We start from the raw sequence: 70,822 nt of genomic DNA, 5'->3' as shown, positions 1-70,822 counted from the left end.
ATTCTCATATAACTAGGCAACCCAAAATTGCAACTTATGCTAGAAAGGTAATGAGTTTACCTAGCGCTAACACAAAGGACATTTGGGTTCCTAGATCTTTTTTGACTAACCATGATGGACCCATCAAGCAATGGGTACCAAAATATGCTTGACAAGCTTTGCAGGAGAAAGAGATGATATGAAGCCTTGGGGTGCTTAAAAGAATCAAGACAATTCTTGCTAACTTAAGCTATCAATCTTCAAAGATCGATATCCATGATTGACCCAAGGTTATGTTCTTTAAAATACCATATCTTAAACTCATATCATCTCGAGGGAAGATGTTGATGTTGTAGGAAATAAAGAATTATCCTATGCCGAAAAGTCAAGACCTACAACATGGAGGAAAGCCAAAGGATGGTAACATTTACGCTTTTAAGTGCAAGTATCTTAAATTGTCATTTCTTATGTGTCTTGTGTAGTCACATAGAAAAAGAAAGCACTTCAATTTTTTTGGATTTTGTCACCATTCTTTGAAGAAATTCCTCCCATATGGTAGATTGTACATTCATCATTTCTATACCATAGCAATCTACATACTTTAAATTGATATAAGTACCCCATGGCATGTTTTACACTAATTATCCTATTGTTGCCATGATTCTAGATATAGAGAGATATTCCAAGTTCCTAAAAGAATAAGGTGTCATGTAAAGAATTCAAATCCTTATGACACTTATAAAAGGGAAATTCTCTCTATGACTAGAATAGTGAGACTAATGCTCTTAACTAAGTAGCCCATGTAGTCTCACTAGTAGAGAATATGTTTCTCTTTGGAGATGCGTAATTTAACATAAAAAGAAAAGTCAATCCAATGATTTATGTTGTTTTGCTTCTTGCTTATATTGGATATAATTCTTCTACATTTATCGCTCTCCATGTTATGAATTAGATTTATTCCCATAATCTTTAAAGAACTAACTATGCTTATTTTATAAGTTAAAACTGAGCATACTTCAAGGAATAATCTAGTTCATATTATAAGGTTTCCATGCTTTAGTAATCCACTTTTCATTCCTTATCAAAATGATTACAAAAAGGGAAACTAGTGCTTGTGTTGCTATTAACATTTCTCTTGAGCTTACTTATGAAAATCTACAAGAGTGTAAGTGCAAGTTTAATGCCACAAGCCTCAAAGGGTTGATCTTCACCCAAAGGAAGAAAGGTAAAAGCAAAGGTATGGGAACTCATCTTCTTAATCAAATATAGTTCCCATCAATGATTGTTTACTCTAATTATACCTATGTGAAGAATAGATTCTTTATTGGACCAAAGTCGGCTAGATGTGCATTCAATTTCATTCTCATAAAATGCACTTGTTCATTAGAATCTATTTCATGCCTTTGCTATATATGTTCTCATATTGACTTGCTTCTAAGTAATGATTAATGAATTCAATATGAAGAAGTAAATTTCACATGTTTGATAACAAATGTTTAAAAATGCATATTCTTTTGTGTACTAATGTCAAGAAGTTTACTTCATGTCTATGTGACTTATGGATGATGAATTGTTTTTATTTTTCTATCTAAAGAAATCATCATTCATCATATACTCCCTTGTGCTCTTAACATCCTTCTCGAGTATTTTCAATAAGTTTGGAAGGAAAAAGAAACAACTACAAAGGGAGGACACTCACATGAAAGAGAAAGACATCAAGAGCAACAACACCTACTTGGATAATGAGATCTTCAAAACATCAATGGTGTGGTTGTGAGCATTCTAAATCTTTTTCATTGTGAGAATATCAGGCATAAATTGTTTATTGCAAATCTGATAAGCCTTGATCAAGATGTATAATGCTTCTCCCTACACGACTCTAAAATGAATGCATCTATTCATCTCATTAAAATTCTTTGATGCATATCTCTAGGGGGAGCTTATGTCTATATCTTGATTGTGCTGAGACTATTGCTTTATCCTAGTAATCTTATATAGTCTCTTGTACGAGAATAAGTTTCTCATGATATATGCTACTTCATATCAATCCAACTTGTTAAAATAATGTCGCTCTTATCAAGGATTGTTGCTTTCATTGCCAAAGTAGCATATTTATTGGATTCTCCTATTTTTGAGCTTATTTAATAATCTAATGCATATGTTGTTCTTTTGATCACGTCTGGTATTTGTTTGATCATTGAATAACTTCAATTAACACTTATGTCTCTTAGTGCCGCATATTCTATAAATTGATATCTTTCTTGATATGCGCTAAGTTAAAAGGAGAATTCATGATACATTTATGCAATTTGTGATCTACTTGATATATAATAACAATGACTTAGAAAAGGATCACTAGTTGTAGAACTCTCTATGTAAAGGTACAAAAAGGTCAAACTACTCCATCTCATTCACACATGTACCTAAATCTTCCTACATTCCTTGCATATTTTGTTTTAAAAGGAAGAGAAAGCATGTCCATGCATTATCCCTGCTTCATACCTAGTTTAACTTCTCAAACATTCATTGCATTTTTGTTAAAACTGGGTGAAGTAATTTTTATCGTCAAAGAACTTAAAGCTTGACCTTGTAACGAGGATAAGCTGCCTTTGTTCCAAAAGGTGGATGGTCCTTAAGTCTCTTTGAAATCCTTAAGGGAAAATGCTTGAGATATTTAACTTGATTTCATAAGTGCATAAATTGTCATGAGCATCACACTTATACTATGACACAATGCACTTCTCATTCTCTACGATATAGACATGATCTCATTAACCTAATTATGTGCATTTGGCATTTAAGACCAAAAATTGTATTCCTCTCAAAGCACATATTTAGGGGGAGCAATCTATATTATATAGAATCGTTTAAGCTTAATTGACATATCCTTTTAATCATGTCTCTTTCCTTTGGTACATTTGCATATTTCTTCTCTCTATTTATGCCAAGGCTAAGACTAATATGTTTCCATGAGCATCTCATGTATTAAGTCTTAGATTGAAAGGGAAATGGAGTATTCGGCAAAGACATCGCTTTCACTCAACTCCATTGGTATTATCCACTCTTTGCCGGTATTCCGCCATCTCTCCATTTTGGTATAATCTTCACTCATATATTGCTTGACAAAGGGAGAGAGAAAGTAAAAGTGCTTATATTTCACTCAAGTATCCGTTTTTGGTGATTCATGCCAAAGGGGGAGAAAGTATTAGCCTAGCCCAAAGCAAAAGGACCGCACCACCACCAATTTTGAAAATTTAAAAGGTCTTGAAATGATGAATTTTTCAATTGGTATCTTATTTTTTGATAGAATTTCAAATTGGTTCACCCTCTTCAAAAACTAACATCTAAAACCCTCTTGAACACTAAGAGGAGGATTTTATTGAGGGGGAGTTTTGTTAAAGTCAAAGGAAAAGCATTTGAAACAGGGAGATAAAATTTCAAATCTTGAAAATGCTTCTCAAAATCTTATTCATATACCTTTGACTGTTTTGCAAAAGACTTTGAAAAGAACTTCCAAAAGAGCTCGCAAAAACAAAACAAATGGTGCAAGCATGGTCCAAAACATTAAATATGAAGAAAGCATTCATGCAAATCTTATGAAATAATAGATTGGTTTAATTCCAAGCAATCTTTGCACATATATTATGCAAACTAGTTCAATTATGCACTTATATATTTGCTTTGGTTTGTGTTGGCATCAATCACCAAAAAGGGGGAGATTGAAAGGGAAATAGGGTCAAACCTTTCCCTAATTGATTTTGGTGGTTGAATTGCCCAACACAAATAATTGGACTAACTAGTTTGTTCAAGATTATACATTCTACAGGTGCCAAAGGTTCAACACAAACCAATCAAAAGAACAAGTTAGGTCTCAAAAGAAAGGAGCAAAAAGCAAACCGAAGGTTGCCCTGGTCTGGCACACCGGACAGTCCGGTGTGCCACCGGACAGTGTCCGGTGCACCAGGGTGAATCAGCTCGAACTCTTCACCTTCGGGTTTCCCAAGCGCAGCTCCGCTATAATTCACCGGACTGTCCGGTGCACCAGCGGAGCAACGACTATCTGTGCGCAACGGTCGACTCTGACGGATGAACAGTACCACGGCATAAGTCAAAGCAGCGGTCAGAGGGGCACCGGACTGTCCGGTGCGACACCAGACTGTCCGGTGCCACATGAAGACAGAGCCTCCAACGGTCGACCAGCTCCAAGACCTAACAGCAGGATGACGTGGCGGCGCACCGGACACTGTCCGGTGGCGCACCGAACACTGTCCGGTGCGCCCATCGCCAGCAGCCTTCTCCAACGACTACATTTGGTTGGTGGCTATAAATACCACCCCAACCGGCCACTTCAATAGTGGCAGCCCAAGCAACATTCCAAGTCATCTAGTTGACATACTCAAGCCCTCCCAACCACATATATTCATTGATCCATCCTATACACAAGATTTAGACCACTACAACCAACACAAGTGCCACAAAAGAGAAAGCAAGCAAGAGAGAGCTACTCATTTGAGTTTAGCACTAATGCCTTGTGAGATTCCTTGAGCGATAGTGTGTGCTACATCTTTGTGTTCATTTGCGCGTGGATTTTTGACTCCCATTGAACTTTCTCCGAAGTTTTGGAGGCTTGTAAAAGCTAAGTAAGAGACACCAAAGAGTGTGGTGATCCTTGTGGGGTCTTAAGTGATCCTTGAGAAGAAGAAGAGCTCGCCGATCTTGAGTGATCGGTGGAGAGAGGGAAAGGGTTGAAAAGGCACGTCCTCAGTGGACTCCTCAACGGGGACTAGGCCTTCGAGGGCCAAACCTCGGTAAAACAAATCACTCGTGTCTCGTGTGCTTATTGCTTGTGATTTGTTTGTTCTTTCCCTTTCTAAGTTTTTCTTGCACTACTCTTTACTAATTTTATTTGGTGTTGCTTTAAGTTGAATTCTCATTTAGTGAAGCAACACATTGCAAGAAAGAACTTGCGTTATTGCTCTTCTCATCTAAGTCATATTGCTTTATTCTCATAGACTTATTAGTAGTATTGATCTATCAATTCCGCATTATTTGAAAGCAATACTCTTTACAAGCAAGGACTTAGTTTTGTATACTCCTAATTCTATATCTTGTTCTAACCGCTAATCAAAGGATCTAGTTGGGGATAAAGTTTTAATTTTTCAGGTTTCGCCTATCCACCCCCCTATAGGCGACTTTCAGTGGACAGGTTGTCAAACTGACTGGACAAGGCCCCCATATTATCTTGAAAGCTCTGCTGCATGTTGTTCATTCTAGTCATAATGGGATCATGAATAGTGTCTTGGCTGTGAGTGCGAAGCTCAGTAAGCTCAGTGTGCAGCCCATCAAAGTTATCATCAAAGTGAGCCTACATCATATCCATGTGCTGGTCCATATGAGTCATCATGCCTTGAAAGCGGCCATCCATATGTGTCTAGAGCCCTTGCTGCATGTGCTAGAAGTAAGGATCAAAATATCGTGGACCAGGCTGCCAGAACTGCTCAGGCTGAGGATGAGGTGGAGGAGGAGGCATCTGCTAAGCTGCATCAGCTTCAGGAGCAACTTCTTCATCATCTCTAGCTTCTTCCTCATCATCTGGGAAAGGAGTAAGAGGCCTGGTGAGGAAGCCAATCTCATTCTTGAAAGGCCTAAATGGAGTGTGAGCTATCTCACAGTGCCCCTCAAATCTGGTCTTAGCCTTGATGAGAGCCATGATGTATGGAGCATATGCTAAGTTCTGGTTCTTGTCCATCTTGAGGTCATTCAATTGCCTCATCATAAATAGCACCACATTCATTACCTCACCATTCATGATATGGTGGATAATGTTCCAGAACTTAACTCTGATCTTGCTCTTATCTCTACTCTTTAGAAGAATTGTTACTCTGGCAATCTTGTTTATCATAGCAGGATGATGCTTCAGTCCTGCAGTCTCAGCAAATCTCCTAGGAATGCCCAGCCTCGCTGGCTCATAGAACTGCACAAATTCTTCAAAGTTGTCCTCAGTATACAAATCAATCCCAACTGAAATTGTATCATAGTACAAACTGTTTGTAGTAGCAAACTCAGCAAAGGTTGCAGAATACCTCTTAAAGCCAGTCATCCAAGTGATTGACTGCTCATAAATGTCAATCTCAGCAGTTGTCAGGAACTGTTTCACAGCCATCTCACTGATGTTTGTCTTCTGGCCCATAAAGTCATAGAGACCACATGCCTCGAACTTTGGAATCAATCCCTCCATGACTGACTGACCCACCATAAAGTTCCAATCAATAACTTGATGTTTGCGAAAATTAGTGTCCATTAGGGTTCCCCAGAAGACATCAAACTGAAGCTGAGTATGAAAAAACTGAATATTTGTGTTTGAGGGCAGATCATACTGATTAACTGTCCTCCTGGAGTAGTACTCATCCATAGAGAATATTCTCTTTGAATAAGTCCATCCTGTGATGTCAATTGGATAGTCTGGATGAGCATGTGGAACATCCTTTGTGTCCATATAGATGTTGCCCCCAGCTGAGGATTGGGCCTTAGAGTCTGTAGCTGGATTATAATCTGCATCATCTGCACGATGGCTCTTTGACTTGAAACGACCTGCAAGCTTCTTCTTAAGACCACCCAGACCATTGCAATATATATGAGGAATATCCACTGGTTAATAGTTGATGACGCCACAACATAGAGAAAGAAAGTGTAACTTTCTATCAGGGACCGGACTGTCCGCGCTAGGGGGGCGGACTGTTCGCGCCATCCTGGCGGACGGTCCGCGACCGTCCAGGGGCGATTTCTAGAACCCTAGCCGCCCCATCCATCCAATCATCAATTCAACAGAAAATAACCATCCAAATCCGTTCAATTTTTTGCACCATATTCACAATGAGTAATACTAGCAATTCCACCAATCAAAATTGTAATTCCACTGCCTAATTCCAGATCAGAGAGAAAACTCTAAGAATTCCCAAAGTTGAATAAATAAAAAAAGCCATGATATTTTGAAATACCGAGATGAAGACATGGTTGTTGAACTCCCAACAATCTCCCGGACAGTCCGTGCGCAAGTTCGGTTCACCGTCTACTCACAATCAATAAGAATCACTTTTGGTGTGTGGAGTGTGAGAGAGAGGGAGACAAGCGTTGAAAGTGACACTCTGACTGCCTCTGCCCGACTTATCTGCCTATCGCGGACGGTCCGCGAGGGGTCTGCGGACGGTCTGCGCCCCGTCAATTCAGATTGGCTGCTCTGCTGATTCGGACTGTCCAGATCCTGATACGCGCGGACGGTCCGTGGTCCTTTCCCGGACGGTCCACGGCCTGATACTCAAATATTCCAACTTTGTCCACTTTTTGATTTGAATTTTAAATTTAATTTGTCGCTCATATATGGACATTTTGACCAATCTAAGGGTTAGTATGCATGCATATACACATTATGTACTTGAGGAACATAAATTTTCATATAAACCTATTTAGATCAACCAAGAATAAAAAATTCATCAAAAATATCCAATAAATAGCCTAGAGAGCATATTTAGAATCGAAATGCAATACTACACATGTGTATTCAACCTCAAGCCACGTTTGAGAGATCTATCACATTCATTTCACTTCTTAATGTGCAAAACCTCATTTCATCTAGAGGCTTTGTAAATATATTGACCAATTGATCATCCGTGCCAATCGAATATATAGTGATATCTCCCTTTCCAACATGATCTCTCAAGAAGTGATGTCATATATCAATATGCTTCGTTCTTGAGTGTTGGACCGGATTTGTAGCCAATTTTACCGCACTCTCATTATCACACATGAGAGGCACATTCTTAAAAATGATCCCATAATCCAATAGAGTTTGTTTCATCCATAACAATTGAACACAACAATTATCGGCCGATATATATTCCGCTTCGGCGGTAGAGAGAGCAACGGAGTTTTGCTTCTTAGAAGACCATGAAATGAGAGACCTCCCAAGAAATTGACAACAATCGGAGGTGCTCTTCCTATCAACTTTGCAACCCGCATAATCCGAATCCGAATATCCAATCAATTCAAAATGAGCACCTTTAGGATACCATAGACCAATAGTTGAGGTATACTTCAAATATCTTAGAATTCTTTTTGTGGCTTTCAAGTGAATCTCTCTAGGTGAAGCTTGAAATCGAGCACACATGCAAACACCAAACATAACATCGGGCCTAGATACGGTAATGTAAAGCAAACTACCAATTATTGAGCGAAAAAGTTTTTGATCAACCATAGTACCTCCCTCATCTAAGTCTAGATGACCATTTGTTGCCATAAGAGTCTTGATAGGCTTTGCATTCATTAAGCCAAACTTCTTGAGCATATCCTTCAAATATTTTGATTGACTTATAAAGATTCCATCTTTCAATTGTTTGATTTGAAGACCGAGAAAGAAGCTCAATTCTCCTACCATAGACATTTCGAATTCTTTTAACATCATTTTTCCAAACTCCTCACAAAACAACTCATTAGTAGATCCAAAAAATAATATCATCAACATAAATTTGACAAACAAACAAATCTTTGCCAACTCTTTTAGTGAATATGGTAGTGTCAACCTTCCCAATTTTAAAGTCTTTGGAAAGCAAGAAATCCCTAAGCCTTTCATACCAAGCGCGTGGGGCTTGCTTAAGCCCATAGAGAGCTTTAGAAAGTTTGTACACGTGGATAGGTCTTTTGGGGTCCTCAAAACCGGGAGGTTGTTCAACATACACTAGTTCACTAATCTTACCGTTTAGAAAGACACTCTTTACATCCATTTGGTAGAGCTTGATATTATGAGCACAAGCATAAGCAAGAAGAATCCGGATTGCTTCCAATCTTGCCACAGGAGCAAATGTCTCACCGAAATCCAATCCCTCTATTTGAGTATATCCTTATGCCACTAATCTTGCCTTGTTTCTTACTACTAATCCATCTTCACTGTGCTTGTTGCGAAATATCCATTTGGTACCAATAACATTATGGTTCTTTGGTCTCTCAACAAGCTCCCAAACCTCATTTCGGGTGAAGTTATTTAATTCTTCATGCATTGCATTCACCCAATCAACATCAAGTAGAGCTTCATCTACACAGTTAGGTTCCATACAAGATACAAAAGAGAAATGTTCACAAAATAAAGCTATACGAGAGCGAGTTTGAACACCCTTACTAATGTCGCCCACAATTTGATCAACTGGGTGATCCTTCACAATAGAATGATGGATTCTTGATACCATTTGAGAATTACTAGTTGAAGCATGAGGAGGGATCGAATGACTTGAAGCATCTTGATCATGAGCATCCACATTTTCATCATTTTGTTGGCTTTGGTGATTTTCTTCATTTAGGGTTGAAGAGGATGGAATGACATCCACACTACTATCATCATCTTCTTCTTTTGGCTTTATTTCACCGATAACCATTGTTTTCATAGCATTTCTCAATTGAGCTCCACCAACATCATCAAGATTATCATTTTCATCTTGAGACCCATTTGTTTCATCAAACTCAACATCATATGCTTCTTCAATAATACCATGAGTCTTGTTGAAAACTCTATAAGCCTTGTTATTTGATGGAAATCCAAGTAGAAAACCCTCATCACATTTCTTCTCAAATTTAGAGAGACATCTTCCCTTTCTCAAAATGTAGCATTTGCAACCGAATACTCTAAAATATGAGATATTTGGCTTTCTACCAATGAGCAATTCATAGGGAGTTTTCTTCAAGAGCTTGTGACAATATAGCCTATTTGATGAGTGACATGCAGTGTTTATGGCTTCGGCCCAATAAGAATCGACACATTATATTCCGCTAGCATAGACCTAGCCATATCAATGAGAGTCCTATTCTTCCTTTCAACAATATCATTTTGTTCCGGAGTATATTTGGAAGAAAATTCATGTTTAATACCTTTGTCATCACGATATTCATCAATTCTAGCATTTTTGAATTCCGACCCATTACCACTTCTAACTTTCTTGATATCAAAATCAAATTGGTTTTGAGCCAATATAGCAAATGACTTGAATGTTTTAAACACATTAGATTTATCCCGAAGAGAATAAACTCAAGTGAACCTAGAATAATCATCCACAATCACAAGGCAATAGAAATTACTGCCAATACTCACAAAAGATGTTGGTCCAATTAAGTCAATGTGGAGTAATTCCAAAGGCCGATGAGTAGACATTTGACTCTTATTTGGATGAGTATTCGCCACTTGCTTCCCGGCTTGGCAAGAGCTACACAATTTGTTCTTCTCAAATTTCACATCTTTCAAGCCACGAACTAAGTCATGTTTGGTTAAACGATTGAGTTGCTTCATTCCGACATTATCAAGTCTTCTATGCCATAACCAACTTAGTGAAGCCTTTGAGAATAAGCAAGTTGTGGGCTTTGCCTCACTGGATGAGAAATCAACAAGATAAAGATTTTCATATCTAAAGCCTTTAAACTTAAGATTGCTACCATCAACACTAGAGATAATAACATCATCAATGGTGAAATTGCAACTAAATCCTAAATCACATAATTGAGCTACAAATAGTAAATTAAAATTCAAAGACTCAACCAAGAGCACATTTGATATGGAATGATAATTCAAAATAGCAATTTTACCCAAACCTTTAACCTTTCCTTTGCGATTATCTCCAAATGTGATACTATCATAACTTGAGCAATCTTCCGCACTCATTTGGTGAACATTTTCATATCTTCGGTCATGTGTTGAGTGCATCCACTATCCAACACCCAATGATTCCCTCCCGCCTTGTAGTTCACCTACAAAAGGAAATCAATCTCTTTTAGGTACCCAAACTTGCTTGGGTCCTTGGATGTTAGTGACCAAGGTCTTTGGCACTCAAATAGCTTTCTTCTTATTGCCAACAATTGAAGTACCAACAAATTTAGCATGAACACCTTTTGCATTATGAGAAAGAACATAACAATGCTCAAAACAAGTGGAGGATACATTCTTGAGCTTAGGACAATTCTTCTTGATATGTCCCTTCTTGTGACACTTGTGACACACTTTGTCACATTCTTTCACAAATAATGTCTTTTGCTTTACAAAAGCATTCTTTCCTTTCTTGGGAACATATCCAAGACCCTCATGATTAAGTGAGCACCGCTGACTTCCGAATATAAAATCCAATTTAGCCTTTCCACCATATGCATTTTCTAGATCATGGGTTAGAGCATTCACTCTATCTACTAATACTTCATTCTCAAAACGATTTGTGATTCATCATGAGCAATGTTATCATTTATAAGAGAAATTTTGCATTTATCACAAATAGAGTTAGTAGGTTGTGGTTCACTTGTAGGACTATCAAGTAAGTCACAAGTGACCCCAACATCCTCGGTGACCACCACAACTTTATGCACAATAGATGAGTTTTGAGCTTCCACAAGCTTCTCACAATTCTCTTTTAGATCGTTGTGAGAGGTCTTGAGCCCCTCAAAAGACACTTGGAGGTTTTTATACAATTCCTTCAAGGTCTTAAATTTTTCTTTTTCTTTGTGCATGTAGTCATCGGCCTCACCTGACATTCCAACAAGATCATCATATGAATAGCCATCATCTTCAACATCATCAACATCATCATCATCATCTATATCATTTAAATTGGTGATGATTTTTACCTTAACATCTCCCTTTGCCATGAGACAATGAGGGGATGAGAAAAGTGAAGGGGCTTCCTTGATGGCAATTCCGGCATTAAGCTTGGATGAGGTGTCATCATCATCATCATCCGAGCTATTGTCCGAATCCCATTCAACTAGGTTGGCTTTGCCATCTTTCTTATTGTTGTAGAATTTCTTCTTCTTCTTATCATCTCCATATTTGCGCTTCTTCTCGTTAGGGCAATTCATGGCGATGTGACTGGGTTCCCCACACTCAAAACACTTTCTATCATTGAAAGCATTTCTTCTTGATGTTTGGCCTCTTCTAGGTTGACCCCTCTTCATCTTCATGAATTTGTTGAATTTCTTTACAAATAGAGCCATATCTCCATCACTCTCACTTTCATTTTCTTCATCATCACTATCTTCTTTTTCAATTGCCTTAGAAGCTTTAGCTTTGAGAGCGATTGATTCATTCTTCACTTTCTTTGCCAAACTTATAGCATCGACTTGAGATTTCTTGAATATATCTTGAGTAAGAATTTCCCCCAATACTTCGGTTGGAGAAGTTGTAGATATATCACTTCTTACTAACATGGTCACAATAGTTTCATACTTCTCCAAAAGAGATCTAAGGAACTTATGAGTGAAATCCACATCCGGTACATCAAAACCAAGTCCCTTGAGCTCATTCACTATCACATTTAACCGGTTGAACATATCAGATACACTTTCATCTTCTTTCATAATGAATTGCTCAAATTTTCCTTTGCACACATAGAGCTTTGCACTCTTCACAATTGTAGTTCCTTCATGAATTTCCATTAGCTTAATCCAAATCTCATGAGCAGTTGTGAGATTCTTGATACAGTTGAACTCATTTATGTCAAGAGCAACATAGAATACATTCATGGCTTGATCATTTGTAAGAATGTTTTCATTGTCACTAACCGATGGTTCATCTTCTTTCAACACAACAAACTCATTCTTGACAATTGGCCAAATTTTTCCACCCATTGCTCTAAGATGCATTGACATTCTTATTTTCCAATAGTCATAGTTATTCCCATCAAAATGCGGTGGCTTCCCAATGTGCACATTGTTGTTACTAGCCATTTTGTCCAACTCCAGGATGATTAGATCCACAAACAATGGAGTCCTTAGCTCTAATACCACTTGTAGGATCTAGGACACCGGCTAGAGGGGGGGTGAATAGACAGTTTTGACTAAAATAAAAAAACACTGGAGAAATTTAATCAATATGACAAGAGGTATAAATTCTCTAGTGGCAACAAGTAAGCAATCTATGAGAAACAACTATGGTAATTGTATACGAGAAAGACAATATGCAAAATACTAATTACTTGTACAGTAATAAGTAATGCGAGAAGAGAAAGACACCAAATTTTATCCCGTGGTATCAGTGATTTGCCGATCACCCCTAATCCACGCTGAGGTGGACTTCAAGCTCTCACTTGCTCCTCTATCAAAACGCGGCTTGATCTTTGAGCCAAGTGGAAAGGAAATCACTCAATACCTCGTTTCCACTAGTGTCGCCTTTGCCGCTCCGACGAGGTAGGCGCGAACCCCTCACAATCGACACCGTGGCTTCTCCACAATCTTCTTGGAGAGCTCGACGGAGACAACACCCGAGCCGTCTAGGAGGCGGCAACCTCCAAGATTAACAAGTCGATGACGCTTGCTCGGTGTACCACCTAGTGCCTCAAGAATCACCAATGGATGCAAATGCGTTAGGAATTCTCAATCTCTCACTAGAATGCAATCTCAAGCAAGGAGTGTGAGAGAATGAGTGGGAGGATCACAAATGAGCTCAATGTGTGCAAGGAATGGCCAAGAGAACCCTCACACATGAGCTCCCCTTCTATTTATAGTCCACCTCAAAATTCTAACTGTTATGCACAACTAGCACAGTTTTTGCGCACACGCGGACGGTCCGCGCCCTTAGGACGGACGGGTCGCGGTACAAGTAACGGCTAGTTTTCCCGTTTGAAATCTGTCAGAGCTGTCAGAAAAGCGAGGTCCGGACAGTCCACCAACCTTGGTCGGACCGTCCGACACCTGGCAGCATGGAGCACCAGAGCCCTGACTATATTGAGATAACACACGCGGAATGTCCGCCATACAAGGCCGGACAGTCCGCGACCTGGGAGTCAGTACTATCCGGGCTCAGGCCCCGGACAGTCCGTAATACAAACACCCAAAAACACACAGTCCTTGCCCAAACCAATTTGGCACCTACGAACGGTCTACCGACCCTAGTCCGACAGTCCGCACAATTACACAAGGACTGTGCAGAAGGCGACCCTCTCTAGTCAGGACTGCGGACGGTCCGGCCCCAAGGACCGGACGGTCCGCAGTACAAACATGCAGGACCAGTCCGAAGTGAACATACTTCGGACCCCTCTGGATAGATCACGGACGGTCCAACCACTTGGCCTGGACTGTCCGCCAAACCCATGACTTAGCACCTTTTCCATCACGCTTTCGAAAAGATTTTTAACTCTCGAAACTGGAAGCGCTGTTAGACCTCATGCAAATGCAACCACTAGATGCTCTATGAGGCACTAAGTTTTACAAAGACCAAAGTCATTGACCCCTCTTAATAGTACGACCATCTAGCCTACTAATCTGGTCAAGTATCTTCTCTAAACTCCTGGAGACCGGCACAAACAAAAACCTATGTTATACCTTTGCCTTTACTTGATCCACAATCAATGCTTATAAGTCTCCAAGATTTTCTGTTCTATGTGGTCCAACCTGCATTCTTATTTCTCCAAAAACCGTTAGTCCACAAATAGTTGTCATTAATTACCAAAACATCACTAAGGAGCCTAGATGATTCACATCAGTGCATGGTATTAACGTCCTTGTTGCTCCCGGGCATGCCAAATCCAAAGGGCGTGTGAAGCAACCACCCTTGGAATCATGGACGAATACTTCCCTTGGCCTATGAACATACCCTTCCAAGGGGTAGGGCAGTTACGCCGCTTCCACTGCATGCAATCAATGCTACCGAGCATCCTGGGGAAGCCTCACGCTGTGTTTACGTGCAAAAGGTTGGCAACATCGTCCACGATAGGTGCATGTAGGCACTATTCCTCATGCACATCAACTATCGTCTTGCAGAACTTGTTTTAGGGCTTCAATGGTCGTCGACTCGGTGATATGCATGCACTCATCGACTGCATCCGTGTACATGCTCGTATACATAGTGTGACTGTGTGCTTCTTGAAATGATGACAGTCTCATCTTGTCTGTTGCATCAGGTCTACACCCGAAATCCTGAATCATGATTTTCTAAGTTCAACAACACGTACAATCCGAAGGAAAAGGTGCTTCCTCATCCGGTACCTACACAAAGTGGAACGAGTATGCCAATGGAGCAACACAACAAACTTATATAAAAATGAAAGCTTAGTACGATCGGAAACTAGTGGAACATACCTTTGGTGGAAGTGGTAACCTATGTAAACTGTATTGTTAGAGAAGTAGTAGAACATTATCATAGCATATCCATCTGCATGGTCGTGATTGGCTACAATATGTTCGGGAACCGATCCACCCCATATAGGAGTACTTTGTTGAGTGGACTCATATGTTGCACGTATTCCATGGTTTGCTCATCATCGTCCTCATCGGCCATGCGACGTTGAAGCCACCGTTGCATCCATAGGAGGATAGCCACCAAGGTAGTACGCATGGCTCATGGCATTTGGGAAGTAGATTTGACTATATTAAAGAATCGATTTTCGTTAATTAGTGGTGCTCGAAGAGTGAAGTAGTGCATTCCTTATTTATAACTTTGACACAAACATCTGTTGCTTGCACTGCAAGATGCAGGTGTTCCTTCTCTAAAAGATATCACAAGGCTTCGAAAGGAATATATCGTATGAGGCAAGCCAAGGCAACACCAATGCCGACAGTGTTAGTACACAATGTATGAGATCAAATTAATTTTAAAAATAAATTAATACAATGACTTTATGTGCAATGAATCAAACCAATCAAATTTAACCATGATAGTTGCAAGGTAGTAATAAGTACGTATACAGATTTATACACATGGATTCATACATACCTACATCAATAATTCATATATACGGTTGAATAAACATTTAAATATACGGGTTAGTTGATACGTAGAGATATGTATAGACGGAATGGTTGAAGACAAATTATATACATAGAGAGAATCCTTTAGGGATAGTATTAAAATAGAATAGAAAGTACATATAAGGGGGAATTTGTGGGGGGTGGATAGAGATGGCATAAGGTTCAACAACGATGACAATGTCGGGCCAAGGCGACAATGGATATGATAGTGGAGGACAACGAGCATGAAAAGGTCAGATGCGAGGATAAACTTGTGGCTGGTTAATGGAGGCCAACAGACAGAGTGGCAAGGTGATAGTGGTGGCCAGACGAGCGGTTGTGGCGTCGCTCGAGTGATGACACGTGGGCGGCATGAAGCAAAGACAATGGTGGTTGAATAATAATAATAATAAAATGCAGAGAACAACAGAATAACAGTAGGTGCCTCTAGACTCATTCGCATGTGGAGAAGTGGAGAACCTGACCCCTACTTTAAGGTTGGGTCTAACGCTAGACGTTACCGACCCAACGCTAACGCCGGTCGATGGGCATGTAGACCTGTTAGCTCGGTCAATACCAACCGTGTTGGAGTTAGACTAGTTGATACCGACCGACGTGTTGGACAATGTAATCGGTAATGACCCCAACCGGCTGTACGAGCTGTTTGTAGTGACGTGTCGCGTGACCCACACATATGCCACATCAGCTATATGTTTTTTAATAGTTTGAAGTCTATTTTTTGAAAGAAATAATTTTAAGTTATTTATGCACCGTGAATTTTTAGCTTAGAAATTATGTTTTTATGAATTATATATCTTTATTTGCTTATTTATGTAACGGAATGTAATTTCATTTTAATAAATTGATATGTTTTTTGTCAACTAAAAATAAAAAACTGTTAACGCTGAGATATCTATAAAATGATGATAAGAACTATACATTTAAAGTACTATGATAGATAAAAAATATACTAGAGCGCTATAATAAATAAAACTTGATAATGATCAATAAATAGCACTATAGTTCCAGCTGCTCTATAGGAGGACGAGTGGAGAAGAGAAAAGGCGCGGAAAGGATTTCGGGCCTACCCACATAAATGGGCCTCTTCTACGAATGCAGCTCCGCCGCTCCATCCGTCAACAAGACCGAATACTTCAGCTCCGCCTGACCCACACGTCAGCTCTGTAGAAGGCGGCCCGCACACCAGAGCGTTCGACCCCACCCGGTGCCGGGCGTCTCCACTCGCGCTCGCGCACCGCTTGGCCTCTCCTCCGCCGCCTCCCACTTCCGTGCTCCCCGCTCCGGCGAATTGGTGCCCACCTGCGAGCTCGCCCCGTTATAGGTGAGTCGATGCTCGATGCCTCTGTCTCCTCCGTCCTGGTCTCGTATCCCCTCCGATTGCCATGGTGCCCAGACGTGGTCCGCGGATCTGCGCCGTACTCGCCGCCGGCTTGTCCCCTTCCCTGGCAGCTGCGCCTGTACTCCTCCTCCTCTACTACCTTTGTTTTTTTTGCGTGTGGAGAATAGGGCGATTCCTTCACTATTTAAGGCGAGTGGCGTTGGGGGAAGGGATGAGTGGATGACCGACCCGATGGTCACTTGCCTCTCCGCACCCAGATCCGACCCTCCGCTGCTCCTCTCGCCGCCGTCCTTCTCTGGGTTTGGAACGACGTGCCGTGGAGATCCATTTGGGACTGAATTGGTTGGTTCCTTCCTCTACAGGTAAGGATGCCTTAGCTTGGGGCTTGGCTATCGCGGTCGCGGCTTCATCTGCTGCCCTGTGCAGCGGAGTAACAGCGGCGGTTCCTTGCCCTGCCTTGTGCGGTTCTGACCTTACCCTTTTACCCTTGGGCGGTTGGGCCTTGTCAGTAGTAACATGCCGGAGCAAGTGAAATCGTGTTGGCATGTCCTACTGTGGAACATGGTTTTTTGTTTGTTTCTTATACAATAGGCGAGCTTATTCTATGCTTGTCGTCCGGGTAGGGTTATACAATAGGTGAGCTTATTCTATGCTTGTCGTCCGGGCAGGGGTGGATTATCTAGCTAGGGCTTGCAGACTTGATTATCTGCCATCCTGGGATCACTCAAAGCGAGTCTTGATTATCTGCCATCCTGGGATCACTAGTAATAGTAGCGATGTGGCTTTGCCTTGGATGAACCAAGCTATCATACTCTTAATTCTAATGGTTTAGTTGAGTTGTTATTTGTCATAATGGTACAAGCCACAAGGAGCGGAGTGCATGGAAAAAAATTCATGGCCAGTTGGTTACAGATTGTTTCATTCATTAACCTGATTAACTCCCATAGTCCCATTACCTTGTAAGCTAGCAAAACAAAGAAGATCTAATATGAATTTGGCCGTTTCCCCCATTTGGGCTACATTTGTTTTCTAAAACACTGTCTGCATTTTATGCCTTTCAAGTTTCAAGTATGGCTATCCCACTAATATTGGAAACCTTCCATACTTGTTTCACAAAATATTATTTTTTTGTTTGAATTGGCATCATCATCAACAAAGCCTTTGTGCCCAAGCAAGTTGGGTTAGGTTATGGATGGAGGCAACACAGGCCACAAAAAAGGAGGTATAAAAAAATAAGGCAAAAAGATGTGTTAGCAATGTCAATGATACTAGTAATAATAATAATAATAATAACAAAAGGACCTGATTGCTTAGTTCATGGTTCGGTCATGTGGATTGCTAATTCCTATGTGCTCTCATTCAAAACGAGTTTATAACAATTATTGGCCTGATATTTCTGTTGGAGGACAGTGATTTTCACCTGATAGCATGAAAACATGCAATTGATAAATATGCTAGACAAGTAGACATTTTATATGCTTCGTCTCTTTTCATTTTCCTGAATGATCTTTTTGTGATACATATCCTATACTATTTTTTTCCCAATTTATGCTATGGTATTTTTCCTGATTGCATATTCAATGCTGAAAGATCCCATTTGTTCCCTGGTTTTGATTGGTACATACAAGTGACATGCTATATTTGTACAAATACAAATGTTTGGGAGTGTTTTTTTATTGACATCTTAAGTCTAAACAAGTGGCTGGGTTTATTTTCTACCATAAATATTTTGATTGTGTAAGTTTAGAGTTTCAGAACCAAACATTACTAAATTACAGACAGGGTGCCATCTGAAATTAATAGACCATAAAGTTACATTTCAATTACATTGGGCACCTAGGTTCACCAGTCTTGTTGCTACTTGTTCCATATGTGTGATTTGTTTGAAATTTCTTGTCTATAAATAAAAAGTAAAGTAACTTGACTGCCCTGTGTTGAACCCATATTTTTCTTGCAGTGCACTGCATTAAAGGCACTGCGATCCTTCCTTTTGTATCTGGGTTATTCTTGAAGAATTAATTTTCACTCTGGAGGAAAAATGAGTGGTCCTCCAAAGAGGTTGCATGAGGAGAGTAGCCACTCTACACCTGCAAAGCGGCCTTTGGACGACAACAGCTTGTACTCAAGCCCTTCTGGGAAAGCTATTCAGTCAAGCAGCAGTGATTTCCATGGTTTTTTTGAACATGATGGTAGATTTGCCAAAATTCAACGTGTTGAGGCTCGTGATGATAAGAGGCCACCCCTTGTCCATCGGATGCATGGTAGCTCCAACTTTGTTGATCACACCGTCTTGTCTGACAGCAGATTAGAACCAAAGCACAATAAAGATACAAGGGACAATAAGGCGGATGATCGTGACACAAAAGCTGATGCTCGGGATGTCTATAGTGATCCCAGTATTGAGTTTCAGTTTAATAAAATTGACAGTGATGTAAAAATAGACAATAGAGCTGATGGAAATGAAATAAGGGCTGACAGGAGGGGTCACCACGATTACAAAGGTGATACTAAATTTGACAAGGATAATCATCCTATTGTTGCATCGAGCTTAGGCTGGAAAGACAACAAAGAACATAGGGGCAAAAGGTACTTTGAGCAGCCATCTGATAATGCGGATTGGCGTTTCCCCCGTCCCGGTTTGCAAGGTACTGATGAAACTCTCAAAGGTCTAACTTCCATGGAAGACCGTAATTCAAGAGATGCACATGATTCTGCTTTTGACAACAAAGCTGAATCAAAAGGTGAAGATAAGTTTAGAGACAAGGATAGGAAAAAGAAGGATGAGAAACATAGAGACTTTGGTTCAAGAGAAGGTGAGAGAAATGATCGTCGGACCGGTATCCAGCTTGGAGGTAGTGGAGTTGAGCGAAGAGAAATGCAAAGGGAAGAGAGGGATGCTGAAAAATGGGACAGGGAAAGAAAAGATTCCTTGAGAGACAAGGAAGGCAATGATAGGGAAAAGGATTCTGCTAAGAAAGATCCATCTATGGTAATGGAAAAGGATAACACAATAGTTGAAAAACTTTTATCTGATGGACCTGTTAAAAATGCTGAACATGAGAATACAACAACAGAAACTAAGGTGCTTAAGGACGATGCATGGAAAGGTCATGACAGGGATCCTAAAGACAAGAAAAGAGAGAAGGATTTGGATGCAGGAGACAGGCATGAGCAAAGAAGCAAATATAATGACAAGGAATCAGATGATAATGGCACCGAAGGTGATACAGAAAAAGATAAAGATGTTTTTGGAAGTGTTCAACGCAGGAGGATGGTGCGACCAAGGGGAGGTGGTAGCCAAGCATCTCAACGTGATCCCCGATTTCGATCCCGAACGCGTGATGGCGAAGGGTAATCTTAAGTACTGCACCTTGCTATGTTTACTGAAGTTTTTCCCCAATAACTTAATAGTATAAATGCAGTTTCATGGCATTCTCCATTCCTGGAAATTCAGACTTTCCTAACTGAGAGTTGAAGATATGAAGTCGCTGTTTAATTGGTTTGAATTTATTAATTAGTGATGACTAGTCATCGTTATTTCTTATTTTCCTTATTTTGTCTTGCAGGGCTCAAGGTTAGTCAAATATCAACTTCCTTAGCAGAATTCATTAAATACTGGTGCTTCGTTTGGAACTGGAGTAATAAAAAGATCTGTCTCTACATATATCCATTTTACATTTTCTTTACAGAAGATTTAACAACTAAAAACTTTCACTCTGATGTTGGAAGTTCCTTATATTTTTATGTTGGAGGCAATTCATTGCATGTTTTGGTGTGTTTTTCCATCTTCTGCCAACTAAACACAGCCAGTGAGGATAATAGATACTGTTATGGAAACCATGCATGCATCAGTACTAGTAATGTTATTAGTATTGGGAGGGCTATCCTAGTTTTAGGATGGTTAGTTGTATTAGGAAAGTTATCAAGGAAAGTCAGATGTTTTCTGTTGGCTGGTGCCTAAATACTACAAAGGCAGGCCATGCATCTGAGGGAGAGGAAGGAATCTTGACAGCGATAACCAAAGAATCTTCTCGACATAAGCCTGAAGATTATAGAGTGATCAACCTCATCTCGCAGTATTCATCTTGTTTCATATGGTATCATTTGCCGTGTTTATTGCTTTCCAACTATAAAATATTTCCACGACCATTACTTATTACCTGTTTGCTCCCCTCTGCTTCTGCAGCTGTTATGTGCTTCCTGCCATGGCCCAGAAAACTCCAAAGTCGCCACCATCAACAACCAAAATGCATCCTACCTACCCTGAAAAATCTGCTGACGTGTCTACTGGCAACCGGCATTTTGCTGCCACTCATTTTGCTCCAGCCTTCATCCCTTCTCTTTCTTGATCTTCCTATATTCTGCATGTTGCTCTTTGTGTCCACTCCCTTGGCTTTCCACCTAAATTACTTGCACCAGTCCTAGAACTGGTGCTGCCCCTACCTCCGCCACCACCTTGACTGTCCGATCACCACCAAAAGTGACCCCTGTAAGCCGCTAACCTTTGCAATCAGTTTTCACCACCATTGCCATCCTATACTGCCGTTGCACTCGCCCTCCCCTGCTATTGCTGCTCCACATGCCCTGTCCTGTTGCTGCACTTGCTGCATCCAATTTATTGCCATCAAACACCTCTCTTTTACTAAAATCAGGTGCCAAAATCATCTGCTACTTCTGCAACCATGAACCATCTGTCAGCCCCTAATTCCACTGTCAGCCCTTCTATATGTTTCTTGCTGCTACTTTCCAACAGCTAGCTTCACAGCTCTTAAGGATAACTTTCTCAATACTATTACTTTCCTAGTATGAATAGCCTTCCATGCATGGTTTTAACAGGCACTTTGTAGAAACGATGAGCAACCTGTTGCAGTGTGCACCAAACTGTTTATATTATGGCTCTGTAAGTTTTGGGTTTTGTTTTGTTATCTGAGTCTCCTATTCATTTCAGGTAAATCTGAGGTTTCTGCCATTCTTTATAAAGCCGGAGAGTGCATGCAGGAGCTTCTGAAATCATGGAAAGATTTTGAAGCAACTCAGGAGGCTACAAATGTTGAAAGTCTACAAAACGGTCCTACTCTTGAAATTCGGATACCTGCCGAATTTGTTACTTCCACTAATCGTCAAGTGAGTGTACATACTAAGCAGACAATCTCAGTTTCAGTTCCTCTGGTTATCTCCATGCTCCATGTGGAGACTGAAGCTCTGTCAGCAACTCTGTTATATATTATAATTTTTGAGCTTCCTTCAGATTTGAATTCACTTGGTTGTTCTGAACCGTGAGTGCTAGTTGTCCCATGGGCCATGGCTGCACTTGCACATACCAGCACATTTACATTTGTCTTGAACTTGTTTTAAATTTTTATTCAGCATGCTTCCATTACTCATGTAGCTCCTTTATTCATTTGCTGAAGGGCAGGCCTGGTGCTGCAGTGAGAGCTGTCTCACAGAGTCACCAGGTCGCAAGTTCGAAGCAGCCTCTCCGCATTTGCGGGGGAAGCTTTGCCTTGGTTTATCCCTTTCCCAGATAGACCCCTCATGTGGGACAGTGGGAAGCCTACAACACTGGATCTGTTCTTTTTTTATTCATTTGCTGAAATCATTTTTGTGCAGGTAAAGGGTGCTCAACTTTGGGGAACAGATATATATACAAATGATTCAGATCTTGTGGCTGGTAGATTCCTTCTTGCTGTTCCAAAATTCTAAACAGTTGGGGAAGTTTTTTTTTAACTTCTAATGTGCGTTTCTGTTAGTGCTAATGCATACTGGCTATTGCTCGCCTACGTCCTCCCCTCCCCCATCTGCCATCCAAGAGCTTCATGCAACTGTTCAAGTTCTACCACCACAAGAGAGTAAGTTTCCATTCTTTTTGTGAAAGCTCAATCTGACATGGTTAAGACATATGATTGAATAAGTACTCGTATAATGTGGTATTTATCCCAGGTTATACTTCAACATTGAGGAACAACGTACGCTCACGTGCTTGGGGTGCTGGGATTGGTTGTAGCTTCCGCATAGAACGCTGCTGCATAGTTAAGGCAAGGGTGTGACAGTGTAGAGCATTACTGTGTCTCCTTTTTTTGATTCATGGTTACCTTTTGAAACCTTATACTGATTATTGTTGCACAGGATGTTTGCTTAGCTTCTTTTACATTATTTGCAGAAAGGCGGTGGCACCATTGATCTTGAACCACGCCTTAGTCACACATCAGCTGTGGAGCCTACACTTGCTCCAGTTGCGGTTGAGCGCACAATGACGACAAGAGCTGCAGCTTCCGTAATTTTCTTTCAATCTTTGTTTTTCCTCAATGACTTCACTCCTGATTGATAAATGTTTATTTATTTCACAGCAGATTTCATAAAAGCAATGTTTCCTCTATTCAAAACTAAGAATTTTCCAATATGGTTGATGCAGAATGCATTGCGACAACAAAGATTTGTCCGTGAAGTGACAATACAGTACAACCTCTGCAACGAGCCATGGTGCCTTTCTGTCCTGCATCCTAAGATCTCTTGATTGTATTAGTTCACTAAGGCTTATCCAGTACCAGTATTGTCATCTCTAGTTTATTTTTCAGTCTGTGTTGGTGAAATATGCTCTTAGTTGTTTGCTTGTATAAATTAGTCTCCTGTTTAGTTACAAGCTATTTTTATTGACTTTTTTTTGTATGTTCTGACACCTTCCTTCAGGTTAAAATATAGTATAAGCATTGTGGCAGACAAGGGATTGAAAAAGTCACTTTATACTTCTGCTAGACTGAAGAAAGGAGAAGTAATATATTTGGAGACACATTTTAATAGGTATGGACGTTTGCTACTACTTCTTTAGTTCTGATGATATGTTCTTGCTTCCAGTTTGTGCTTGCATGGAACTCACTGCTCACTGTTCTTTCAATTTTGTTACAAGTCTCCACAGGTACGAGCTGTGCTTCAGTGGAGAGAAGCCTCGGGGTATTGGATCGAGCTCTAATGCATCTGATGCAGAACCTGAGAAACACCAGAGCAGTAGTCACCATTCGCAAAACGGCTCTGTGGAGCATGAACTCCGGGATGTGTTCCGATGGTCCCGGTGTAAGAAGGCCATGCCTGAAAGTGCCATGCGCTCCACTGGTATCCCACTACCAGCAGATCAGCTCGAGGTATTTGCGCTTCCTTACTGAAACCTAGACCTTTTGGTAGACAAACATTGTAGTTAATAAGCCCTACTTCCTAAGCATTTCCTAGATAACTGTGTTAGTTAATTACAGTCTTTAAAGACCTTGGGCAGCCCAAGAGGTGTACGACTGCCAAGGTTCTGTACCTCTATATAATCAAAAGCCTCTGGCTAACAGAAATGAGTAATCAGAGTTATCTCCAACATTTGGTATCAGAGCCTTGGTTAGACACCAGAGAGCCACAGGGCCGTCTCCTTACCTTCTCCACTCCATGTCGACCTCTGCCGAGCGTGCTGCCAGGCTCAAGGCCAAGGGTCCCGGCGAAGGAGAGCTGGGCGACTCCTCCGGCCGGGCCGCGCGCTTGAAGGCTGCAGAGGAAGCAGCAGCGCTGGCAGTCCAGGCAGCAAAGCAGGCGGCGGCTGCTGCAGAAGCGGCGGCAAGGACAGCGCAGGAGCTACGGGCCGAAATCGCCGCCGAGAAGGGAGAAGATGAGGAGGACTGGGAGGAGGAAGAGGAGACAGAGAGGAATAGGCGGACGCGGACTCCACCGCGAGACAGGAGGCGCTCGCAGTCACCACTGCGGGACCGGAGGCGCTGCCGCGGCGGCGGTCGCTACGAGTCGCCGCAAGGAAGGGTGGTGTACCGCGACTCCGGCAGCGGCACGTCGTGGCCGATGCTGGACAAGACGAACTACTACGAGTGGAGCCAGACCATGAAGCTGAGGATGCAGGCGCGCGATCTCTGGGATGCCATCGAGGGCGGCCCTGTCCAGTTTCGCGATGACAGCCGTGCGCTGGAAGTAATTGTAGGGGCCGTGCCCAAGGAGATGGGCCTCCCACTCCTCGATAAGGCTACGACAAAGGAAGCGTGGGATGCCATCGCTGCGACCCGCATCGGCGTGGACCGGGTCCGTCGAGCAACGCTGCAGCGCCTACGCCGCGATTGGGAGAACATTAGCGTCAACCCCGGCGAGCAAGTGGATGATTTTGCCATGCGTTTATCAACCCTGCACCAGCAACTTGTCATCCATGGTGACAAGGACATCACTGAGGAGCGTGTGGTGGAGAAGTTTCTGCGCACGGTGTCGGTCAAGTACGCGCAGATTGTTGTCGCCATTGAGCAGTTTCTCGACTTCGAGGCGCTGACTCTTGAGGAGGTGACTGGAAGGCTCAAGGCGGTGGACAATCGCGAGGAACAAGTGCTGACCGAGCCGGTGGCCATCAACGGCAAGCTGCTGTACACCGAAGAGCAGTGGAGAGCGCGCTGCAGAAAGGAGAAGAAGGGAGAAGATGCAGGTGGTTCTGGTTTCAGAAATCAGCGCGGTGGCGGTGGACGTAGCTGCGGTGGTGGACAAGGACGAGGCAAAGGCGGTGGACGTGGTGGCGGACGAGGAGATGGCAATGTTGCTGGCCGCGTCGGCCCCAACACTTGCCTAAACTGCAACCAGGAGGGCCATTGGGCACGTGAGTGTCCTCAGCCGCGCCGTGAAGATGCAGAGCGCGGCGATGGAGGTGGAAACCGTGCTGGCCGCGACGGTGGCAATCGTGGTGGAGGCCGCGGCGGCAGAAATCGGGCTGGACAGCGTGGCGGGAACCAAGGAAGGCATGAGGCACGCGTCCAGTACGCCGAGTGTGATGAAGATGGCGCTCTGTTCCTGGCACATGGCTTTATCAGCCTGGAACAGAGCACGCCGGCGCACAGCTACACGGCACAGCACGTCGAGTTCTCTGAGCCACGTGCTTGTGCCTATCTTGGCGTGGACGAAGAAGTGGACAGTGGTTGGTACCTGGATTCCGGAGCAACGCATCATATGACCGGGCGCCAAGAGTTCTTTGCTGATCTGAACACTGGCGTTCGAGGAACGGTCCGTTTCGGGGACGCGTCGAAGGTAGAGATCAAGGGCGTTGGGTCTATCATCTTCCAAGCCAAGACCGGTGAACAGAGGGTTCTTCATGGCGTCTACTACATTCCGGCGCTGAAGAACTCTATCCTAAGTCTGGGACAGCTTGATGAAGGAGGGTCCAAGGTTGTGATTGACCATGGCGTGCTTCGCATTTGGGACAAGAACCGGCGTCTGCTCGCCAAGGTACATAGAGGGAATAATAGATTATATATTCTGCATCTTGAGGCTGCACAACCTATCTGTCTTGCGGCGCGCAAGGATGTTGAGGCGTGGCAATGGCATGAGCGTTTCGGCCATCTGCACTTCGACGCAATCCGACGACTCAGCAAGGAAGAGATGGCGCGCGGGATGCCAGTGGTCGACCATGTTGAGCAGGTGTGTGACACCTGCGTTACCACCAAGCAGAGGCGGCGTTCATTTCCAGTTGCAGCAGCATACCGTGCCCAGAATCAGCTTGAGCTGGTGCACGGTGACTTGTGCGGCCCGGTCACGCCAGCGACACCGGCGGGCAATCGCTATATCTTGCTGCTCGTCGATGACGCCACCCGTTTTATGTGGGCTGTGCTGCTGCCATCCAAGGACGCAGCGACAGAAGCAATCAAGAAGGTCAAGGTGGCAGCAGAGGTGGAAAGCGGGCGCAAGTTGAAGGTCCTGCGCACCGACAATGGCGGTGAATTCACCGCTGCGGAGTTTGCTGCATACTGCGCTGACGAAGGTATTAAACGACATTTCAGTGCCCCTTATTCACCACAACAGAACGGTGTTGTTGAACGCAGGAACCAAACAGTGGTGGCCATGGCACGGGCTTTGCTCAAGCAACGCCGAATGCCCTCTCGGTTTTGGGGGGAGGCTGTGATGACAGCTGTGCACATTTTGAATCGATCCCCGACAAAGGCACTGAAGAATGTCACTCCTTATGAGGCGTGGCATGGCCGGGCACCAACAGTCGGCCATCTCAAGGTCTTTGGTTGTGTGACCTATACCCGACGGCTCACTCAACTTCACAAGCTTGATGACCGCGGCGAGGCTGGAGTGTTTATCGGCTATGCGGAAGGAGCCAAAGCATATCGTATCTATGATCCAGTATCCCAGCGCGTGCGTGTCAGCCGCGATGTGGTGTTCGACGAAGGCCGTGGCTGGGATTGGGCATCACCGGCAACAGGCACATCAAAAACATCAGGCAGCGAATTTGTTGTTGAATTCCCATGGGCGGAGGAATTCCCTGAAGCAGGAAGTTCAGCGTCGCCTTCACCATTTCCTGCGCCACATCCTGCATCGCCTGGTTTCTCTCCGGTGAATGCAGGAGAGCCTGCAGCAGAAGCAGAGGAGTCTGCAGCGGAGGCGTCTGCGTCGCCTAGAACACCCAAACCAGCTCCAGCAAGTCCTCAGGTAGAACATGTGACCCCCTTGGATGATGATGATGAAAGGGTGGATGCCTGCCATGACGGTGAAGAACTCCGTTATCGAAAAATTCATGACATTATTGGTGATCAGCCAACCCCTCTGCCGGCGCAGCGGCTGTTTGCAGAACTGAATCTCACCCATTCTGGTGAGCCTACAAGCTTTGAAGAAGCCAAGGATGATCCAGATTGGCAAGCAGCAATGAAGGAGGAGCTGAGATCAGTAGAGCGGAATGGGACTTGGGAACTTGTTTCTCCCCGTCCCGGTCACCGCCCAATCTCACTAAAATGGGTGTTTAAGCTGAAGAAGGATGAGCATGGAGCTGTGATTAGGCACAAGGCAAGACTTGTGGCCCGTGGTTTTGTTCAACAGGAGGGAATTGATTATGAAGATGTTTTTGCACCAGTTGCAAGGATGGAATCAGTACGTGTTTTGCTTGCTTTAGCAGCACAAGAAGGATGGGCAGTACATCACATGGATGTGAAGTCTGCGTTCTTGAATGGAGAACTCAAGGAGGAGGTTTATGTTACTCAGCCACCAGGTTTTGCAGTATCAGGAGAGGAGAAGAAAGTGTACAGGCTACACAAGGCTTTGTATGGTCTAAGACAGGCCCCTCGGGCATGGAATGCTAAACTTGATCTGACTCTCAAGCAGATGGGTTTTGAGCAGAATATGTATGAAGCTGCTATGTATAGGAAGGGATCAGGTGACTCCCTACTGGTAATTGGAGTTTATGTTGATGATTTGATCATCACAGGAGTCAATCAGCAGAAGATTGAATCCTTCAAGGCAAAGATGAAGCAAACCTTTGAAATGAGTGATCTGGGTCTTCTGTCTTTCTATCTTGGAATTGAGGTAAGACAATCAGAGGGGAGCATTACCCTGAAGCAAACCCATTATGCTAAGAAGATACTTGAACTTGGTGGTATGACAGGTTGTAATCCAGCCACTACACCTATGGAAGAAAGGCTGAAATTGAGCAAGGAAAGTACAACAAAGGAAGTAAATCCAACTCAGTACCGAAGACTGGTTGGCAGCTTGAGATACCTAGTGCACACAAGACCAGATTTGGCTTTTGCTGTAGGGTATGTTAGCAGATTCCTGGAGAAGCCAACAACTGAACATCTTCAGGCTGTGAAGAGGATTTTGAGGTACCTGGCTGGTACTCTAGATCATGGGTTATGCTACACCAGAACAACAGGCAAATCATGTTTTGTGGGTTACAGTGATTCAGATTTGGCTGGAGATATTGATTCAAGCAAAAGCACAACTGGATGTTTGTTCTTCCTTGGAACCAGCCTGGTCAGCTGGCAGTCTGTCAAACAGAGAGTTGTTGCTCTGTCTAGCTGTGAGGCTGAATATGTGGCGATGACAACAGCTGCAACCCAAGCTTTGTGGTTGTCAAGGCTGTTTGCAGATTTGCTGGGAAGAAAAATTGAAGTGGTGGAACTCAGAGTAGATAATAAGTCTGCTCTGGCTTTGGCAAAGAATCCTGTTTTCCATGACAGGAGCAAGCATATTAGAATCAAGCATCATTTCATCAGAGATTGTGTGGAAGAAGGTAGCTTCAAGACAGAGTTCATTCCCACTGCAGATCAGCTCGCTGATATATTGACTAAAGCTTTGGGCAAGACCAAGCTGGAAGAGATGAGGAGCAGGATTGGGATCAAGGAGATCAAGACTAGTTGAAGCAGGTCTTAGGGGGAGAAATGTAGTTAATAAGCCCTACTTCCTAAGCATTTCCTAGATAACTGTGTTAGTTAATTACAGTCTTTAAAGACCTTGGGCAGCCCAAGAGGTGTACGGCTGCCAAGGTTCTGTACCTCTATATAATCAAAAGCCTCTGGCTAACAGAAATGAGTAATCAGAGTTATCTCCAACAAACATAACTTAAATTGCCATCTGTTACCTTGGTGCATGTGCAGGTGTTGCAGGATAACCTAGAATGGGAGGACGTGCAGTGGTCGCAGACCGGTGTTTGGGTGGCTGGGAAGGAGTATCCCCTCGCCCGAGTTCACTTCCTCTCCGGGAACTAGCAGCAGCTGATGTTGCAGCCAACGAAGGAGCTATCGTTTCCTGTGGACAGGAGAGGAGCTTGCCAACATTGTAGGTTTTTTTTTTTGCTACTGTATAATGTATGATGCACCCTGTCATGTGTACAAAGAAAGCTCAACTGTTGTAGGCTGTTTGTGTTGTGTGGCATTCTACTAGTAGTAGTCTTCACATTAACCATATTTGTTAGGGTTGCTTGCTCCTGCCCATGCCTGAAAGATATATTGTTGGTTTTAGGTCCTGATAAAATAATTGGCGATTTGTAACTTAAGATTAGTATTGACATTAATTCAAGGTAGTAAACAAACCATAACTCTAATTTTGTATATTGACATACTGTTCTGTGGATGTCTTCAGTTGCTATGGAGAGGCACCGTTTATTTTCTTTTTTTTTCTGTGAGAATGAGGCAGTTCACAATGCTGCAGAATGAGGCAGTTCACGATGCTGGATGTCAAAGCTTACGGAATAACCCCTTTTCCGGCTGCAATTTATGCGACGATCTAGCTAAGATCGACTAAAAAGGAAACCATATAGCCGAACACTTGAGATGCTCCAGCCCACTGTCTCTTTTAAATAAGCTAGTTGTTGGAAGCCTGTTGACACGATTCACTTGTCTGACGAGAAAAATAGAACTTGGCAGCAGAGCATGCTGGAACAAACCATATCGGGATACTGGTGAGAGCAACAAGAGGCACATTACCCATCTTCTCAAATAGAAGCGCAAGTTGAATTGATGTAGCAGATCAAAAGCATCTTCACTTAAAAAATGAAGTGTTATGGTAGAGTATTTTTTTTAATCAGATGTTTCCGGAGAGACTTATGGTAGAGTATTTGAGTATAAGATATATTGCGTCTCTATTCCCTTCTTTGTCACCATTTTCTATTTTTCTCTTTAAAATCTTGTTAGAGCTTGTTTGGTTAGCTCTCAATTCATGTGGATTAAGTGTCATTGGATGAGTTTGAATCCCAAACAAGTCAAACTTCTTAATTTTTTCTAATCTCATCCAATCCATGTGTATTGGGAATAATCGAACAAGGCCTTAGTGGGTACATACAGAGGGCATCTCCATTCCCTTTTCCTTTTATTTTTTGTGAGGTTACTCTGAAGATACTTTTGCAACAAATCAAATGCCTTAAGTTATATGAGCCATCGACTATTGACTGGGGATCACATAACCCTGATCTCATTAATAAATGGAGGTACCATCACAACCATGTACAAAAATGCATAGGAATTCTAGGCCACACGCCATGGCACATAAGACAGCATCTTTCAATTGAGGTTATCTTTGCAATTCCTTTCCATGAATTCATGCTCGCTCTCTTGCAGAGTTCCAGGTTCTGACTTGTGGTGATTGTTGTCAGATAAGGTCGATCCGGCCACCCTCTATGAGTCCCTTGACGGACTTGTACCGAAGAACATACAAGTCATCAGCAACCAGGTCCACAACCTCCTCTCCACTTCACGAAAGCAAGCATCATAGGTCAGCAGAGCTTGAAAACGCGCAAAGCAAGAATTGTGTGTGTGTGTGTGTAGCTACTTACATGTCATCTAGCTGGAATGCACCTACGTCGCCCTTGGTCTTACAGAAGACGAAGGTGTCAAGCTGAGGCTCCGGCACTGAACATGGTATTTGAAAACAGAATCAGATGGCTGCTAGTAGCCGATTACATGAACATCTCTGAAAGCACGCTTGCTGCATATCATTATTATATTAAATTATACTACTGTTTTCAGTAATAAGAAGCATGTAAATGATGTTGCATAAATAGGCCGCCCATAAAAGCATGACCTTTATGCAGATTTCATGCTGATTTGGTGTGGAACAGTCCAATCAGGAATGACAGCTCGCGTAATCAGATTTAGAAGCCCATGCAATGTATGTAATCACGAAACGACAGCTCGCGGCTGAATCAGCAAACAACAAGAATAGCATAGCTGTATAGCATCAAAACAAGGAACGCGGTAATTGGTAAAGATCAGGTACCCATGTCATCCTCAGTGCTCGACAGCGACTGCCTGGAAACCGAGTCATACCCGTACGGGAGCTTCGACAGCACCGACTGCTCCAGATGCTTCTCCATGATCTCCGCGCAACTTGGTACAGGCCAATCACAGTACATTCTTTGCCATCAGAACCGGGACAATCCACAAGGCAGCACAAACAACGGCGGCAAATACCCCAGCCACATAGCACACGTCAGAAGATTACCTCTTGGCAAACCGGCGCTCCTGCTGGGACAGCCGGCTGAGGAGGTCTTCGGAGCGGGAGATGTGCATCGTGTACTTCTCGATCTGCAGCCAGCAACGCAACAAGATCAGATTGGCGAGGCGATTGGGTTTGTTCACTGCAGGCACAGTACAGACATCGGGCTAGGAGGTTCCGAACCAACCTTCTGCAGGCGGAGGCGGAGGTAGGAGCGGAGGAGGAAGAGCGTGCGGTCGAGGTCCATCTGGTAGAGCGAGACCACCAGGTCGTCGACGCCACTGTCGGCGAAGTCGTCCAGCGTCTCCTCCTGGCGGCACCGCGGGAGCGAATCCGCATCAGAGCCGGAGAAGTAGCAAGAGGGAGGAGGAGGGCGGCGAGAAGGAGGACGTACGAGGAGCTGGGTCTGCTCGCGGACGCGAGAGACGAGGGGCGAGTCGAAGCGGAGGATCTCCGGCGCGGCCTTCTCGTTGCGCCACGCCCGCTTGAGCAGCTCGACGTCCGTGGTGGCCGCCTCGGCCGCGGACGCCGCCGCCGAGTCGTCAGCGTCCCAGGAAGACATCTCCGCGTCTATCCGTCTAGGTTGGGCCTCGGCTCTCCCTACTCAGCGTGGAAGAGCGGGAGCGGTGTCTGGCGGGAAGTTGGGGCACCTTCGCGGGCAAACCGCGGGAAACTGGCCGTCTTTCTTTTCTTTTGTGTGTGCAGGACGTCGGCCAAGTTGGGCTAGATTGGTATGCCATTGTGCTTTTATGGGCCTACTAGGCCGATCAGGCTCAGATTCGCGGAGAGTAAAGGAAACCTGGCTAGGCTAAACCGCTAAACCCGTTCACTCACACACATGCGGCCTGGGCTGGTTCAGCTCAACCCTATCGCTGTCTTTGTTGGGTATAGCTCATAAAACAACTTCTAGCGATTTTGGCCCAACTCGTTCCAGGACCCAATTAGCTAGTAAGGCTCAAATGTATTTTAGTTTTTAATAAAAACAAAATAAGTATAAAATAACGATGTTCTATGTGTACCAAAAAAATATTACTGCTATTGACTAATGGATAAAAATGATTTTTGCTTATGAACCTAACAAGAAATCTAAGTGATTAGAACTGTTGCATATATGATTTACTCTAATGCAAGTAAGAGATTGTTGAATATATGACCAAGAGACTTTTATGATTGATGAGAACACTAAGATAAAAGTATATTAGCATGAGATCTCTATATACGAAGTGGCTTTTATGATTCACGAGACATCTTAGTTATCGTCTCCTATGGTTGCGGGTGCCCAAGACGGTCATTTCTCCCGCTGCACGCGGTTCTAGCACATCAACGTCAGCGGATGGTTCTAGCGCATCGACGTCGTAGGGGTTTCATCCTCGATACCATGAAGATGTTGTTGCTGTTGTCGGATGGACGTGTTCCTGCTATTGGTACGCAAAAACGCAAGTAGAGTACGTATAACTACTTCTACCGTATCACACCTTTCTTCCGCTGTGCTGCTACCCTAGTGGTAACAATTCATGATCCATTACATCTAACCTACGTCCCTCCTATGTCCTATGCATAACTTTTCGGATCACCACCAACAGATCGTACCAGGTCCCCTCCAAGAAGAAGACACTCGTGTTTCCCCACTTCAATTCCTTGGTTAAGGCTGACGGGAATTGCACTTACCAGTTCGGAGACGCTGCCTTTAACCGATGATCCTCTTTTGCACTTACCAGTTTCATCTCTATGCGCAAGACTAGTGTTTCCTGCGACTACAAACAGCAGTACAGCAACAACAGGTATTTCCAATCGCCTTGGGTAATCAGAACCACTTCATCCGCCTAGCGGATGGAAAAGCCAGCAGGTCGTCGCTAAGTTCCCGCGTACACTCCAGGAGGTGTTTGTAGCCTGGTCTCGACCGTGTTCAGCATATCCAGAAACTCGTCCGTGACATCATCAGCCTCACACCATCAGTCAGGAACGAGTTCTGCTCTCAAGGGTCTGGTGGCTTGGAAGTTGAGCTGATCTCCACACTCTCCTTGGACTGGAGTGACAGTGGCGTCCTTCTGAGCGTTTTCGTAGGAACCACGGGACCTGGGGGGCTTCCTGAGGCATGTTTCAAGTTCTGGACACCTATTGCTGCATTCCCCCCTTCTCATCATCGCCATTTTCATCACCTGAGGTGCTCTTGTCTGAATCTGCATACATTGAGCCACATCAGATAAGGTGGCAACTCTGCACTGCTATATAACCTGCAGGAAGTGCCATGCATTTTCTTTTCCATAGATCATTGGGCAACCATTGTAAGGAGGACAGAAAGGGTCAATGGAGTCCATCAACTAAAATCATAGCTTTGATAAGGGGAAAACGAACTAGAAGTCCTAGAAATGTATATATCACCCAGCCCCCTGTTAGGGTTTCCTTCCAACAGAATCTAATATCCCGCTTGCAATATGGATGAAATGAAATGTAACACAACAACGCATACATACGGAGGCTCATTGTGAGCAAGTCCTAGAAGAGTGCTAATGCACATGAGAGATCGAGGAGTTGCCACATGAATCGTAATGGCTTCTATCTAGTCCTTCAAATTCCCCCCCCCTTTCTTTAACCTCTTCTATCTCCATGGAACCTATTCCTCAATCCAAGTGTAGTCTCATTCCACTCTATCGCACAATATCAAATTGACTCAACCATTGGATCATTTAGCAGAAAACAGAGGTGCATAAAGAAGTGCTAGAAAATGAACTCGCCTCTGAAAAGCTCAATGCATGCAAGATCCAAATTGCTAGGTCATATAGATGATTGAATCTATTTATCACTCAAATCTAATGGACAGTATTATTTGGATACTCCCTCATTCCTCATCCCTCCCTCTCCCCCCCTCCCCGCTGATGGAATAAATCTTAAGCATCTGTGGAGGACATCAGTCTCTTTTGACTGCTAGGACAAGATCTCCAGCTTTAGAGGGCATCTAGAGGACAGCAAGACTTTAGAGGACAGCACCCTAGTGCTGCAGTCTAGAGGACAACAGTCTTTTGACTGCTAGGACAACATCTCCAGCTTTAGAGGGCATCTAGAGGACAGCACCTCTAGTGCTGCAGTAGTGCAGTGTGTAGCATAATCGCATCTCTATGAAGCAAACAGCCCCTCGGGCTATAAAATGTAACCCCAACCCCTCTAAGGGGTATGGCATTGTGTAGTGTTTGAGAAAATAAACGAAAAACTGTCCCAATTTGTAGTGTCATCCTCTCGATGAGAGTCCCGTTGCTTACACCCGCGACCCCGACGCCCCCAGCCTCCCCCTCCCCCCTCACCCGCGCCGCCGCCGCCATAGCCGTCAACCCCTTCTCTCGCGCCGCCGCCGCCGTCGACCCCTCCCCCCCCCCCTCCACGTGATCGTAGCGTTAGCAGGAGCTATATGCTAGTAAGAGTGTAAGGATGAGGGATTTAATTCTCAAGCAACAGGGCCAAACATTGGCAGTTTGGCACAAACAATGGCAGATCATGACTTCATCAATACTTTGTATTTTGTACACTCTTCAAGGCCATGAACAATAGAGGATAATGTCAAGAAGCAAATTCATGATCACTGGTGTAGAGTCATAGGGAAATAGTGAAAGCCTGATAGGCATATTAGAAGGAACATATCATCTCGCTCAATCATGTAATCATAGTAACAAAAAAATACGCTATTTTCATGTTTATAGTAACAACAATTTATTTCCCCCCAAAAATTTGAGCTATTTTCATCTAGTGGCAAGAAATCTTCTTTTTCTTTTGTATTAGCATCAAAGCAATTAGCTAATTGTGATGGCAGCATATAAAATACAAAAACTCCTGTCGGGTATTGTAATTAGGGTACCCAGATTATGCCCCTAAACCCGCTTAACACCTAACTGCCAAGAAATATTATAAGACACATTCCCCGAGGTCAAGAAAGGATGAGCCACGATTCGCTCGAGGCCCCACTTAGTGGTCGCTCAAAACTCCGCCTCGCCCGAGCCTGCCCTCGGGCGAGGGCAGCGCCCGGGGAAATCCTCATCTCGCCCGAGGTCCCCTCTTCAAGGAACGGCGATTTCTGCCTTGCCCGAGCCTGTCTCGGACAGGAGGACAATCTCGAGCCCGGCCTCAGTCAAAGGTCACGGGAACCACAAAGACATGGGCATTTAATGTGAATACCTACCCCACGTGACGCCGCAGTCAAACAGGGAGCGACGGGACCGCGGTCCCATCGCCTTTCACCAACTACGATGACACACGCTCATGAATAACGGCCAGTGCTCCTCCACGTCATCTGCTGTACTCAGACAACACCGTCGTGCGTACGTCAGGGCATGGTCTCACCCTTGGGAGGGAACTCCGCCTCGCCCAGAGTCGACCTCAGTCTCGGAGAAAACTCCACCACTCCCGAGCTCGGCTTCGACCAACTGCCCCGGCAACAAGCCAACAACTCCCCACGAATCCCACAGAAGGCCACTCTAACAACTGTATTAACTCCTCCATGTACGACTGCATGCCCCGAGGCAGGCTCGGCCAAGGCCTCGGGAGGAGCATCCGCCTCGCCCGAGCCTAGCCTCGGCCTAGATAACATCGCCTAGAGGACAACACCAATTCCTCCATGAAGGCTGCCGACAAAGGGATGGCTATAGGACCAATGTCAAATCTGCTTTACGCCATACGGGGCGAATTAACATGCGCTTTTCACCATGCTTATCACTGTGGCAACAACTACGACTTAGACAACACTTCCATCAGGCAGGCTCGAGTACGTGTCCGAGCCCCAGACCCTGGCCTCGGCTCGGTCAAAGATGCAAATAGAGGGATCGAGCAACCACCTCCTGGTTCAAGTCAACAACAAGTACAAAGGCCACACCGACGACCATATCGGCTACAGGGGCTCAGACATGTCTCCTCTCCCATATGCGACAAACCATGGCGCTCGTGGGAGCCCTCCTTGAGGCTATAAATAGAAGAGCCCAAGGCTTCAATCGGAGAAGAACACTTCACAGGATTTCACTCTCTCCACCACGATATTGGCACTTGCCTCAATCACCAGGGACTTGGGAACTTCTCCCTCTCTCGATCGGCTTGTATCCCCTACTACAATCACTTAGGTGCAAGTAATATAAGTCTCATCCCCCTCTGTTGGAAGTAGGGCCTTCTCTTGCCTGACCAGGATAAAGGCTTGTGTCTGAGTCTGGGCACGCAACACTAATTCACTAGTTGGTAGGACCCTCGGGTCAAAACACCGACAACTCCTAGTAGCACATATGCTTAAAACATTTTATTTCTTTAGTCAGAAAAAGAAAGAAACAACAACCATAGGAGCATAACCAAAAGAGATTAGCAGTACCAGATTTATATTGTCGAAGAAGACGAGCGGTATACCAACTTTTTTGGTTTGCCTGATTGCATAAAAATAAGCATACTATTAGATAGATATAATATTATAGACAATAAACCGGGTTGCAAACTACACTTCATAGTAAATACTGCCTTGGGAAAAAACACAGGTCGGGTATACTCATTATATTATAGCACTTAAAACAAATACTTAACAAAATAATTATAACCTATCATTTACCTGCGCAAGAGGTACTGTCCAACCTTTTTCTAAGGACCACTCAAGTGTAGGTCTCAGATCCTTATGGTTAGCAATATAACATCTGCCTTCACCTATGGGAGGTGCCGGAAGTTGTAGCTGTAGACAAAGTTTCATTAAGATGGGAACATATTCCATAAGTAGAAGGTTAAAATCTTGGTTACGAGATCAATGAAAGTATGTGTCGGGTTACCCCTGAACCCAGGGTCATAGGGAATGGAAGCATCATAAAAGAGTCACAGTCGACCCCCTAAAGCGTGGTCAAACCACAACCAACCCCACGGAATAATATTCGCCTCGCCCGAGGTTGAACCTCGGGCCCACGAGGGTCAGGCTGTAAGTAGAGGGACATCTAGAGGACAGCAGTCGCTTTTGACTGTCCTCTGTAGTCCTTTAGCATCTAGAGGACAACTTGACTGTCCTCTCTAGTCTCTTTAGCATCTAGAGGACAGCAGTCGCTTTTTGACTGTCCTCTGTAGTTTCTTTAGCATCTAGAGGACAACAGTCGCTTTTGACTGTCCTCTGTAGTCTCTTTAGCATCTAGAGGACAATCCTGTTGTGTAGTGTGTGTGGGAAGGTGTGGTAGTGCAGCCTCTAAGGCTATAAATATGGGTCTCCAACCCTTAGATGGGTATGGCATTGTGTAGTGTTTGAGGAAATAAACAGAAAAATTGTCCCAACTCATAGTGTCATCCTCTTGATGAGAGTTAGAATCCCTCTACTTACAATTGGTATCAGAGTCAAACTATCCTGCAGCCTAAACATCTCTTGCTCATCTCCTTCCCGCGCCTCTCCCCACACTCAGTCGGCAGCAAGAGCTCCAACTGTTCCTTCCTCTCCTGCTCAGACGAGCAGCCTTTCGTCTGAGACAGCCTCTTCCACACGCAACGACCCCTCACTAGCCCCACCATGTCCCTACGCTCGGTCACTTCGAGTGCGCGGCGCCAGCAGGAGGCCGAGGTCGCCGCGGCACAAGAACGCGAGCGAGCAGCGACAGCGGCTGCAGCGACAGCGGCGAGGGCAGCACGGCTGGCGGCGGAACTGGCAGTAGCGAGAGCAGAAGTAGAAGCAGCGGAGGCGGCGGATGCTGCACGTGCGGCGGCGGCAGAGCTCGAGGTTCTGCGCGGCAGTAGAGCTGGCAGCTCTGCTTCTGTCGACGACAACACCGACGAAGAGCTCAGGCTGGCGAGGGAAGCAGCGCGAGAGCATGCGGCACAGTGGGCAGACACATCCCCATGGGGGCGCGCGTGGCGGCAGCCCAGATAGGCGCCAACGCGCTGACGGCAGCCCAGACGGGCGTAGACGCGGCGGCGGCGACCGAGTTGACGGAGATCGCGACCTCTACAGGCGGCGCAGCTCTCCCTCCCCGGATCGGTACCATGGTCGCCGCATGGTCCAGGCCATTGTCAGGGACATCGGTCCCGGCGGTGGGTGGCCTACCCTCACCAAGACCAACTACGTCGAGTGGGCCGCGGTGATGAGGGTACGGCTCCAGGTTCGCCACATGTGGGAAGCAGTTCGGTACGGCGACGTCGACTACCACGAGGATCGACGGGCGCTGGATGCCCTCATTGTTGCAGTCCCGCCCGAGATGCAGTTTTCGCTTTCCCAGAAGCGGACTGCCAAGGAGGCCTGGGACGCCATCGCTGCGACCCGCATCGGCAGCGACCGTGCCCGCAAGACCACACTGCAGGGACTTCGCAAGGAGTGGGAGAACCTGGCCTTCAAGCCAGGTGAGGATGTTGATGACTTTGCTCTCCGCTTCAACACTCTGTTGCGAAAGATGGTGCAGTTCGGCGACGACACCTACGATGAGGAGAGAGCTGTTGAGAAGCTCTTCCGTTGCATCCCCAAGAAGTACAAGCAGATTGCTCGCTCGATCGAGTCTCTGCTAGACCTCTCCACGATGACGATCGAAGAGGCGATTGGTCGTCTCAAGGCGGTCGACGGCGACGAACCACAGGCTCCCTCTGGGCCTATCACTATCGGCGGGAAGCTACATCTCACTCGGGAGCAGTGGGAGGCCTGTCAGGGTGACAAGAAGAAGGGGGGTCCTCCTCGACACGAGGCCGCAAACGCGGCAAGCCGCGCAAGGCGCGTGGAGGCGCCCAGGCCGGGGCGCGAGGACATGCTGAGGGTGGTGCCCGTGGAGGTGCCCAAGGCGGCGCCGTCGGCAACAAGAAGCCGGCACAAGACGACGGCTGTCACAACTGCGGCAAGCTTGGCCACTGGGCCAGGGACTATCGACAGCCATGACGTGGCCAGGCCAACGTCGCACAGGCGGAGGCGGAGGAGGAGGCTCTGCTCCTAGCACATGCAAGCATCGAGCTATCTCCAGCGGCACCGGCCGCAGCAGCACTCCACCTTGATGAGTCGAAAGCACGCGCTTTCCTCGGCGACGGCTCCAACAAAGACATGATCGAAGGATGGTGCCTCGACACCGGCGCCACTCATCACATGACCGGCCGACGGGAGTTCTTCAACGAGCTTGACTCTAGCGTCCGAGGCTCCGTCAAGTTTGGGGACGCCTCCGGCGTAGAGATCAAGGGCGCCGGCTCAGTCGTCTTCACTGCCGCATCTGGTGAGCACAAACTGCTCACCGGAGTCTACTACATCCCCGCGTTGAGGAACTCTATCATCAGCTTGGGACAGCTGGATGAGAACGGTTCGCGCGTGGAGGTCGAGCACGGAGTCATGAGGATCTGGGACCCCTCTCGTCGCCTTCTTGCCAAGGTACGCAGGAGTCCAAATCGGCTATACATCCTCAATGTGAAGGTGGCACAACCTTGCTGCCTTGCTGCTCGTCGAGACGACGGGGCATGGCAGTGAAGCGGCTCAGTGCCAAGGAGATGGTACGAGGCCTGCCGTGCCTTGACCATGTGGAGCAATTCTGCGATGTCTGCGTGTTGACAAAGCAGAGACAGCTCCCCTTTCCCCAGCAGTCGAGCTTCCGAGCCAAGGAGAGGCTCGAGCTCGTGCATGGGGACTTGTGTGGCCCGGTGACACCAGCCACACCAGGAGACGACGCTACTTCTTGCTGCTCGTCGACGATCTCTCCCGCTACATGTGGGTGATGATCCTTGGTAGCAAGGGAGAGGCTGCGAACGCCATCAGGCGTGTGCAGGTCGCTGCGGAGGCGGAGTGCGGCCGCAAGCTGCGCGTGCTGCGCACCGACAACGGCGGCAAATTCACGACAGCTAAGTTCGCGTCGTACTGCGCGGATGAGGGCGTTCAGCGCCACTATGCGCGCCGTACAGCCCGCAGCAGAACGGCGTCATCGAGCGGCGCAACCAGACGGTTGTGGGGATGGCTCGGGCTCTCCTCAAACAGAGGGGAATGCCGGCTGTCTTCTGGGGAGAGGCGGTGGTGACAGCGGTCTACATCCTCAACCGCTCGCCCACCAAGGCACTCAACGGGATGACACCGTACGAGGCTTGGCATGGGCGCAAGCCAGCGGTCTCTCACCTATGGGTCTTCGGCTGCCTCGCGTTCACCAAGGAGCTTGGCCACATCGGCAAGCTCGACGACAGGAGCAGCCCGGGGGTGTTCATTGGCTACGCGGAGGGCTCGAAGGCCTACCGCATCCTTGACCCAGGAACACAGCGTGTGCGCACGACGCGCGACGTAGTGTTCGACGAAGGGCGAGGATGGGCGTGGGACAAGGCGGTGGATGACGGCACGACTCCGACGTATGACGACTTCACCATCGAGTACGTCCACTTTGAGGGAGCTGGGGAAGTAGGCAACTCTTCTCCGAGCAGGTCTACCCCAACCCCTAAGTCTCCACCGACTCCAGCACCACGCTCTCCAGCTTCGGCTACAACGAGCTCTTCACCACCACGCACTCCAACCACGACTCCGGCTACACCGAGCTCTTCGCCACCACGTACTCCAGCACCAACGGTACCCTCTCCGGGAACGTCCTCTCTGACACCAGCTCATGTCGAGCACGACCCAGTGGAGCTCGTGACCCCGCTCTCCCGCGACGAGGAGCGCGTCGACGCGTGCTACGACGGCGAGCCGTTGCGGTATCGAAGGGTGGAGGGCCTTCTCATCGACTCGTCGGTGCCGGGCCCTGCGTCTCGCATTCTGGCAGGAGAGTTGCATCTTGCATGTGACGATGGTGAGCCTCGGTCTTTCGCGGAGGCCGAGAAACATGCGGCTTGGCGTGCCGCGATGCAGTCGGAGATGGACGCGGTTGAGACGAACCGCACTTGGGAGCTCGCTGATCTCCCTCATGGTCATCGCGCGATCACCCTTAAGTGGGTGTTCAAACTGAAGAGGGATAAAGCCGGCGCCATCGTCAAGCATAAGGCTCGCTTGGTGGCACGCGGTTTCTTGCAGCAGGAGGGGATCGACTTCGACAATGCCTTCGCCCCTGTAGCACGAATGGAATCCGTGCGACTCCTCGCGCTGGCAGCCCTGGAGGGCTGGCATGTTCATCACATGGATGTCAAGTCGGCGTTTCTTAACGGCGACTTAAAGGAGGAGGTCTATGTACACCAGCCGCCAGGTTTTGCGATCCCTGGCAAGGAGGGCAAGGTGTTGCGCCTGCGCAAGGCCCTCTACGACTTACGACAGGCACCAAGGGCGTGGAATGCCAAGCTGGATTCCACGCTCAAGAGGATGGGCTTCATGCCAAGCCCGCACGAGGCGACCATCTATCGGCGGGGCAATGGAGAAAATGCCCTGCTGGTGGGTGTCTACGTCGACGACTTGGTGATCACCGGCGCCAAGGATGCAAAGGTGGCAGCGTTCAAGGAAGAGATGAAGGCCACCTTCCAAATGAGTGACCTGGGGCATCTCTCCTACCTGGGGATTGAGGTGCACCAGGGAGACTCCGGGATCACACTTCGCCAGACCACCTATGCCAGGCGCATTGTTGAGGTGGCTGGGCTCACCGACTGCAACCCAGCTCTCACTCCGATGGAGGAGAGGCTGAAGCTGAGTCGCGATAGCACGACGGAGGAGGTGGATGCTACACAGTACCGACGTCTTGTGGGGAGCCTTCGCTACCTCGTCCACACACGGCCTGACTTGGCATACTCCGTCGGCTACGTTAGTCGGTTCCTGCAGCGACCGACGACGGAGCATGAGCAGACTGTGAAGAGGATCATCCGCTATGTTGCGGGGACTCTCGACCACGGTCTCTACTACCCGAGGTGCCCTGAGGAGGCACACCTTGTCGAGTACAGCGACAGCGACCACGCCGGTGCCATCGACACTAGCAAGAGCACAAGCGGGATCCTCTTCTTTCTCGGCAAGTGCCTCATTAGCTGACAGTCGGTCAAGCAGCAGGTGGTGGCCATGTCCAGCTGTGAGGCTGAGTACATAGCGGCCTCCACTGCTTCGACTCAGGCGCTCTGGCTGGCTCGACTGCTCGGTGATCTCCTCGGGAGAGACACTGGAGCGGTGGAACTCAGGGTGGACAACCAGTCTGCTCTGGCATTGGCCAAGAACCCCGTGTTCCATGAACGGAGCAAGCACATCCGGCTGAGATACCATTTCATCCGAGACTGCTTGGCAGAAGGGAGCATCAAGGCGCGCTACATCAACACCAAGGATCAGCTTGCAGACCTGCTCACCAAGCCCCTTGGGAAGATCAAGTTTGTTGAGCTTTGCTCCAGGTCCGGGATGACCCAACTTTCTCACAAGACGACGCCCAAGACTTAGGGGGAGAATGATGGAATAAGTCTTGAGCATCTAGAGGACAGCAGTCGCTTTTGACTGTTCTCTGTAGTCCTTTAGCATTTAGAGGACAGCTTGACTGTCCTCTCTAGTCTCTTTAGCATCTAGAGGACAGCAGTCGCTTTTTGACTGTCCTTTGTAGTCTCTTTAGCATCTAGAGGACAACAGTCGCTTTTGACTGTCCTCTGTAGTCTCTTTAGCATCTAGAGGACAATCCTGTTGTGTAGTGTGTGTGAGAAGGTGTGGTAGTGCAGCCTCTAGGGCTATAAATATGGGTCTCCAATCCTTAGATGGGTATGGCATTGTGTAGTGTTTGAGGAAATAAACAGAAAAATTGCGAGACAGAGGCGAACTCAGGGGTTGGCCAAATCAGACATGGTCCCGAGGGTAGGGCAAGGCGCGCACGACCCAAGGGACGACCGTACATGACCCGACTGCTCCGTACCCAATCTCCACTACTAGAATAGTTACTGCGGCGTGGTGCGAAGTGGGAATCGTCCTCGTTTCATCTAACCCCCATACTCATTATGTCTGAATCAATTGTAGACTCCCACGTCCCTCGTACAGGAATGGGAAATGACACAATAGACTAATCATGGGGTATGGGGGTCGGTGGAAATGGAGGGTATGAGCGAACCCTCCATCGTGTCAGGCCACACCGGAACATGCACCTCCACTAAGAACGACAGTGTGCTGCCAACTCCAGTAGGGACCCCATCAGAACCAAGGACATACTACGACACGAACCACTGCACCCGCACGCACGCGTATGGGGTCGCCTTGACTAGGACGAGTCGAAAAGCATGAAACTACAATACTAACAAACGACGGGGAAAGAAGGCGTCACTAGTCGACATAGGACGTTCCTACTTCCTATCCTTCCTTTTTTTATTTTTCTTCGTGGTACTCCATCGGGAAGGGAACAATTGTAACTAGCCCTACCATTAAGGTATAAAAGGGAGGAGTGGGGACCGACAAAAAGGACATCGAGAACACACACTACACGCACAACGAACCAGAGACTTGGGAACTCTTTCTTCACTCGTTCAACTTGTAACCCCTAATACGAGCAATCTAGTGCCGGTAGCACAAGCCACAGAAGACTAGAGTGGCTTGTGTCCAACTTGCACACCATCCGAGTCCCAAAACGCACATCACAAGTTTACTAGCCGGTGCTTACTCGAAACACCGACAGTATGAAAACATAATGATCAAATGATGAAAGAAACCCAAAATGCAATGTACAAATTAACTATTCCACCCAAAGTGTTCACATTGTACATTTTAAAAAATTACTACAAAATGATGACTGTTTGCAGCCTCGAAAGTTCTAATGTGAATATAAATAAAGAGCAGAACATTGTTTGTTCATGTTTTCAAACAATCCAGTCTCTAATTTTACCTAGTGTAAAATTATTTTCATACAAGGGCTTGATTAACAAGCGATGGCACATGGCAACAGGATATTTCTAGTAACATAGTACTCCGTCCCTATTTTTTTTTCAGGTTGGTCACTCAAATAATTTTGAGCTAACAAACATCAAAAAAATTGAGTGGAGGGAGTACATCAATAAATTCTTACCTTAACCATATCTTTTTTGAGTAACTTAGTAATTGTCCCAGACCAATAGCAACCGTCCTTGAGCCAATCAACCATATCGCCTATTTTCCAGGCCTCATCAACAACTGCTGTGACATCACTAACTGGGAGCTGATCAGGTTCATGCCCATAATACCATTGAGGGAAAGAAGGCCTTATCATAACTTCAGTACTTCCTTTAGAATTTTGACTTGAGCTTGCTGGGTTCTCTTGGAAGACGGCAACCCAATCCAGATCTGCAAGGAAATTGAAATACACAGTGCTTAGAACAAATAACTAATGCCAATAGTCATGATGATATTCTTATGTTCCTTTCAACAAGACACACAGTAATCATTAATGGTGATTGGTGAAGGTACTGTCTGGACCTTAGATTTCACGATCAAGACCAAATTTTGGTAAACTGAGATTAGCTCTTATTAATTACCCAAAGCTTTGTGAATCAGATAACATAGGAACAAGATGATAAATCAGTTTGTCCTAAACATAATCTGGTAAGACTGAGATAGTAAATACCAATTTCCAAACCTCAAAATATGTGTGTGCCTGTGGTGTAAGTGTAATACCCTCGAACTTAACAAGTTTTTAGTATCACTCGTGGAAAAACCAAACAGTTGCTTAGCACAAGAGAGATGACGTAAATATCTGCTTACCCTCCCCATCATAGTCAATATATTCCAAGTAACACTCCAGGTATCCAGAATCATTGACACGCATATTATGTACCTGAGAAACAGCCATGCTCAGTTAATCCCAAGCTCTACTTTTGTCCATCAAACATGAATGAAAGATAGGCGTCCATCTATAATTAATGGGATGCATGATGAAGTAATGAGAAAAAAAAGTTTGTTTCATACCATTTAACGTAGGAAAAGAAAGGAATGTTCCCTTCTCTTTCGACTTCGTTTCCTAACATGTGACTCTTCCCTTGCAACGCTCTCTTGTAATGTTAGACACTTTGTAATTTGTATCATGGGTTTGAGTTACTGGGTATGGCAGCGGCCACTGGGCGGGGGTGGGGCTTGTTTTAAATATGTAAGACGACCGTAGCAAAAGATAGAGTAGAATGACAACTAATACCATTCCCGGTAGGAGTTTCAATGCACGGTTAAAGAATGCTACATCAACTTTTGTCTATGCAATTGTGTATCCTGATAAAACTCTCTCACCTCCCGTAAAACTCTATCTCTTCGTAGACCATGTCACCAAACTTGTTGATGTATCGCACTGACGTGAAACTCCCACCAAGAATGGCCTGAACAACACCGAGTTATGGTACGACAACATAAGAAAAAGAAAAAAGCCGAAGGCAAGGAGGCCTGACCTTGCAACGAAACCACGCGCCCCTGTAACCATTCAAAAAGGACTTGGACTCCGCGAGATCCCCAATCTTGTACGGAAGAAGCAGATCCATCTCCGGGTACCAATCTGGACGCTTCAGCAGCACACGGTCAGAAATCCAAGTGCATCCCTAGACATGCATAGGGATCCAGATTTAACAAAGGCCATAGAGATTCCGTTTTCCATCGACCGATTTGGGACGCGACGAAATGAAGTAATCGAATGAGGGCACAGGAATGAAGGAGCCGAGAAATGGAACTATAGAAGGGCGCGCTTTCCTCCGAGAATGGGGCCGAGAGTAGGGGCGTACCGAGACAGGCAGACAGCCGAACGGGCAGGGGTTGATCAGCCTCGAGGAAAACCGGAGGCGATCGCCGCCGGCGGCCACGGCGGCGGTGGTTGGGGGTTTAGTCTTCTCCAGCTATCCCTCGCGGATGACGTGTCACCTGTGTGCACGGGGGAGGGAAGCAGATCCTCTGGAAGAATCACGATATTTTCTTTTTGAAAAAAATGTTTTTTGTATCCAACCGTAGAACTTTTTGGGCCAGGCCTGCTGATGAGAGGAGAGGCGTTTTGAAAACAAGAAGGCAAAGCATGTTTCGCCCATTTGTATGGGCTTCATGGGCCCAAAAGATAGGCAACATTATATGAAGTGTAATACCCAGATTATCTATACTATTATATTAAGGCTACAAGGGTAGTCTGCCTCCCTTTGTTCTGTCTTCTGTTAATCTGGACTCTTCGTCCTATGGCTGCTACCCGGACCGTCCATCCTATGCCCCTATCCCGCCATACAGGATTTGTATTATGTTGGACGCGATTTTAAACCCCGGATTTGAAAACCAGTCTTCAGGAGAAGGAATGGGAGTCGGTTGAAGATGCCTTACAAATAGGAGAGATATACTAACAGTATACCTGCAGCTACTACACAAGCCCGCAACCCTAACATGGCAGCCGCCGCCACCACCAACGGTGCCCTTGCCAACGTCACCACAGCCAGCGTAGCTAGGGCTAACGACGCCTCCGCCACGGCCTACGGCTCTCCCACGTCCCACCATGGCGCGAACGGTCCCGGCAACAGCGTTCCTGTGTCAAGGTCAGGCCGCAACCACGTCGTCATCTTCCCTTTCATGGCGAAGGGCCACATGCTCCCGCTGCTCCACTTCGCCACAGCACTCTCGGCGCAACACGGGAGGCTCCGCGTGACCCTGGTCACCACCCTGGGCAACGTGGCCTTCGCCCGGAGCCGTCTGCACGCGTCGATGGGTCTCGTCTCGTCGCGCTCCCGTTCCCGTCGTTCCCGCCGCTACCGGAGGGCGTCGAGTCCATCGACGCCCTCCTATGCCCGTCGCTGCACCCGATGTTCATGCAGGCGACGGGGCTCCTGCGCGGGCCGTTCGCCGAGTTCATGGCGTCGCTCCCGTCCCCGTCGCTCGTGCTCGTCTCCGACTTATTCCTCGGGTTCACGCGCCGCGTGGCGGCCGACGCCGGCATCCGCCGCTTCGTGTTCAACGGCATGTCCTGCTTCGCCTCGGCGATCTGCAATGCGCTTGCCACGAGCCCGCCGACCAGCTTCGATCCCGGGACCATGATCCAGGTGCTCGGCATGCCGGAGCACGTGGCGGTCAGGGCGGAGGAGGTTCCCGATGGGGTCACCAAGAGGGTCGACCCCGACAACCCGTTCATGCGCTTATTCATGGACGAGATCGGTGATTCGGACGTGCGCAGCTGGGGAGTCCTCAACAACAGCCTTGACACGCTCGACGCGGCCTACGTGTCAGCCTTGGAGTCATTCTACGAGGCGGGCGCCCGTGCCTGGCTCGTGGGCTCGCTGTTCATGGCCGTCGGCGACATGCCGGACAGCAAGAAGAAGGAGCAAGACCCCGAGGGCTGTCTCTCGTGGCTCGATGAGAGGGCGGTGCATCCGGGGTCAGTGGTGTACGACTCGTTCGAGACACAGGCCCACATCACGGACGCGCAGCTGGACGAGCTGGTGCACGGGCTGGTGCAGTCCAGCCATCCCTTCCTCTGGGCCGTCCGATCTGACACATGGTCGCTGCCGGTGGACATGGGGCCCAACAACCGGATCGTCCGTGGATGGGTCCCGCAGAGAAGTATTCTGGCCCACAAGGCAGTTGGTGGGTTCGTGAGCCATTGCGGGTGGAACTCTGTGATGGAGAGCCTCGTCGCCGGGAAGCCCATGCTAGCGTGGCCGATGATCGCGGAGCAGCACCTGAACGCAAGGCACGTGGCCAACATCTTAGGCGCCGACGTCAGGATAGCCCTAAAGGCTGGCGCTGACGTCATTGGGAGCGCGGAGGTGGAGGAGAAGGTTTAGGAGCTGATGGACGCTGAATGCAAGGCGGGAAAGCGGATGCGGGAGAGGGCTGCGTGGGCGCAGCAAGCAGCCAAGTCAGCGGTGAGCCACGGTAGAACCTCGGCCATGGCTTTTCTCAAGCTTGTGGAAGAGCTACAGGAGACCTATGATGATGGAGTCGTAGGCAAATGTGCGAATAGTGTTTAGAATGATCTTTCCAGTAATTATGTTAAGCTGGTGTTTAGAATGATCTTGTCAGAACTTCTGTTAGGCCTAGCTACATATGTGTCATTAACGTCTATGGTGTCTTCTCAAAACACAAATCAATCGACTCTTAGCAGGTGTTTTGATAATTGATCATAAATAAAAATCAACAACATAAAATCATGATTCCTGAATTGACTTGTATGTCTGCTCCAAATGTTACAATCTTACTAGTGTTGACAAGTTTTTTTCCTTCTGTGAGGATCAATGTGTGCAAATTCTGACAACTCCATCGATGTTGAAGCCAGGTCACAGAAAGAACCACGACCTTTGGGCCCTTGAATTGAGTTCAAGCATGAGGGAGGATTGTGAGTGTTTGATTTTAATGTTGCTGGATTCCTGGATACAAATTGTGTGGTATACAAAGATTGGACTACCTGAATGGACAATAGAATTTGAAGTGTAGCCAACTTTATTTTGATTGTTCCTATATAGAGTAATACTCCCCCGCCCAAATTAAAATTTGTTTTAAACATTTGATATGTGTTTAGATTTATCATCATCTATTTGAATATATACATTATTGGGAGCCTTCTTCTCCGCCGAAGGTCCTCAAGGCAAAAACACCTTTGGCAAGATAATACGAAGGCTCGCCGAAACTATCATCAACCTCGCCTTTGTTCCTCCAGACGAAGGCTTTGTGTACAAGCAACGTTGCAGAATGCCGAAGCTCAATAGCTTCGGCTCAGACCAAGCAAATAAATACATGACTAAATAGACCTTATTAGCTTTAGTTGCTTGTAAATCTATACTACTATATTAAGGCTGCAAGGGGGTAGCCTGCCTCCCCTTGTTCTGCCTTCTGTTAATTTGGACCGTCCGTCCTACGGCTGCTACTAGGACCATCTATCCTATGCGCCTATCCTGCCCGCGTGCGTCGCCCCCAGATCCCCCTCGGTCATCTCCCCCTAGAACACGGGCAGCGTGGCATGCGGTGGGGACGACTTCTTGATGCCGGTGAGCGTGGGCCCGACGAGGAGGTCGAGCTGGTCATAGAAGTTCCACAGCGATGGCCCGTCGCGCGCGCTCGGCCTCCCGCCGATGGCGATGGTGGCGGCCAAGGGGTACAATGTGTAGATCCTGGTGGACGAGAACGAGGGGGAGGAGTCCATCTTCCGCAGGTTCCGACGGGAGGTGATGCGCGCCGGTGTGCTACAGGAGATCAAGCGCCACCGGAGGTACGAGAGCAAGACAGACGAGAAGAAGCGCAAGGCGCGCGAGGCCAGATGCTGCAATCGTCGCTGGTACGAACATGGTTGCGCTTCCCTTGATGCTGCATAGACCAATCGTTCTACTCCATAGATTGGATAGGGTAGTCGTATGGCTCTATTCAGGATGCCTACGAGTTCACGGAAGCCAAACTGTCTATCAGTTCTCTGAAAGTTGATGAAATCCATTAAATAAAACTGAAAAAACACTAACTAACAAACTACAATAGATATTGGAACTCAAGTATCCTCCATCAAGTTGTTTCTTTCCAGTGATCTGTTTTCAGTATGTATGTTGAGCGTTTTCAATTTCACGACCGGGTTACATAGTAATGGACGAACCCTATACAAAACCTCTATATACTTAAATTCTCACTACCAACGCTCAGGTCAGCAAAATCAGATAGAAGCTCCTTTGTAACACCTGGTGATGCGCCCCTTCTTCATCTTGCAACTCCTAACACTAACACCTCCACCCAACGAGTTGACTTCCTGATGTCGGCGCCTGTTAAGCTCTAGCAGACTAGGGTTCTGCTTGTTTCGTCTTTTTCTGAATACGGATGCGGAGAGAATCTAGCCACCAAAAGATTATGAATATCATGGGTATTAAGTGAGGAGTTCACAGGGTATCTTCAGCTTTATTTTCAATCTTATCTTTTATTTCAAACTCCACTCTATAAACAATGTCTCTATGTCATCTATAGTTCCGCGTCCCCTATTTTACTCTATCTGTTGGAGACAGTCTTAGGATCTAGAAATTGACAGATTCCTACTATTATGACGACGATCGATTTTGTGTTCATGTTGGTTTTGAACTGTTTTCACCAAAACGATTCTTATAAAAACAGATTGAAAAGATAGACGTTTGACGGTCCACAACACCTTCTAGGAAGCTAGAAATAAGCCAAAAAAACACCCCGGTGCTGTTTCTACGGACTCCAGCTTCTATATCGTCTAGCTTTTGGCGGTGATTTTCCTTGCATGGAATGGTTCACGCTTCTCTCATCGTTCTATCAACCATCCCTATCAGCTCAGCTCCCTTGAAATTACTGGAAAGATAGGGATGGTTGAGAAGTTTTTTTATCCTTTAGTATTCAGAAAAATGACAAAACAAGTGTTTTTAATTTTTTCGACGATTTTTTATCCTTTAGTAGTCTCCCCTAGGAGTCATCTGCTTTAAAATTGTTATATAGTCTCTTGCCACTACATTTATGCTTGTTACTGGTTACCCTTGCACCCAAACACATACACACTGAAAGTAATAGTAGTGCCTCTTCTAAATTTAAGTAAGAGCATATCCCTGCATATCCTTCTGCTTTACTTTTTTTCTTATTGCATAAAATTCTTGTCCATCTCCAAAGAAGAAATTAACTTAACATGGGAAAATCATTTGGTTCTAATTAACCTAGCTGCTAAATCATCTCTGCTGAATTAGCTAGCCAAGTTTTCAAAAGCTATTATTTATGTACAATACTGCATTTTGTCCTTCGTCCGACCCCATGCGCACACACACATACACAATGAAAGTAAACCTCTTCTGAAGTTAAGTTAGAGCATATCGAAGACACCATATACCCCACAACTCGGATTTGAACATGGACTGCTTTGGGACAAGGTCAAGTAAATATCATCAGTGTTCATAATAGTAGTAAACTAAACTAGAAAGCAAAGAACTATTTGAAAGGGAATTAGGCTTACACCTATTTCCGAATTGATTTTGGTGGTTGAATTTTCTAACACAAATAATTGGACTAACTAGCTTGCTATAGTCTATAAGTTCTACAGGTGCCAAAGGTTCACAATAAGCCAATAAAAAGACCAAGAAAAGGGTTCAAACAAAGAGAGCAAGGGACAACTGAAGTGCACCCTGGTCTGGCGCACCGGACTGTCCGGTGTGCTACCGGACAGTGTCCGGTGCACCAGGGAACTCGACGCCAAACTCTTCACCTTCAGGAATTTTCAGAGGAGCTCCGCTATAATTCACCGGACTGTCCGGTGCATGCACCGAACAGTGTCTGGTGCCCCAAGGGAGAGCAACTCTGAACTCGCCAGCTTCGGAAATTCACTCCGCTATAATTCACCGGACTGTCCGGTGTGCCAGCGGAGCAACGGCTCCTTCCGCGCCAACGGTCACCTGCTACAGCATTTAATGCGCGCCAGAGCGCGCAGGAGTCAGGCACGCGCGAGAAGGCGCACCGGACAGTCTACAGGACTTGTCCGGTGCACCACCGGACAACCAGGCGGGCCCACAAGACAAAGCTCCAACGGTCGAACCCCAACGGTCTGCTGACGTGGCTGGCGCACCGGACTGTCCGGTGCGCCCGTCGACAGCAGCCTCCACCAACGGTCAAGTTTGGTGGTTGGGGCTATAAATACCCCAACCACCCCCACATTCAAGTCATCCAAGTTTTCCACTCTTCTACACCTTACAAGAGCTAGCATTCAATACAAGACACACCAAAGAGATCAAATCCTCTCCCAACTCCACACAAAGCCTTAGTGATTAGAGAGAGTGATTTGTTGTGTTCATTTGAGCTCTTGCGCTTGGATCGCTTCTTTTTCTCATTCTTTTATTGCGATCATCTCAATTGTAACCAAGTCAAGAGACACCAATTGTGTGGTGGTCCTTGCGGGGAAGTTTGTTCCCGTTTGATTGAGAAGAGAAGCTCACTCGGTCCGAGGGACCGTTTGAGAGAGGGAAAGGGTTGAAAGAGACCCGGTCTTAGTGACCACCTCAACGGGGAGTAGGTTTGCAAGAACTGAACCTCGGTAAAACAAATCCTTATGTCACACTCTTTATTCGCTTATGATTTATTTTACGCCCTCTCTCGGACTTGTTCTTATTTCTAACGCTAACCCGGCTTGTAGTTTGTGCTTAAGTTGTTAAATTTCAGATTCGCCCTATTCACCCCCTCTAGGCGACTTTCAATTGGTATCAGAGTCCGGTGCATTATTAGAGCCTAACCGCTCGAAGTGATGTCAGGAGATCACGCCAAGAAAGAGATGGGGACCAGCGAGAAGCCCATTTCAAGCCACGGGAAGGCAACATCGGGAGAGTCCTACAACAAAGGGAAGGGGAAGGAAAAGGAATCCCCTTCACACAAGTCGCGTCGGAGCGGTGACAAGAAGAAGAAGATGAGGAAGGTGGTCTACTACGAGACCGACTCCTCGTCGCCATCCACCTCCGGCTCCGACACGCCGTCCGTAACTTCTAAGCGCCATGAGCGCAAGAAGTTTAGTAAGATCCCCCTACGCTATCCTCGCATTCCTAAACACACGCCTTTACTTTCCGTCCCATTAGGCAAACCACCAACGTTTGATGGTGAAGTTTATGCTAGGTGGAGTGATTTGATGCGATTTCACCTAACCTCACTCCACAAAAGTATATGGGATGTTGTTGAGTTTGGTGTACAGGTACCATCCGTAGGGGATGAAGACTATGATGAGGACGAAGTAGCCCAAATTGTGCACTTCAACTCCCAAGCCACCACTATACTCCTCGCCTCTCTAAGTCGAGAGGAGTATAATAAGGTGCAAGGGTTGAAGAGCGCAAAGGAGATTTGGGACACGCTAAAGACCGCACACGAAGGAGACGAGGTGACCAAAATCACCAAGCGGGAAACAATCGAGGGGGAGCTCGGTCGCTTTCGTCTTTGCCAAGGGGAGGAGCCACAAGACATGTACAACCGGCTCAAAACCTTGGTGAACCAAGTGCGCAACCTCGGGAGCAAAAAATGGGATGACCACGAGATGGTTAAGGTTATTCTAAGATCACTTGTTTTCCTTAACCCTACTCAAGTTCAGTTAATTCATGGTAATCCTAGATATACACTAATGACTCCCGAGGAAGTAATCGGGAATTTTGTGAGCTTTGAATTGATGATCAAAGGCTCAAAGAAAATCAACGAGCTAGATGACCCCTCCACGTCCGAAGCACAATCGGTCGCATTCAAGGCGACGGAGGAGAAGAAGGAGGAGTCTACATCAAGTAGACAACCAATCGATGCCTCAAAGCTCGACAATGAGGAGATGGCGCTCATCATCAAGAGGTTCTGCCAAATCCTCAAGCAAAGGAGGGGGGAGGATTACAAGCCCCGCTCCAAGAAAGTATGCTACAAGTGTGGTAAGTCCGGTCATTTCATTGCTAAATGTCCATTATCTAGTGATAGTGACAGGGGCGACGACAAGAAGGGGAGAAGAAAGGAGAAGAAAAGATACCATAAGAAGAAGGGCGGCGATGCCCATGTTTGCCGGGAATGGGACTCCGACGAGAGCTCCACCGACTCCTCCTCCGACGAGGATGCCGCAAACATCGCCGTCACCAAGGGTCTGCTCTTCCCCAACGCCGGCCACAAGTGCCTCATGGCAAAGGACGACAAAAAGAAGAAGGTTAAATCCAAATCCTCCACTAAATATGAGTCCTCTAGTGATGATAATGCTAGTGATGAGGAGGATAATTTGCGTACCCTTTTTGCCAACCTAAACATGCAACAAAAAGAAAAATTAAATGAATTAATTAGTGCCATCCATGAAAAGGATGAACTCTTGGACACCCAAGAGGACTTCCTAATCAAGGAAAACAAAAAGCATGTTAAGGTTAAAAATGCTTACGCTCTAGAAGTTGAAAAATGTGAAAAATTAACTAGTGAGCTAAGCACTTGCCATGATGTTATTGCCAACCTTAGAAATGAGAATGCAAATTTAATTGCTAAGGTTGATTCAAATGCTTGTGATGTTTCAATTCCCAATCTTAGAAATGATAATGTTGATTTGCTTGCTAAGATTGAAGAATTGAACATTTCTCTTGCTAGCCTTAGAATTGAAAATGAAAAATTGCTTGCTAAGGCTAAAGAATTAGATATTTGCAATGCTTCCATTTCCGACCTTAGAAGTAAAAATGATATATTGCATGCTAAGGTTGTAGAATTAAAATCTTGCAAACCCTCTACATCTACCGTTGAACATACTTCCATTTGTACTAGATGTAGAGACATTAACATTGATGCTATTCATGATCACATGGCTTTAATTAAACAACAAAATGATCATATAGCAAAATTGGATGCTAAAATAGCCGAGCATGACTTAGAAAATGAAAAGTTTAAATTTGCTAGAAGCATGCTCTATAGTGGGAGACGCCCTGACATCAAGGATGGCATTGGCTTCCAAAGGGGAGACAATGTCAAACTTAATGCCCCTCCTAAAAGATTGTCAAATTTTGTTAAGGGCAAGGCTCCCATGCCTCAGGATAACGAGGGTTACATTTTATACCCTGCCGGTTATCCCGAGAGCAAAATTAGGAGAATTCATTCTAGGAAGTCTCACTCTGGCCCTAACCATGCTTTTATGTATAAGGGTGAGACATCTAGCTCTAGGCAATCAACCCGTGCTAAATTGCCTAAGAAGAAAACTCCTAGTGCATCAAATGATTCCAACTTATCATTTAAAACTTTTGATGCATCTTATGTTTTGACTAACAAATCCGGCAAGGTAGTTGCCAAGTTTGTTGGGGGCAAACACAAGGGATCAAAGACTTGTGTTTGGGTACCAAAGTTCTTGTATCTAATGCCAAAGGACCCAAAACCGTTTGGGTACCTAAAACCAAGAACTAAACTTGTTTTGTAGGTTTATGCATCTGAGGGCTCAAGTTGGATCATCGATAGCGGGTGCACAAACCACATGAAGGGAGAAGAAGATTTTCTCCTCCTATGAGAAAAACCAAGATCCCCAACGAACTATCACATTCGGGGATGGAAATCAAGGTTTGATCAAAGGATTTGGTAAAATTGCTATATCTCCTGACCATTCTATTTCCAATGTTTTTCTTGTAGACTCTTTAGATTACAATTTGCTTTCCGTTTTTCAATTATGCAAAATGGGCTACAACTGTCTTTTCACAGATGTAGGTGTTACTGTCTTTAGAAGGAGTGATGATTCAACAACATTTAAGGGAGTGTTAGAGGGTCAGCTATACTTAGTAGATTTTGACAGAGTTGAACTCGACACTTGCTTAGTTGCTAAGGCTAACATGGGCTGGCTCTGGCATCGCCGACTAGCACATGTTGGAATGAAGAATCTTCATAAGCTTCTAAAGGGAGAACACATTTTGGGACTAACAAATGTTCATTTTGAGAAAGACAGGATTTGTAGCGCATGTCAGGCAGGGAAGCAAGTTGGGACTCATCATCCACACAAGAACATCATGACGACTGACAGGCCACTTGAGCTCCTACACATGGATCTATTCGGCCCGATAGCTTACATAAGCATCGGCGGGAGTAAGTACTGTTTAGTTATAGTGGATGATTATTCTCGCTTCACTTGGGTATTCTTTTTGCAGGAAAAATCTCCATACCCAAGATACTTTTAGGGGATTCTTGAGACGAACTCAAAATGAGTTCGGCTTAAGGATCAAGAAAATTAGAAGCGACAACGGGACGGAGTTCAAGAACTCACAAATCGAAGGCTTCCTTGAGGAGGAGGGCATCAAGCATGAGTTCCCCTCTCCCTACACGCCACAACAAAATGGTGTAGTGGAGAGGAAGAATAGAACTCTATTGGACATGGCAAGGACCATGCTTGATGAGTACAAGACTTCGGATCGGTTTTGGGCCAAGGCGGTCAACACCGCTTGCTACGCCATCAACCGATTATATCTACACCGAATTCTCAAGAAGACATCATACGAACTCCTAACCGTTAAAAAGCCCAATATTTCATATTTTAGAGTCTTTGGTAGCAAATGCTTTATACTTGTTAAAAGAGGTAGAAAATCTAAATTTGCTCCTAAGACTGTAGAAGGCTTTTTACTAGGGTATGATTCAAACACAAGGGCATATAGAGTCTTTAACAAGTCCTCAGGACTAGTTGAAGTTTCTTGTGACGTTGTGTTTGATGAGACTAACGGCTCTCAAGTAGAGCAAGTTGATCTTTATGAGATAGGTGATGATGAGGCTCCGTGCATCGCACTAAGGAACATGTCCATTGGGGATGTGTGTCCTAAGGAATCCGAAGAGCCTCTAAATGCACAAGATCAACCATCCTCCTCCACGCAAGCATCTCCACCAACTCAAAATGAGGATGAAGCTCAAGTTAATGATGGAGAAGATCAAAGAGATGAGCCACCTCAAGATGACAGCAATGATCAAGGGGGAGATGCAAATGATCAAGAAAAGGAGGATGAAGAACCAGGACCGCCACACCCAAGAGTCCACCAAGCAATCCAACGAGATCACCCCGTCGACACCATCCTCGGCGACATTCATAAGGGGGTAACCACTAGATCTCGTGTTGCACATTTTTGTGAGCATTACTCTTTTGTTTCCTCTATTGAGCCACACAGGGTAGAGGAAGCACTACAAGATTCGGATTGGGTTGTGGCGATGCAAGAGGAGCTCAACAATTTCACTAGGAATGAGGTATGGCATTTGGTTCCATGTCCTAATCAAAATGTTGTAGGAACCAAGTGGGTGTTCCGCAACAAGCAAGATGAGCATGGTGTGGTGACAAGGAACAAAGCCCGACTTGTGGCCAAGGGGTATTCACAAGTTGAAGGTTTGGATTTCGGTGAAACCTATGCACCAGTAGCTAGGCTTGAGTCAATTCGCATATTACTTGCCTATGCTACTTACCATGGCTTTAAGCTTTATCAAATGGACGTGAAAAGTGCCTTCCTCAATGGACCAATCAAGGAAGAGGTCTATGTTGAGCAACCTCTGAAGCGTCCCCAATCCTCTAGGACTCAAATGTGATACAATTACTAGTCCCAGGAGGCTAGTAAACACATTTATACATCAGATGATACCAAATCTGCTTAAACGAGACAAACCTACAAAGGTGGCGAACAACTTTAAGAGTTGGTCCACAACTCGAGACATATCATCAGAGTGGGGCTGAAGCAGCCCGATATACGCAGTGAAGCAATTCAGCGGTCCAACTGAAAGGGAAATGTGCCCTTGGGCCATTTCTAAGTATTTTGGTGATTAAGTGCAAACACAAGTGCTTAAATGTGAATCTATGCCCACGGATGAACAAAGTGCAAATCACAAGTAAAGGTATGTTTCTAAGCCTTAGTACATTGGTTTTGAGTACTAATATATTTGTCTAAGTGTTAGAAACAGAGAGAAGAAGAAAAGGAGAATGTTGGCTGTGAACAGCCAACAGGCTGTTTCGGTCTGGGGCACCGGACTGTCCGGTGGTGCACCGGACAGTGTCCGGTGCGCCAGGCTGCCTCGGCCAAAGAGGCCGCTCTCGGGAATCTACTGACGGCGTACGGCTATAATTCACCGGACTGTCCGGTGTGCACCGGACTGTCCGGTGTGCACCGGACTGTCCGGTGAGCCAACGGTCGGCTGAGCCAACGGTCGGCCGCGCGATCTGCGCGGGACACGTGGCCTGGCCAACGGTCGGAAGGAGGCACCGGACTGTCCGGTGTGCACCGGACTGTCCGGTGTGCACCGGACTGTCCGGTGTGCCAGATCTGCAACAGTTGGCAACGGTCGGCTGCGCCTGGTAAGGAAAGAAATCGGGCACCGGACAGTGTCCGGTGTGCACCGGACTGTCCGGTGCGCCCGACGACAGAAGGCAAGGATGGCCTGCCAGATTTGTTCTCAACGGCTCCTAGCTGCCTTGGGGCTATAAAAGGGACCCCTAGGCGCATGGAGGAGAACACCAAGCAACCTTAGAGCATTCTTGATCATCCACACTCAGTCTTTGCGCATCCGTTTGTGATTCTAAGTGATTCGAGCTCTGTTCTTGTGAGAAACTGTGAGATAGTCTTTGAGCTCGATTCTTGGCCGTGTGTGTGCGCATTTCGCTGTGGATTTGTGTGTGTTGCTTCCCTCCCTTACTCCGTGCTTCTTAGTGAAACTCTATTGTAAGGGCGAGAGACTCCAAGTTGTGGAGATTCCTCGCAAACGGGAAAAGAGCAAAGAAAAGAAGAACACCGTGGTATTCAAGTTGATCATTGGATCACTTGAGAGGAGTTGAGTGCAACTCTCGTCCATTGGGACGCCACAACGTGGAGTAGGCAAATTTTGTACTTGGCCGAACCACGGGATAACCACCGTGTCATCTCTGTGATTGCTTTCTTGTGGTTATTGTGTTTTGACTCCTTTCTAGCCACTTGGCAAGAACTGTGCTAATACTTAACAAGTTTTTGTGGCTATAAGTTTAAGTTTTACAGGATCACCTATTCACCCCCCCTCTAGGTGCTCTCAATTGGTATCAAAGCCGTTCTCTTCAAGAAAGGGACTAGCCGCCCGAAGAGATGGATCCTAAGGGGAAGGGAATCGTGATCAACGATAAGGAGAAGGAGTCCTTCGTCAATGAGCTCAAAGATGACAAGCTTACCGACTCTGGCTCGGGTCATAGACGAAAGGAAGGGAAGAAGAAGAAGACGAGGCGCATCAAGGAGATCGTCTACTACGACGACAGTGATGAGTCTACTTCTTCCCAAAAGGACGATGACCACAACGACTACGAGCAAAGGAAACCGGTTAATTCTAACTTTTCCTTTGACTACTCTCGTATTCCGCAAAGCTCAAATTCACATTTGCTTTCCATTCCACTCGGCAAGCCCCCACACTTTGATGGGGAGGACTACGGATTTTGGAGCCACAAAATGCGTAGTCACCTATTTTCTCTCCATCCTAGTATATGGGAGATTGTAGATAGTGGAATGCACTTTAATAGTTCGGATAGTCCTATATTCATTAATGAGCAAATCCATAAGAATGCACAAGCTACTACTGTTCTTCTAGCTTCATTGTGCAGGGATGAATATAACAAAGTGAGTGGCTTGGATAACGCCAAGCAAATCTGGGATACCCTCAAGATCTCTCATGAGGGAAATGATGCTACCTTGCTCACCAAAATGGAGTTGGTGGAGGGCGAGCTTGGACGGTTCGCGATGATAAGGGGCGAGGAGCCAACTCAAACATACAACCGGCTCAAGACCCTTATCAACAAAATAAGGAGCTACGGAAGCACGCGATGGACGGACCACGATGTCGTCCGACTAATGCTAAGGTCCTTTACCGTTCTTGATCCTCATTTGGTGAATAATATTCGTGAGAATCCCAGGTACACCAAAATGTCGCCCGAAGAAGTCTTAGGAAAATTCGTCAGCGGGCGAATGATGATCAAGGAGGCAAGGTACGTGGACGACGCCTTGAATGGACCGATCAACGAACCACAACCTTTTGCTCTCAAAGCAACAAGAAGCAAGGAGGTGCTACCTAGCAAGGTTGCACAAATTGAGGCGGTCGGACTTAATGATGAAGAGATGGCTCTCATCATAAAACGCTTCAAGACGGTGCTAAAGGGTCACAAGGGGCAGCCAAGCAAGACCAAGACGAAGGGGAAGCGCTCATGCTTCAAGTGCGGTAAGATTGGTCATTTTATCGCTAACTGCCCCGATAATGATAGTGACCAGGAAAAGGGAAACAAGAGGGAAAAGAAGAAGCATTACAAGAAGGCAAAGGGCGAGGCGCATCTAGGCAAGGAGTGGGACTCGGATTGTTCGTCTTCCGACTCCGACAATGAAGGACTCGCCGCCACCGCCTTCAACAAATCAACCCTCTTCCCCAACGAGCGTCACACATGCCTTATGGCAAGGGAGAAGAAGGTATGTACTCGCAACTCTACCTATGCTTCTTCAAGTGAGGACGAATCTAGTGATGAGGATGAAGTAGATTATTCATGTTTGTTCAAGGGCTTAGATAGATCTAAGATAGACAAAATTAATGAATTAATTGATGCCTTGAATGAAAAGAATATACTTTTAGAAAAGCAAGAGGATTTGTTGTATGAAGAACATGATAAGTTTGTAGAGGCTCAAAAATCCCTTGCATTAGAAATTAAGAGGAATGAAATGCTTGCTTGTGAAGTGTCAACATGCCATGATTCTATTTCTAACTTAAAGAGCATAAATGATGATTTAAATGCTAAACTAGTAGAAGCAAATAAATCCAACTCTTGTGTTGAATATGTTGAAATTTGCACTAGGTGTAATGATATTGATATTAATGCTTGTAGCGAACACTTAGTTTCTATTTCAAAATTGAATGATGAATTAGCTAGTCTTAATGCTCAACTTAAGACTAGCAAGAGTAATTTTGATAAACTAAAATTTGCTAGGGATGCCTACACGATTGGTAGACACCCCTCAATTAAGGATGGGCTTGGCTTCAAGAGGGAAGCCAAGAACTTAACACGCCATAAGGCTCCCATTCCCACTAAGGAGAAAGGGAAGGCCCCTATGGCTACTAGTGCTAAAAAGAACCATGCCTTTTTGTATCATGATAGGAGACAAACTAGAAATGCTTATAAGAGTTATAATAAGTACGATGATTTTTCTCATGATATGTTTGCCTCTAGTTCTTCATATGTGCATGATAGAAATGTTGGTAGAAGGGATGTTGTTCATAATATGCCTAGGAGAAATGTTGTTAATATTCCTAGGAAAGTTAATGAGCCTTCTACAATATATCATGCTTTGAATGCTTCCTTTGCAATTTGTAGAAAGGATAGAAAGGTAATTGCTAGGAAGTTAGGGGCAAGATGCAAGGGAGACAGAACTTGCATTTGGGTCCCTAAGAATATTTGTGCTAACCTTGTAGGACCCAACATGAGTTGGGTACCTAAAACCCAAGCCTAAATTTGCCTTGCAGGTTTATGCATCCGGGGGTTCAAGCTGGATTATTGACAGCGGATGCACAAACCATATGACGGGGGAGAAGAAGATGTTCACCTCCTACGTCAAGAATAAGGATTCCCAAGATTCAATCATATTCGGTGATGGGAATCAAGGCAAGGTAAAAGGGTTAGGTAAAATTGCAATTTCTAATGAGCATTCTATCTCTAATGTGTTTTTAGTAGAGTCTCTAGGATATAATTTACTATCTGTTAGTCAATTATGCAATATGGGATATAACTGTCTATTTACAAATGTAGATGTGTCTGTCTTTAGAAGAAGTGATGGTTCACTAGCTTTTAAGGGTGTATTGGACGACAAACTTTATTTAGTTGATTTTGCAAAAGAAGAAGCCGGTCTAGATGCATGCTTAATAGCTAAGACTAGCATGGGCTGGCTGTGGCATCACCGCTTAGCACATGTGGGGATGAAGAACCTTCACAAGCTTCTAAAGGGAGAACACGTGATAGGTTTAACTAACGTACAATTCGAAAAAGATAGACCTTGTGCAGCTTGTCAGGCAGGTAAACAGGTGGGAGGAACGCATCACAGTAAGAATGTGATGACCACATCAAGACCCCTGGAGCTGCTACATATGGATCTCTTCGGACCCGTCGCCTATCTAAGCATAGGGGGAAGTAAGTATGGTTTAGTTATTGTTGATGACTTTTCCCGCTTCACTTGGGTGTTCTTCTTGCAGGATAAGTCTGAAACCCAAGGGACCCTCAAGCGCTTCCTCAGGAGAGCTCAAAATGAGTTTGAGCTCAAGGTGAAGAAGATAAGGAGCGACAACGGGTCCGAGTTCAAGAACCTTCAAGTGGAGGAGTTCCTTGAAGAGGAAGGGATCAAGCACGAGTTCTCCGCTCCCTACACACCACAGCAAAATGGTGTTGTAGAGAGGAAGAACAGGACGCTCATCGACATGGCAAGGACGATGCTAGGAGAGTTCAAGACCCCCGAGTACTTTTGGACGGAAGCCGTGAATACGGCTTGCCACGCCATCAATAGGGTCTACCTTCATCGCCTCCTCAAGAAGACGTCGTATGAGCTACTAACCGGTAACAAACCCAATGTATCTTACTTTCGTGTATTTGGGAGCAAGTGCTACATTCTAGTGAAGAAAGGTAGAAATTCTAAGTTTGCTCCCAAAGCTGTAGAAGGGTTTTTATTAGGTTATGACTCAAATACCAAGGCGTATAGAGTCTTCAACAAATCATCGGGTTTGGTTGAAGTCTCTAGCGACGTTGTATTTGATGAGACTAATGGCTCTCCAAGAGAGCAAGTTGTTGATCTTGATGATGTAGATGAAGAAGATGTTCCAACGGCCGCTATGCGCACCATGGCAATTGGTGATGTGAGACCACAGGAATGCTTGGAGCAAGATCAACCTTCTTCCTCAACCATGATGCATCCCCCAACCCAAGATGAAGAACAGGTACCTCAAGTGGAGGCGTGTGATCAAGGGGGAGCACAAGTTGATCATGTGATGGAGGAAGAAGCGCAACCGACACCTCCAACCCAAGTTCGAGCGATGATTCAAAGGGATCATCCCGTCGACCAAATTCTGGGTGACATTAGCAAGGGAGTAACTACTCGGTCTCGATTAGTTAATTTTTGTGAGCATTACTCCTTTGTCTCTTCTATTGAGCCTTTCAGGGTAGAGGAGGCCTTGCTAGATCCGGACTGGGTGTTGGCCATGCAGGAGGAACTCAACAACTTCAAGCGCAATGAAGTTTGGACACTGGTGCCTCGTCCGAAGCAAAATGTTGTGGGAACCAAGTGGGTGTTCCGCAACAAACAGGACGAGCACGGGGTGGTGACGAGGAACAAGGCTCGACTTGTGGCAAAAGGTTATGCCCAAGTCGCAGGTTTGGACTTTGAGGAGACTTTCGCTCCTGTGGCTAGGCTAGAGTCCATTCGTATCTTGCTAGCATATGCCACTCACCATTCTTTCAGGTTGTACCAAATGGATGTGAAGAGCGCTTTCCTCAACGGGCCAATCAAGGAGGAGGTGTACGTGGAGCAACCCCCTGGCTTCGAGGATGAACGGTACCCCGACCACGTGTGTAAGCTCTCTAAGGCGCTCTATGGACTTAAGCAAGCCCCAAGAGCATGGTATGAATGCCTTAGAGACTTTCTAATAGCTAATGCTTTCAAGGTTGGGAAAGCCGATCCAACTCTTTTTACAAATACATGTGATGGTGATTTGTTTGTGTGCCAAATTTATGTCGATGACATAATATTTGGTTCTACTAACCAAAAGTCTTGTGAAGAGTTTAGCAGGGTGATGACGCAGAAATTCGAGATGTCGATGATGGGCGAGTTGAACTACTTCCTTGGGTTCCAAGTGAAGCAACTCAAGGACGGCACCTTCATCTCCCAAACGAAGTACACGCAAGATCTGCTAAAGCGGTTTGGGATGAAGGACGCCAAGCCTGCAAAGACTCCGATGGGGACCGACGGACACACCGACCTCAACAAAGGAGGTAAGTCCGTTGATCAAAAAGCATACCGGTCAATAATAGGTTCTTTGCTTTACTTATGTGCTAGTAGACCGGATATTATACTTAGCGTATGCATGTGTGCTAGATTTCAATCCGATCCTAAGGAATGTCACTTAGTGGCGGTGAAGCGAATTCTTAGATATTTAGTTGCTACGCCTTGCTTCGGGCTCTGGTATCCAAAGGGGTCTACCTTTGACTTAGTTGGATACTCAGACTCCGACTATGCTGGATGTAAGGTCGATAGGAAGAGTACATCGGGGACGTGCCAATTCTTAGGAAGGTCCCTGGTGTCATGGAATTCTAAGAAACAAACTTCCGTTGCCCTATCCACCGCTGAGGCCGAGTATGTTGCCGCAGGACAGTGTTGCGCGCAACTACTTTGGATGAGGCAAACCCTCCGGGACTTTGGCTACAATCTGAGCAAAGTCCCACTCCTATGTGATAATGAGAGTGCTATCCGCATGGCGGAAAATCCTGTTGAACACAGCCGCACAAAGCACATAGACATCCGGCATCACTTTTTGAGAGACCACCAGCAAAAGGGAGATATCGAAGTGTTTCATGTTAGCACCGAGAACCAGCTAGCCGATATCTTTACCAAGCCTCTAGATGAGAAGACCTTTTGCAGGCTGCGTAGTGAGCTAAATGTCTTAGATTCGCGGAACTTGGATTGAATTGTAGCATACATGTGTATATGCCTTTGATCATGGTCATTCTGCATTTTGTTGCTTATTGTGGTGCTCAAGTTGTACAAACACTCCCTGGACCTCACAAGTCCATTGCAAAGTGATGCACATGTTTAGGGGGAGATGTGTTACAACTTGACCCTTTGAGACTAACCATATGCTTGAGTTGCTTGATTTAGTCTCGAAGGAAAATTGAAAGGGAAAAGGTGGACTTGGACCATGAAAGACTTCCACTGCACTCCGATGAGAGGGTAACTAATTCCAAGTTCATCTCATGAACTCTTATTGCCATTCGCTCTTCATTGAAGATTTTGGTGAGGCAATGGGGTTAAAGGGCCAAAGTTGATCCCGTTTTGGTGCTTGATGCCAAAGGGGGAGAAAATAAAGGCCAAAGTGAAAAGTGAAAATGGATCAGCTACCACTTGAGAGATTTTGAAAATAGTAGAATAAAGCTTTTGGTTTATTCAAAACTCTTGCATTGTCTCTTTCGTCAAAAGTTGGCTTCTTGTGGGGAGAAGTTTTGACTATGGGAAATAGGGGGAGTTTTTGAAATCTTTGATCAATCTCTTTTGGAATGACTCTCTTTATGCTTCAACATGTGTGTTTGACTTAGAGATAGAGATTTGAGTTTGATTTGCAAAAACAAACCAAGTGGTGGCAAAGGATGATCCATATATGCCAAAATTGAATAAAACTCAAATTTGAGTTCTATTTGAAGTGATTTTGCACTTGTTCTAGTTGCTTTATGTTGTGTTGGCATAAATCACCAAAAAGGGGGAGATTGAAAGGGAAATGTGCCCTTGGGCCATTTCTAAGTATTTTGGTGATTAAGTGCAAACACAAGTGCTTAAATGTGAATCTATGCCCACGGATGAACAAAGTGCAAATCACAAGTAAAGGTATGTTTCTAAGCCTTAGTACATTGGTTTTGAGTACTAATATATTTGTCTAAGTGTTAGAAACAGAGAGAAGAAGAAAAGGAGAATGTTGGCTGTGAACAGCCAACAGGCTGTTTCGGTCTGGGGCACCGGACTGTCCGGTGGTGCACCGGACAGTGTCCGGTGCGCCAGGCTGCCTCGGCCAAAGAGGCCGCTCTCGGGAATCTGCTGACGGCGTACGGCTATAATTCACCGGACTGTCCGGTGTGCACCGGACTGTCCGGTGAGCCAACGGTCGGCTGAGCCAACGGTCGGCCGCGCGATCTGCGCGGGACACGTGGCCTGGCCAACGGTCGGAAGGAGGCACCGGACTGTCCTGTGTGCACCGGACTGTCCGGTGTGCCAGATCTGCAACGGTTGGCAACGGTCGGCTGCGCCTGGTAAGGAAAGAAATCGGGCACCGGACAGTGTCCGGTGTGCACCGGACTGTCCGGTGCGCCCGACGACAGAAGGCAAGGATGGCCTGCCAGATTTGTTCTCAACGGCTCCTAGCTGCCTTGGGGCTATAAAAGGGACCCCTAGGCGCATGGAGGAGAACACCAAACAACCTTAGAGCATTCTTGATCATCCACACTCAGTCTTTGCGCATCCGTTTGTGATTCTAAGTGATTCGAGCTCTGTTCTTGTGAGAAACTGTGAGATAGTCTTTGAGCTCGATTCTTGGCCGTGTGTGTGCGCATTTCGCTGTGGATTTGTGTGTGTTGCTTCCCTCCCTTACTCCGTGCTTCTTAGTGAAACTCTATTGTAAGGGCGAGAGACTCCAAGTTGTGGAGATTCCTCGCAAACGGGAAAAGAGCAAAGAAAAGAAGAACACCGTGGTATTCAAGTTGATCATTGGATCACTTGAGAGGAGTTGAGTGCAACTCTCGTCCATTGGGACGCCACAACGTGGAGTAGGCAAGTTTTGTACTTGGCCGAACCACGGGATAACCACCGTGTCATCTCTGTGATTGCTTTCTTGTGGTTATTGTGTTTTGACTCCTTTCTAGCCACTTGGCAAGAACTGTGCTAATACTTAACAAGTTTTTGTGGCTATAAGTTTAAGTTTTACAGGATCACCTATTCACCCCCCCTCTAGGTGCTCTCACCAACAGCCACAGGCAAGGTTGGGAACAGTCGTAACTCTTACCCGATCTCCTTTTTCTGAAAAACAACAAATAAGCAAGGGTGAGTACAAACGTACTCAGCAACCCACCTTCACCCGCGGAACGGGGAAATCAGATATAATGCACGGAATATGTGGAGCTCAGGATATTTTGCAGAAACAACAATATTTTATGCAGAGTTGTTTTGAAAAACATTTTGTATTTTTGCAAAGCGCATCCTCTCCAAAAGGAGCAGGAAGTTTTTCAGTATTATAACAAAATCCCCTGGACTAAACCATCCAGGTACCTCAGCAGTTCCCACTAGTTTTCATTTTCAAAAACAGCTACTGGACTTCCCGTCCACCATAGCTCACGGCTCAACCGCCGAACCTTTTAAAAACCACTTTTCTCAAAACCATCTCTTTTTTTGGAAAACAAAACATTAATTGCCATACCATACCAGACTCGTCCATTCCTGTGGACACAGACTATTCGAATAGGTTTTCAAACTCTGCGCAGAGGTGTACACTTTACCCACTAGTTCGGCTCTGCGATCCCATGGCCAATGAGACCCGAATCCGACTCTCTTTCTTTCCCCGCACGTCCTAACCTTAACGATTATCCGGAAGGAGTCAGGCTACCACCATGTCCAAACCGAACAAAACTTTCCCCCTCCTTATCCTCCCGGTGCTCCCCAGCCTTCATAACCCTGGGGTTGGACCGTACGAGTTCAGATTGAGTGACTGCCCACACAGTCTCGAGTAGTTGTACTTATCATGAGTACAGGTAGTGAAAGATGACAAACCGATCCTTATACGAGGGGACAATCCTTCTGCTCACGCCTAAACCAGCTGAGCCATCACCTTAGGCCCTCCCCTAAACCAGGGAGTCCCTGATTATCCCACTCACAAGGTGATAAGGGTGAAAACCCTTCATCATACACATTTTGAAAAGCATTTTCTTTTGAAAACTCACACCTTTTCTCAAATCATTTGTAACAAATATATTAAGGATTGATTGCGGCAAGCGGCTTGGTGGCCATAATAACTTGTCTCAAAATCATATCATGCATAAAATAACAGGCTGAGGGTTGTGGTTGAAAAATCATAGGTAATTTATGCATCAAAGGGATCCAGTGAGCTTGTCGTGCTTATTCGGCGAAGGGGGAAGAGGAGCTCGCGGAACTGGCCTCTGGCTCCACCGCCTGGTGTAGACTTGCAGATCTGGCCTCCACGAGACGGCACGAACGCTCCGATAACTATGCAACATGAATAAGCAAACATACAAACAAGCAAGTATACCAACAAATATTTAGTATAGTGGTCAGAATAGTGATACATGGATGGGTAGAGTCTTGAGTAGAATATGTGTCATGTGGTGTTGAGATACTACTAGTGGTGGAGCGGAGGTGCTTACCAGGAGGGTGGACTGGAGGCGAAGCGACACTATGCGTGTAGCCGGCAGAGCAGAGTAACTGAGTGGGTGGGGTGTTTGCCTTGACTGAGGGTGTTGAGTGTGTGTGGAGAGGGAGAGAGTAGCTGGGTGTATTTATAGCTGGGTGTATGTGGTGTAGCACAGTGAAGTTCACTGTTGGTGAGAATAGTGACGAATGAATCGTCTGACTTAGTATGAACAGGAGAGTTATAGGCAGAATATGGGACAAGAGTATTTTGGGAGTTTTCTGGAATATGGACCATGCTTAAGGGATGACATGGTTGGATAGGGAATAGTTTGATAAAAATTTAGAAACAAGAATTATTGGAATCGGAGTTTGGAAGCCTGGTTCGAAGGAATCTTAAAGTTAAGCGTGCTCAACTTGGAGAAACCTGGGATGGGTGACCAGATGGGAAGTTCCCTACTGGAAGGAAAATCACAGTCACCGGAGTTCGTATGACTGGAATATGGGTCTGGCTGGTCTTAGGTGGACTGGACAACATGATGTATGAGTAGTTGAAATTTGGGGTGATCGGCTAATCGATGAATAGTGACGACGAATAGTAACGATGAATAGTGACGACGAAAAAGTTACTAGATATCATCGATGAGTAGTAACGATGGTGAATAGTAACGGTGATGAATAGTAACACTGAATAGTAACGATGGTGAATAGTGTCAGTGAATAGTAATGATGAATAGTAACGATGACTAGTGATGGTGAATAGTCGTATGAACGAACGATGAACGATGAATAGGAACTATGAACGAACGATGAATAGGAACTATGAACGAACGGACGAACGATCGAATGATCGGACGGACGAACGATCGGAATTTCGGCAGCATAACGACAGGACAAAGATTATCTGGAAGAACAATGAATAGGGACCATGAACGAACGATGAACGATGAATAGGAACTATGAACGAACGATGAACGATCGAATGATCGAACGAACAAACGATCGGAATTTCGGCAGCATAACGGCAGGACAAAGATTATTTGGATGAACGAACGAACGAACGATCGAGTGATCGGACGAACGAACGATCGGAATTTCGGCAGCATAACGGCAGGACAAAGATTATCTAGAAGAACGATGAATAGGGACTATGAACGAACGATGAACGATGAATAGGAACTATGAACGAACGATGAACGATCGAATGATCGAACGAACGAACGATCGGAATTTCGGCATCATAACGGTAGGAAAAAGATTATTTGGACGAACGAACGGACGAACGATCGGACGAACGGACGAACGAACCATGAACGATCGGACGAACGAACGAACAAACTAAGAACAGGGGACGAACGATCGAAGAACGATCGAACGATCCTTGTGCTAGTGTGTGCTTGTGTGGAACATGGAGTGGGTGTGTGTGTGGGGGGGAAGAGAGTTGCCATGAAATGGCTTGGGGTGGGATGAGAGGAGGCCCTTGCCCCTCTATTTATAGCCATGGTGGGGGATTAGGGGGAGGGATGAGAGGATTAGTGGGAGGATGAGAGGATTAGTGGGAGATTAGCATGTATTTGTCTTGTATAAGTGAGATTAGCTTGTAGAGCTCACCGTATGACACTGGAGGCATACGTATACATATGAGCATGAGAAAAGTTACGAAGAAATATTTGTAGGGACTTGAAAAATGATTCTGAAGGTATTTCTCAGGAAGAAAAATACTTGGAGATATATTGGTGGAATATTTGGGCAATATTTCTGGAAAGAACTTGAAGGGGATTACTCGGGAAATATCTGGGTGGTATTTCTGGAAGAATTTGAGGGGGATCATTGGGGAAATATCTAGCAGTATTCCTGGAAAGAGTTTGAGGGTGATCACTGGGGAAATATTTGTAGAATATTTTGAGGAGGATTTTGGAGAGAATATAGACCACTATACTTTATTTGTTGATATCAACTCGCAAACAAACATTTTGAAATGAAATTTGAAATTCATTTTGAATTTAGAGCGAGTTTGAGAAAATTTCAAGATTTGAATTTTTGGGATGCTACAATTCTACCCCACTTAAAAGGAATCTCGTCCTCGAGATTTGGCTTAGAAGGGTTATGGGTATAGCTTTACTTCAGCTACATATCTTCACTTTGCAGACTCTTCGAGGAGATCGAGCTTCAACAAAATCTGTCCTTTGAGGGGCATCCGGTTGCTGATTGCAAACGCTGGTTCTGGCTACTCAAGATCATCTTCAGGCTTCTAGGTTTCGCTTGGCAGCTAGCTTATTGAAGAAGCATCGATGCCAACACGCAAACCTTTCTCTTGCGAACTTCCACATGGATTCCTTCCTTGATTGGTCTTCTGGTGCTTCATCAACAAAACTTGGGTGACCACTTCTCATCCAGAAACTTATATGCTTTGATGATCTGGTCCTCCACAAACTTGCTACAGGCCTTCTTCTTTTTTCTCCATAGCAGGAACCTTACTGGAGCACTACCCCACTTAAAAAGAATGAGGATAGAACTCTTGAATCTTGGGGATTTGAACTCCTTGAAGTACCTCATAACAAGGTGTTACAGGGCCTTCTTCTGCTGTTGCTGCTTGAGCAGGCTGCGGAGAGATGACTAACACAGGGTTGATTCTGGGACAACCTTCTTCTCATCTTCTCTTCGCTATCTTCTTTTCACTGACCCTTTCTTTCTCTTTGCTCTTCCCACTGGAGG

At 45.8% G+C, this 70,822-nt stretch overlaps 3 protein-coding genes and 1 pseudogene across 10 annotated transcripts; 2 read left to right on the top strand and 2 right to left on the bottom strand.

Moving 5' to 3' along the window:
• The first annotated feature begins 16,810 nt into the window (after positions 1 to 16,810).
• Positions 16,811 to 31,329, top strand: LOC100216933 (uncharacterized). 8 transcript variants are annotated; one of them, XR_002266918.2, is made up of 13 exons: positions 16,811 to 17,062; positions 19,038 to 20,431; positions 20,647 to 20,654; positions 22,029 to 22,204; positions 22,691 to 22,751; positions 22,831 to 22,929; positions 23,021 to 23,115; positions 23,241 to 23,354; positions 23,493 to 23,560; positions 23,768 to 23,878; positions 23,994 to 24,216; positions 29,461 to 29,641; positions 30,954 to 31,329. XR_002266918.2 is itself a non-coding variant. In XM_008669132.4 (13 exons), the coding sequence occupies exons 3-13, from the start codon at positions 19,119 to 19,121 to the stop codon at positions 29,569 to 29,571; spliced, it is 2,388 nt and encodes a 795-aa protein (XP_008667354.1). In that variant the 5' UTR covers positions 16,847 to 17,062; positions 18,239 to 18,302; positions 19,038 to 19,118; the 3' UTR covers positions 29,572 to 29,972. The 8 variants fall into 8 exon arrangements, 6 of the variants coding, with proteins under 6 accessions (XP_035820480.1, XP_008667356.1, XP_008667353.1 ...); XR_004855866.1 differs by having other exon boundaries at positions 23,985 to 24,216; XM_008669132.4 differs by lacking the exon at positions 30,954 to 31,329 and adding an exon at positions 18,239 to 18,302 and having other exon boundaries at positions 16,847 to 17,062; positions 23,985 to 24,216; positions 29,461 to 29,972.
• LOC100193079 (uncharacterized) lies at positions 30,748 to 32,452 on the bottom strand. Its single transcript, NM_001309866.1, has 6 exons — positions 32,190 to 32,452; positions 31,983 to 32,105; positions 31,802 to 31,884; positions 31,577 to 31,686; positions 31,134 to 31,209; positions 30,748 to 31,049 (listed from the first exon to the last, which is right to left on the bottom strand). The coding sequence occupies exons 1-6, from the start codon at positions 32,355 to 32,357 to the stop codon at positions 30,950 to 30,952; spliced, it is 660 nt and encodes a 219-aa protein (NP_001296795.1). The 5' UTR covers positions 32,358 to 32,452; the 3' UTR covers positions 30,748 to 30,949.
• A 1,032-nt stretch (positions 32,453 to 33,484) lies between these two features.
• On the bottom strand, positions 33,485 to 46,429 carry LOC100192874 (Agenet domain-containing protein). The gene is made up of 7 exons (NM_001138062.1): positions 45,995 to 46,429; positions 45,840 to 45,925; positions 45,324 to 45,396; positions 44,653 to 44,906; positions 37,365 to 37,481; positions 37,134 to 37,185; positions 33,485 to 33,975 (listed from the first exon to the last, which is right to left on the bottom strand). Exons 3-7 carry the CDS (start codon positions 45,385 to 45,387, stop codon positions 33,911 to 33,913), a joined length of 552 nt encoding a protein of 183 aa, NP_001131534.1. The 5' UTR covers positions 45,388 to 45,396; positions 45,840 to 45,925; positions 45,995 to 46,429; the 3' UTR covers positions 33,485 to 33,910.
• A 685-nt stretch (positions 46,430 to 47,114) lies between these two features.
• Positions 47,115 to 48,535, top strand: LOC103649291 (UDP-glycosyltransferase 90A1-like; annotated as a pseudogene).
• The last annotated feature ends 22,287 nt before the right edge of the window (positions 48,536 to 70,822 follow it).

The sequence above is a fragment of the Zea mays genome, chromosome 2, assembly GCF_902167145.1.
Source record: "Zea mays cultivar B73 chromosome 2, Zm-B73-REFERENCE-NAM-5.0, whole genome shotgun sequence".
Lineage (NCBI taxonomy): Eukaryota > Viridiplantae > Streptophyta > Magnoliopsida > Poales > Poaceae > Zea > Zea mays.
The sequence above is the reverse complement of the archived record's forward strand: the minus strand, read 5'-3'. Positions and strand labels throughout refer to the sequence as shown.

Bases quoted from the DNA above. Each gene is read 5' to 3' on its own strand.
- LOC100216933 (XM_008669131.3), top strand. From the start codon at position 19,119: ATGAGTGGTCCTCCAAAGAGGTTGCATGAGGAGAGTAGCCACTCTACA. The intron at 22,930-23,020 runs GTAAGTTTCCAT...TATTTATCCCAG, and splicing joins AGTTCTACCACCACAAGAGA to GTTATACTTCAACATTGAGG. The intron at 23,116-23,240 runs GCAAGGGTGTGA...CATTATTTGCAG, and splicing joins AACGCTGCTGCATAGTTAAG to AAAGGCGGTGGCACCATTGA.
- LOC100193079 (NM_001309866.1), bottom strand. From the start codon at position 32,357: ATGTCTTCCTGGGACGCTGACGACTCGGCGGCGGCGTCCGCGGCCGAG. The intron at 31,885-31,982 runs GTTGGTTCGGAA...TGCTGGCTGCAG, and splicing joins TCCGCCTCCGCCTGCAGAAG to ATCGAGAAGTACACGATGCA. The intron at 31,687-31,801 runs GTAATCTTCTGA...GCCTGTACCAAG, and splicing joins GAGCGCCGGTTTGCCAAGAG to TTGCGCGGAGATCATGGAGA.
- LOC100192874 (NM_001138062.1), bottom strand. From the start codon at position 45,387: ATGCGTGTCAATGATTCTGGATACCTGGAGTGTTACTTGGAATATATT. The intron at 37,186-37,364 runs GTAAATGATAGG...TTATGCAATCAG, and splicing joins GGACAGTACCTCTTGCGCAG to GCAAACCAAAAAAGTTGGTA. The intron at 33,976-37,133 runs GTACTGCTAATC...CAATGTATGCAG, and splicing joins TCTTCGACAATATAAATCTG to ATTCAGACAAGAGCACCTCA.